The sequence below is a fragment of the Urocitellus parryii genome, chromosome 3, assembly GCF_045843805.1.
Source record: "Urocitellus parryii isolate mUroPar1 chromosome 3, mUroPar1.hap1, whole genome shotgun sequence".
Lineage (NCBI taxonomy): Eukaryota > Metazoa > Chordata > Mammalia > Rodentia > Sciuridae > Urocitellus > Urocitellus parryii.
In genome coordinates, this window is record NC_135533.1 from 119,902,912 (window position 1) to 119,975,000 (window position 72,089).

At 38.7% G+C, this 72,089-nt stretch overlaps 1 protein-coding gene, 3 pseudogenes and 1 gene segment (V, D, J or C); 4 read left to right on the top strand and 1 right to left on the bottom strand.

Moving 5' to 3' along the window:
* The first annotated feature begins 4,902 nt into the window (after positions 1-4,902).
* On the top strand, positions 4,903-5,425 carry LOC113177172 (immunoglobulin lambda variable 9-49-like). The segment is given in 2 exon segments: positions 4,903-4,977; positions 5,100-5,425. Coding segments are annotated over 2 exon segments (372 nt in total).
* A 4,721-nt stretch (positions 5,426-10,146) lies between these two features.
* LOC113177170 (coatomer subunit zeta-2-like) lies at positions 10,147-18,147 on the top strand. The gene is made up of 3 exons (XM_077796823.1): positions 10,147-10,164; positions 17,691-18,047; positions 18,100-18,147. The coding sequence occupies exons 1-3, from the start codon at positions 10,147-10,149 to the stop codon at positions 18,145-18,147; spliced, it is 423 nt and encodes a 140-aa protein (XP_077652949.1).
* A 5,592-nt stretch (positions 18,148-23,739) lies between these two features.
* Positions 23,740-24,238, top strand: LOC113177164 (immunoglobulin lambda variable 9-49 pseudogene; annotated as a pseudogene).
* A 19,337-nt stretch (positions 24,239-43,575) lies between these two features.
* Positions 43,576-44,687, bottom strand: LOC113177165 (E3 ubiquitin-protein ligase Mdm2-like; annotated as a pseudogene).
* A 12,137-nt stretch (positions 44,688-56,824) lies between these two features.
* On the top strand, positions 56,825-58,437 carry LOC144253747 (RWD domain-containing protein 4 pseudogene; annotated as a pseudogene).
* The last annotated feature ends 13,652 nt before the right edge of the window (positions 58,438-72,089 follow it).

Below are 72,089 nucleotides of genomic sequence, written 5' to 3' on the forward strand. Positions count from 1 at the left end.
ATTCCTCTATTGAAGGGTATCTGGGTTGGTCCCACAGTTTAGCTATAAACTTTGGGGTGGCTAGACCACTGTAGTATGCTGATTTTAAGTGGTTTGTGTATCAACTGAAGAGTGGGATAGCTGGATCAAATGGTGGTTCCATTCCAAGTTTTCTAAGGAATCTCAGACTGTTTTCCAAAGTGGCTGCACCATTTACAATCTCACCAGCAATTAATCAGTATATCATTTTCCACAAAAAACTCACCAGCTCTTATTGTTGCTTGAATTTTTGATAATTGCTATTCTGACTGGAGTGAGACGAAATTGCAGAGTAGTTTTGATTTGTATTTCTCTAATTGCTAGAGATGCTGAACATTTTTTCATATATTTGTTGATCAATTGCATATCTTCTTCAGGGAATTGTCTGCTCATTCCATTTATCGACTGAGTAATTTGTTGTTGTTGTTGTTGTTGCTGTTGTTGTTTTGGTGTTAAATTTTTTGAGTTATTTATGTATCACAGAGATTAATGCTCCATTTATTCTGCATGTGGTAAAGATTTTCTCTCATCCTTTTGGCTCTTTTGGCTCTCTCTTCACATCATTCATTGTTTCTTTTGCTGAAAAAAAAACTTTGTTAGGTTGAATCTATCCCATTTATTGATTCTTGATTTTATTTCTTGTGCTTAGAAATATTGCTAAGGAAGTCAGGTATTAGCTGATATGATGAATATTTGGGCCTACTTTTTCTTCTATTAGGTGCAGAATCTCTGTTCTAGTGTTTTAGTCTGTAATCCAATTTGAGTTGAGTTTTTTTGCAGGGTGAGAGTTATAGGTTTAGTTTCACTTTGTTACATAAGAATTTCTACTTTCCCCAGCACCATTTGTTATGGAGGATGTCTTTTCTCCAATGAATACATTTGGTGGTTTTTCTAGTATGAGAAAACTGTATTCATGTGGGTTTGATTCTGTGTCTTCTGTTCTGTACCACGGGTCCACATGTCTGTTTTGGTGCCAATACTGTGCTGGTTTGTTGTTGTTGTTGTTGTTTTCTTTTTGTTTTGTTTTGTTTTGTTTTTGGTAGTGCTGGGTATTAAACACAGGGCCTTGTGGATGCAAGTCAAGCACTTCAACAACTGCACTACATTCCCCAGCCCCCATGCCATTTTTCTTGCTATGGCTCTGTAGCATAGTTTAAGGTCTCCTATTGTGTTGCCTTCTGCTTCACTCTTCTTGCTAAGGATTGCTTTGGCTATTCTGGGTCTCTTATTCTTCCAATGAATTTCATGATTGCTCTTTGTAGTTCTTTGAAGAATGTCATTGGGACTTTCATAGGAATTGCACAAAATCTGTATAACCATTTTGATAGTATGGCCAGTTTGAAAATATTTAATTATGCCTATGGGAGGTTTCTCCAGCTTCTACGGTCGATTTATTTAGTGTTTTCATTATAGAAGTTTTTCACCTCTTTCTTTAGATTGATCCCAAAGTATTTGATTTTTTAAGGCTATTATGAATGGGAAGTTTTCCTAATTTTTCTTTCAGTGGATTCATCACTGATGTATAGGAACACATTTGATTTATGGGTGTTGATTTTATATCCTGCTACTTGGCTGAATTTACTTGTTAACTCTAGAATATTTCCTAGTGGAATTTTGTAGATCTTCTAAATATAAAATCAGGACCTTGGCAAATAGTGATAGGTTGAGTTGTTCTTTTCCTATTCGAATCCCTTTAATTTCTTTCATCTGCCTAAATGCTGTGGCTACAGTTTCCAGGAATATGTTGAATAGAAGTGATGATAGAAGGCATCATTGCCTTGTTCTAGTTTTTAGCAGGGATTCTTTCAGTATTTCCCATTTAGAATGATGTTGTCATTGGAATACTATAAATATGTTTTACCATGTTGAAATATTTTTCTACTATTGCTAGTTTTTCTCATGTTTTGAACTTGAAGAGGTGCTGTACTTTGTCCTGCTTTTTCTGAATCTATTGAGATGATCATATGATTCTTGTCTTTTAAGTCTATTGAACTGATTTCTGTAGGTTGAACCAAAATTGCATTCCTGTGGTGAACTCCACTTGATCAATGTACACTATCTTTTTAATTTGTTTTAGTATATGATTTGCCAGAATTTTATTTTGATTTATATTCATCAGTGATATTGGTATTTCCTTGTTGTGGCTTTGTCTCATGTTGGTATCAGGGTGATACTAGCCTCACAGAATGCGTTTGGAAGAGTTCCCTTCTTTTCTACTTAATGGAATTATTTGAGGAATACTGGTGTAAAATCTTCTTTGGAGTCCTTGAAGAACTCAGGTGAGAATCCATGTGTTCTGGGGTTTTATTGGTTGGTAGGCTCTTAATGGCATCTTCTAATTAATTCCTTGCTTTAAATTGTGTATGTCCTCCTGATTCACTTTGGATAGATATTACCTCTCAAGAAATTTTTGGATGTCTTTGAGATTATCTATTTTATTGGAGTATGAATTTTAAAAATAGTTTCTAATTATCTTCTGTATTTCAGTAGTGTCCTTATGTGCTCTGTCACCACCAGAGGGTGCTGTGGGACTGCCTTGTTGCCCCACACAATTGTTCAGTTAGGACTATTCACTCAAAGGAGACTTAATCTTGTTGGTGGATGCTGTGTTTCCTGATAAGGATCCAGCAGCTGTGTACTGTCTGGCTTGACTGAGTACCTGGAGCAGAGGCTTTTCTCTCACCTCATTGGGTGCTTTCTGCCAGGGTCCTGCAAGGAGGAAAGCAACTTCATTCTGTCTCACTCTGCATTGTGTGTTGCACTCCAGCACCAGGGCTCAGAGAGCAACTGTGGGTAACTGTGATGGAGAAAGAATTGCATGAACAGCCCTCCTCTAGTAGAGGGTAAACAATTAAAGGTCACCTACAGCAGCCCAGCCGCAATGTGACACTCAAGAACCGTGTCCACTCTAAACTGGAGTCCTCCTGCACCTCCTCATTACTGCTCTGGTTGACATCAGTCTTTACCAAGTATCAATTCTTAGTTGAAATCAACCATTCAGTCACAGAATAATGATAAATTTTTCTCCTCCCCTAACTTCATTCACTACTCCTATCTGTGTTTGCAGTTTCCCTTCGAAGGTTGTATTGAGTCAACTGCAGTCCATCTCTGCATCTCCTGAATCACCTGCCAGACTCACCTACTCCAGGATTAGCAGCTTTAGTGTCAGCAGATCCTACATACAATGGTACTATGCTACTCAGCCTCATGAAAAGTATCAGGGTTCTGGGGTCCCCAGGCACTTGCCTGGAACACAGATGCCTGAATAAGTACAAGTGTTCTGCACATTCCTGAGCTGCAACCTGAGGATAAGCTGATTATTATGCAGTGCATGGCATGACAGCTCTAAGATTCATTCAGTGTTATTAGCCCACACAGAAAAGAGAGATAACCCTACTCTGTGTTATCTATGGTGCTAAAAAGTCACAAACTAGAATATCAAATGCATGATGTATGTTCAGTGGACATTTTTAGTGGGTTTCTGATATACATAATAATGAAATAGTATAAATCATATATAATCGTAAATTACCCAAGGTTCTATGAAGATCATATGTACGCAAGGTAAAAGTACAACCAATCCCAACTTGATATGCTTGTGACTTTCGGGTGATGCCTTGTTATATTTTCAATGAGTATGTATAAATGGTTCCAAGTTCTCATGGCAAGAATAGTGTGGTTTGCTGATAATGGGCCACAAAGTTGTCCACACACTAATCTCTGGATTCTATTAATATGCAAGGATGTATGATAAAGTGATAATGAATCAGTCATAGAATTAATGTTACTAATCATCTCACATTAGGGTCATCAGATAATCCTGGAATTTACCTGGAGATCATGAGAGTCCTTAGGAGTAGAAGAGAAAGATGAAGCAACTAGTGTGGTATGTTATGAGAAGGTATCCATTCAGGATTTCTGGCTTTGAAGATGGAGGCAGTGACTACTAGCCAAGAAATGTGGGTGACCCTAGAATTTGGAAAATCAAAGAAGACAGATTTTCCCCTGGAGTCTCCAGAAAGTAGCATAACCCTAGCACCACCCTGAAGTTATCCCAGTGAGATCCCTGTCACTCTAAAGTAAAGTTAATATAAAGTAAATAATTTTTGTTGGTTCATGCCTCCTATCTTATAGTCATTTCAATTATAGATATATATCCCCAATTTTCCCCCACAGCCCAATGGACCAGAATTTGGAGAAAAGTCATTCATTTGATCAGGTTTATGTAAACTCTAACTTGGGGTGTTGGGGTTGGTCTTAGGTGAAGTGACTTAACCAACTCAATGAACTTACATCCTGGAAATATGGACATAATGAGAGGACATGAAAGAAAGATTTATTATGATTCTCTGAGTTAATTTTCCTAAATGATCTCAAACAGTGAGAATGTTCAGCTCCATGCTCTTTTTCATGGCACTTTTCAATTCAATGATTGATACTTAGTAAATTTTGGGTGGAAAAAATAAACAGCCAAATTACCATATCAATATCACTTTAGTAGTGAGATTGATCTGAGCACAGTACTGGACACAGAAATATCTGCACCAGTATTTCTAAGATTCAAATGAAAAGGTAAAAAGGCAGAGTCACTACCCAAGAGAATTCTAAACTTCATCTCAACAGGGGTGGGCAGAGGAATGAATCCTGTGTCACTAAGGTGAACTCAGCAACTATGCTCTTCTGCAGAGCCCCAGCACCTGCTTCCTCCCAGGTTCTTCCCATCACGCAAATAAAAACATCAGCACCCTCCAGACCTGGTCTTGCATCATTCCAGGCCCAGAAGAAGTGCAGCCAGTGAGGGGTAGTGGGTGGAGGCATATTTGCATAAGCTGCTCCACCTTAAAGACAGTGGGGAGGGATAAGAAAGGCTGGAGGCAGCCCACACCAGTTCAGGACTCAAGAAACTGTCCAACATGGTTGGGACTTTTATCCTTCTTATGATGCTAACTTACTGCCCAGGTAGGGACAGACCTCTATGCCCCATGGCAGACTTCTATCCTGGGTCTATTCCTCATGGGCTCAGATCCCCAAACACATGCACCCAGGCCCTAACTTTCACTATGATGTGTCTGTGTTTACAGGGTCCCTCTCCCAACCTGTGCTGACTCAGCCACCCTCTGCATCTGCCTCCCTGGGACAAACAGCCAAACTCACCTGCACCCTGAGCAGTGGCTACAGTGATTACAAGGTGGCCTGGTACCAGCAAAGCCCAGGGAAGAGCCCCAGGTTTGTGATGCGAGTGGGCACTAGTGGCATGGTTGGATCCAAGGGGGATGGGATTCCTGATCGCTTCTCAGGCTCAGGCTCTGGCCTGGATCGGTACCTGACCATCCAGAACATCCAGGAAGAGGATGAGAGTGTCTACTACTGTGGGACAGACCAAGGCAGTGGGAGCAGTTATGTGTAACTCACAGTGACACAGGCAGAGGGGAAGTAAGACAAAAACCACCAGACTGATGGGCCCTGTCATACATCACTTTCCAGTGTCCTGACTCACAGTTCATAAGGAGCCTCCTGACCCTGAATAATAATTTCTGCCATCCCAGATATTTTACAAATTTAATTCACATTAATTATTCCCAACATCCAAACATGTTTTTAGAAGTGTTTGAAACACTGAGTGTATTAGGACATGTTTGTTTCTTCTCAATCATGAGTCTGCTGACAAAAATTTATTTTGGAGATTGTAAAGCTTTTTTCAGATGTGTTCATCATACAGCCCTTTTGTCACTATTTTGTGTTACTTTTGTCTATATTCAGCAATGAGGAATATTCCTCACTGTGATGGGATTTATTTTGGTTCCAATTTTTTTAATTGATTTTATTTTTTAAATACATGACAGCAGAATGCATCACAATTCTTATTACACATATAGAATGACTTTTCACATCTCTATTTGTATAAAAAGTATATTCACAATAATCCATATCTTTATACATGTACTTTGGATAATGATGTACATCACATTTCTCCATCATTGCTAACCCCTTGCTCCCTCCCTTTCCCTCCCACCCCTCTGTCCTATCTAGAGTTCACCAATTCCTCCCATCCTCCCTCTCTCTCCCAACTATGAGTCAGTCACCTTGTATCACAGAAAATATTCACCATTTGATTTTGGGGGATTGGTCAACTTCACTTAGAATTATCTTCTCCAACTATATCCTTTCACCTGCAAATGCCATGATTTTTTTCTTTTATTGCTGAGTAATATTCCACTGTGTATATAAGCCACATTTTTTCATTTTATTTTTTTAATATACTGAAAAGCATTTAGGTTAGTTCCACAATTTAGCTATTGTGAATTGTGCTGCTATAAATATTGATGTGGCTGTGTCCCTATAGTATGCTGTTTTTAAGTCCTTTGGGTATAGACCCACCCCGACATGGAGTAACATTTGCATGCATGCTCCTCCTGGGCTTCACCCACCTTGCCTCATTCCAACACTGACATATACACAGAGATCTCAGGGGGGCTGTTTGTGACTATTGGAGAGAGACACAGTGCCAGAAACATAGAGAACCTGTGCAACACCCAGGATGTGGATTTGAGTCTTCGCTATAACTGAGGTACCTTTGAGATTTGCCCCTTTTCTATCCATACAATGAATTTATTCACATGCAGGTAAAATCATTCTGTGATGTGTTTATGTTACTAATTACCCAGATCCAGGGCAGATCGCACAGGTTAATACTGACATTGCTTAAGACAAACTACCTTTAGTGTCAATTCACCTCAACATTAGGAGTTCCCATGAACTCCTCAGGTTTGCAGATTCATACTACTTTGTCACAGAAAAAAAAAATGAAAGTTCTCTACTTTAGAAGATTACAGACCTATTATAAATAATTCAAATCATATCAAATCAGTAAGGAGACAGTGAACGCCACTTCAGGAAGTTCATAGATTTGAAGCATCCTTATACTCAGGATGCCTTGTTCTGCTGATAGTTTTAGATTGTATTACCCAGCACATATGATCACTCAGGAAATAAGAATCCAGAGTACCTTTGGGGTCTTTATTCTTTAAACACATCAACATAATTCTGTTGGAATAAACTCAACATCCAGATCCATCAACTCCATGAAGATGAGGAGATTGTTCTGATATAATGCACTCAAAGCTCCAAATGTATAGTCATCTATTTGGTCTTTCTAGTATGGTCCTTCTCCTTTCTTAACCTATCTGGGGACAGACCATGAATCACTTCCTAAGCATAAAGTCAGCTGTGGTCCCTGAGGAAATTCCTAAGATGAGCAGGTTACCCACCAGGGGCCAGGACAAAGGCCAGACGTCAACTTCCAAAATGTTCCCTCTTTGTGCACACATACTCTCTCTCTAATTAAAGCACATTTGGCTACACATGACAGGACATGACCCTTCCTCCAAATGGCTGTCATGATCCCAGGTCTGAGAAGATTCACCAGCATGGAAGGAAGATGGCAAGATAGCAAGGAGAGGCCCCTCTATCACTGCTCAGAGGAGACCAGGAGTGAACAAATATGCATGTGTTCATTTGTACTCAGACATTGAGTCATATGTTTAATTTAATTTCCTCATAAACTTTTATTCCTATACAAAGAAATGAGGTCTTACAGAAATTCATAAGACAATAAATTTTATCTGGTTAATGGCAAAAATCTGGAGTTTTCAGCTAGAAAGTCAATTTTTGATTAGGTATTTTGCCATCTGGTATAACCCAAGGAGATGGACTGTGATGTTTAATTCTTTTTCCTAAGAAGAACTAACTTTCCCTATCAAAATTTTTAAGTTAATCTCTCCTAATAAATAGTCCTTCAGGATCTCTGATGAGACATTTCTCAACTTTATTCATGATATAATGAATATTGTATTCAAATACATTAAAATCTATATTGTTGATTCTGGTAACTGTCATAATCAAAGTAATACTCTTCTCTTTCAATATTAGAATATTAAATAGATAAAGAAGATGATAAAATATGCAATAGTCACATCAAGTGTAAATTTTTACACTCAATTGAATATGAAAAGAATATGTGGAAACCTCCCCATATTTTTTGCTGTGAATTTCAATGTTTAAATTTTAGTTAGGGAAATATTGAAAAAAACTAGTTAAAGTTTTAGATTTAGAAATTTCCTCATAGAGTATTATCATGAAAGCTAAAGACCACCCAACTCATGGTGGTAAAGACTTCTCTAGTAGATGATGTGGAGCTTGGTCATCAGTAAAGATAGTGAGGTAGGGGCAGAAGGACCAGAAGGACTCAGAGACAATGTGACCCTGTGGTGTAGGAATAAGAATCCTCTTTGCAAATAGAATCTACTAGTGGTTTTGTTCAGGGTACAGAAGGAGGATTTGAGGTAGGGTGGCTGGGAAGAAAAGCAATGAGATTTTAAATGGGAAATTAATGTTTATTTTATCTTGATATAGAAAAGAATCTACAGGAGTTTATTTAGGTAGAAAAATGCTTTTATTATACACATGTAAAGGAAATATACTTCTTTATACTCTGTATATAATTTTTTAAAAAGAGAGAGAGAGAAAGAGAGAGAGAGAGAGAGAGAGAGAGAGAGAGAGAGAGAGATGATAAAGAAGAAAGAAAGTAGAGAACAGTTAGCCAGGATCTCTGCATGACTTAGGTGGGCAGGACACCTGGAGCATGACAGGGAGTTACCCGTGAGCAAAGCTTATGGACAGTACCTGGAGATGTTCTGTGCTGATGTCCTGTGGGAGAAAATGGGCCCTCAGAGTCAGAAGTGGGCTCCAAATGCTCGGGGTGAGCGTGGTCTGGTGATATCAGCCACATGAGGACAAGTCACTGGGACTCTGCTCACTGTGTGTTTCTCTACTTGGAAATATGTTTGTTCAAAATAGAAATTTTGTTTTGCTTTGGCACTTCTGTATATACAGACCCCAGAATGCAGCCTGACAGAAATTAAAAACTGCATCAGGATCCAGATTGACCTTTTAAATTCACCAGAGGAGAAAACCCAGAGAGAAAAGAAGGACTTAGGCAAAGATCATGATTGATGCTCATTTTCAGACATTTAAAGTTAAAAAACTAATTGATTCAGGACAAAGGGTCAAATGAGAAATTTGACTTTAGGTTAAGCAAGAGGTAAGAAAAATGGCCTTGAGTGAGGGGAAGTTGAACTGTAGGATGAACTTGGGTCCTTGTGAAGATAGTACAGAAGCACAAGATTGTTCTCCAGGTCCTGAGTAAAGAAACCATAGGAGCAGGTGGATAGAGGTAAAAATTCTGAGCACGGAAGGTGGAGTCCATGTGCAAATGCATTGCAGAGCAGAGTGAGTTGTATGAATATCTAGCAACATTTATATTAACTAGGACCTGGTGGGATGTTCATTAACAAAATGTCAAATCCAAAGGTCAAAATCTGTTGAGAGCCACAGCCGAAGGGGCTCTAGCAAACTTCCAGCTGCCAGCTGATGATTGGCTCACAGCGGCACCAGCAAACTTCCAGCTGCCAGCTGATGATTGGCTCACAGCAGCCCCAGCAAACTTCCAGCTGCCAGCTGATTGGCTCCTCTGCAGTGATGCTCATTGTGATGTTTCCCTGCCCTTTTAGACCATGGAGCTGCTCATTGGGGGACTTTTTTTGGCTTTGTCCACACGACCCAGCCATTCAGCCTCAAGAGCAGGAGGAGTGAGGGGGTTGAGAGGCTTGTGGGAAGCCGGTGGTGGTAGTTGGACTCTGAGGGAATTCCTGAAGAGCTTGTGTGGTGCGGTGTGTGTGTTCTAAAAATAAAGTTCTTTTCTGCTTAATAAGTGGCTCGTGAATTATGCCCAGCCAGACTGCGGCATTTCGCCTAGCTGTCTCCTTGCAAAATTCCTTATTGGCAACCTTCCATAACAGGTATTGTCCTCCATTTAGCACAGCTTTACACATACTAGCCCAATCTGCTGGCATCATGTTCAAGTTGGTAATGGATTCAACCATGCTTACAGTGAGGGGTGTTTGAGGACCATAGGTTGTTACAGCCTCTTTTAGCTGCTTCACTGTTTGAAATCTAAAGCATGGTGAATTTGCTGCTCTCCTGCGTGCTCAAATACAGGGCATGTTAATATTTGAGGTCCTGTCTCAGGATCCCATCTATCAGCTATGGGGGTTGGGGACCTCCCAGCATATGGAGGTGGTGCTGTTGGTTGGACACTTGCGCCCTCTGGTGATAGAAAGGTGTTAGTAGCAGTCTCCTGTTGTAACTTTTCCCCTGATGGCTTTTTCTGCTCTAAACTTTCTTCCTCTGTCTGACTAGCTCGAGAGACCTTCTCTTTTACTTGAATTTTTTTCCTCTGTCTGACTAGCTCGAGAGACCTTCTCTTTTACTTAAATTTTTTCCTCTGACTAACTTGAGAGACCTTCTCTTTTACTTGAAACAATATGTCTTCTCCTTCCTCTACCATTGTCTGAACTGAAGGCTTTGGACTAAGCAACAAAGATACCAATGCCCACAACGGCAATGTGCCAACTGGCAGAGTTCCTGGGTTTTTCTTTTCCTTTTCCCTTAAATCTTCACCATGATGGTTCCATTGTGATACATTTAACAACTTCTCCTTAAAAAGCCATGGGCTATATTTTTGTATTGTATCAACGTATTCCCTGACTGTTCTTGATTTTACTGAGATGCCTCCTTCCTCTAAAAATTTACTTAACAGTCTTTCGGTTTGTTTTATACTAATTTCTGATCCCATATTTCTACTATAATACAACCCAACAAGATGATGCCAAACAAAACTGAAACAGAATGAAACAAAAATGGAACAACGAAAAACATTATAATAGCCTTTCTATCCTCCTGAAATGTCCATCCGTCCTTTCTCTCTATCTGTTCCTCAGATGTAAATAGTTTTTCCTCAGATGTGAGTGGTTTTTCTTCCATCTTACACATCTCCAGGGACAGACAACTTAAAACAAAAGTGAAACAAAAATAAAGAAGAATCTTAAAATGGCTACCCATCCTCTTGCCCTGCCCTCAGGGGCAAACAATTTACCATATCACTTACCCTCAGTCGTTCCCCGTGCAGGCCACCAAATGCCACAGTCTGGCTGGGCACAATTCACGAGCCACTTATCAAGCAGGAACGAACTTTAGTTTTAGAACACACACACCACACCAAGGAGCTCTTCAGGAATTCCCTCAGAGCCCAACTGCCACCACCGGCTTCCCACAAGCCTCTCAACCCCCTCACTCCTCCTGCTCTTGAGGCTGATTGGCTGGGTCACGTGGGCAGATCAAAAATGTCCCCCAATGAGCAACTCTGTGGTCTGAAAGGGCAGGGAAACAGCCCAATGAGCATCACCACAGAGGAGCCAATCAGCTGGCAGCTGGAAGGTTGCTGGGGGCAGTATGAGCCAATCATCAGCTGGCAGCTGGAAGTCCGCTGGGGCCCCTTCAGCTGTGGCTCTCAACAAAAATCTATCAGGGAACTCCCCCAAACTGCAACATTCAAGACCTCAATGAACAATCCCACAAATAATTCTGATGTGAGAATATTTGCATGCCAAAAGAAGGACTTTGGGGCTTGGTGCAAATGAAGAGCTGCTTCTGCAGTAAATGAAGTGCTTAAAGGAAGGAAAATTGATGGCCAGAAAAAAATATGTACTGGACTGGAATTCATTCTGTACAATATGGCATGGGAAGGGCATAGTAATTATAACCCACCTATTCTCTTGTGCTTCAGTCAGTTGTTGAAATACTAAAACTATTATATTGAATTAAACTATTTAGACCTCAAAATCCAAGATGGTGGACCAGAGGGAGGCAGCATTCTGTGTTGCTCCATGACCCAGATCTCACCCAGTGGGAACATTGCATCTCTGAGAGTGATAGAGGACCTGTATACATCTGTTCTCAAGTAGAAATCACCAGTGCTGTGCCCCCATGAAGGGCTCTGGGCCTCAGCATTCCAGTAGGACTCCCAGCTCCTGACAGCCAACACCTGAAATTTTAGCCAATGCAAGGCTTACAAGTGCCTTAGCAAGATCACCTATTAGCACCACTGCAGAACTCCCAGACATCGCTCCACTCCAAAACAGGTCACTCAGCTGCTACCTACCCTCAGAACAATGCCATTTCCTAGCTTCTCCCACTCCACCCGACACCCCAGATCTGGAAGTGAACCACCTTCATCTTGGCTTACCTTCCTCTCCATATTTGGTGGGGGCAGCTCCCAGATTGGAACTCCAGCTGGACAGGCACCTAGTTTCCAACTCCCCCCTATCCCCAGTGAAAGAAACCCAGCACAGGAGCTTCCTGACACAAAACAGCTCTCAGTGGGACTGATGTGCAGTGCGACCAGGGTGAACACACATGGGAGCTCTGGGGAAAGAGGTCCCTCAATTGGGAACTGCTAAGGGAGAGGGAAACAGGGCAAAAGTTTGGAGACTAACAGAGAGATAAGGAACTAGGAAATCTTCAGGCATGATAGACAGATAGGACCAGGTGCTCAAGTCATATGAGTAGACCCAAAAAGAGATCCTTGAGGTGCAGTCTCCCTGCAGGGATTTTTGGGTGCCCCTCCTCACTTCCAGGTTACCTTCACTGTCCTGAGGGCAGAGATACCAGTTAACAACAGACAACCCCACCTATTGGATGAGAAGGGAAGTAGAAAAGATACAGATCTCTAAAACTAGCAACAATCCTGGTTTCTTCATTTAAGAAATTTTTTTTCTTTTTTCTTCTCTCCCTCTATTCTCCTGGCCTCATATCCCCAACATATGTGAAACAAAGAACTTTGCATAAATTGGGATTTTGAAGACTGAGACATTTAAATAATATAACATAGATGTGTTGTATATGGTTTTGTTTTCTTCTTTTATTTTTTTTTTAAAGAGAGAGTGAGAGAGGAGAGAGAGAGAGAGAGAATTTTTTTTTTAATATTTATTTTTTAGTTCTCGGCGGACACAACATCTTTGTTGGTATGTGGTGCTGAGGATCGAACCCGGGTCGCACGCATACCAGGCGAGCGCGCTACCGCTTGAGCCACATCCCCAGCCCTCTTCTTTTATTTTTTTACCTCCAATCTTTACTATTTTAACATCCTTTATTTTTCTAAATGTGTTTGATATTCATACAACTATGAAACTGTGTTTGTTTAATGTACTCCACTATCTTTCCACATACTTATCTACCCAAAACTACTTCTTGTCTATTCTCTTTCTACTAATTCTCTCCATAAGATTTCTCTTTCACTCTTCCTAAGATATATTAACTTCTATATCTTCATAACCTGCATCCTCAACATATAATCCTACGACTCATGCTCAGTTCTTTGTCCACCATCAGAAACTGTAAACGCTTTTACAAACTTACTGATTATATTACAGATGATAATCAAATCCAACATTTCTGTACTTGTGACCAAACTGTAAGCATCTTAATAGCAATTAATTCTTTATACATGGTATATTGTTTATATTGAGATCTGTTAACATTGTTCTTCCCTACAAAGAAGAGGTTTTGGAACCTAAAAAAGCACTACAAAACTATAGGGTAAAAACAATAACACCCTGGACCAAAAAACTAGAAGGGACATGCAAAGACAAGGGAAGAAAGTGCCCCCAACAAATCAAGATACCACATTTTTAGAATTCATGACAACAACACCAGAAGAAATGACAGACAAGGACTCCAAGATGTACATGATTAAAATGTTCTGTGAACTGAAGGAAGATATAAGAGAGCACATACAAGCAGCAAAAGAAAATTTCAACAAGGAGCATAAACAAATATAGGAAGCAAAAGATCACCTCAACAGGGAGATAGAGGTTCTTAAAAAAAAACAGAAATTATTGAAATGAAAGAAACAATAAAAGCTCAAAAGAAAGCATCTCCAACAGATTGGATCACTTGGAAGACAGGACCTCAGACAATGAAGACAAAATATATAATCTTGAAAATAATGTAGACCACACAATGAAAATGGTAAGAAACTTTGAGCAGAACACTCAAGAAATATGGGATAGCATAAAAAAGACCAGATTTAAAAGTTATTGGGATAGAGAAAGGCATAGAGGTCCAAACCAAAGGAATGAACAATCTATTCAATGAAATAATATAAAATTTTTTTTTAAAAAAGAATGAATTGGAAAACCGAATTCAAAAAGCCTACAGGACACCAAATGTACAAAATCACAACAGGTCCACACCAAGGCATATTATAATGAAAACGCTAACATACAAAATAAGGAGAGAAAGGAATCAGATTACATAAAGGGGGAAACCAAGTAGGATAACTGCAGATTTTTCAACATAAACCCTAAAAGCTAGAAGAACCTGGAATGAACTATATCAAGCTCTGAAAGAAATGAATGCCAACCAAAAATCTTGAATCCAGAAAAAATAAGCTTTAAATTTGATGATGAAATAAAAACTTTCCATGATAAACAAAAGTTAAAAGAATTAGAGCTAGAAAACCAGCACTACAAAACATCCTTGGCAAAATATTTCATAAAAAAGAAACAAAAAAACAACAATGAAAATCAGCATAGAGAGGTATTGCACCAAAGGAAAAACTAAACAAAGAAGAAAACAAGTCAAATTAAATAACAAAAATAAACAAATATACCTGGGAATAGAAACCATGTCTCGATAATAACCCTAAATGTTAATGGCTTAAACTCACCAATCAAAAGACATAGACTAGCAGATTGGATTAAAAATTGCTGCCTCCAGGAGACTCATCTGATAGAAAAAGACATACACAGACTGAAGGTGAGGCTGGGAAAAATCATACCATTCGTATGAACTGCAGAAGCAATCAGGGGTTTCCATTCTCATATCAAATAAAGTAGACTTAAAGCCAAAGTTAATTAAAAGGGATAAAGAAGGACATTTTATACTGCTCAAGGGAACCATACACCAACAAAACGTGACAATCATAAATATATTTGCCCCCCCAAAATTAAGCAGCTATGTAATCAAACAAATTCTTCTCAAGTTCAAGAGCCAAATTGACCACAACAAAATAATCTGGGGTGACTTTAACACATCTCTCTCACCACTGGATAGATCTTCCAAACAAAAGTTGAATAAAGAAACTATAGATCTCAATAACACAATCAATAACTTAGACTTAACTGACATGTATAGAATATTTCATCCTTCATCAAGCAAATACACTTTCTTCTCAGCAGCAAATGGATCCTTCTCTAAAATAGACCATACAATATGCCACAAAGCAACTCTTAGAAAATACAAGAAAGTAGAGATACCACCCTGCATTTTATCAGATCATAATCAAATGAAATTAGAAATCAATGACAAAAAAAAATAAAAATTACTCCAACACCTGGAGACTAAAAATTATGCTATTGAATGAACAACGGGTCACAAAACACATCAAGGAAGAGATTTAAAAATTCTTAGAGGTAAATGAGAAGATAGATACAACATATGAAAATCTCTGGGACACTATGAAAGCAGTACTCAAAGTTCATTGCATGGTGTTCGTGTTCCTTCCTTTAAAGAAGAAAAAGTCAACAAATAAATGACCTAATATTATATCTCAAAGCCCTAGGAAAAAAGGAACAAATAAACCACAAAAGCAGTAGGAGGCAGGAAATAATTAAAATTAGAGCTGAAATCAATGAAATTGAAACAAAAGAAATAATTGAAAAAATTGTCAAAACAAAAAGTTAGTTCTTTGAAACAATAAATAAAATTGACAGAATCTTAGCTATGCTAACAGAGAAAAAGAGAAAGAAAACTCAAATTACTAATATATGTGATGAAAAGGTAACATCACAACAAGCACTACAAGAGTACAGAGGATAATTAGAAATTATTTCAAAAACTTATACTTCAATAAAATAGAAAATATAGAAGGCATTGACAAATTTCTAGGGTCATATAATTTTCCCACATTGAATCAGGATGAGGTACACAATTTAAACACACCAATATCAAGTGATGAAATAGAAGATGCCATCAGAAGACTACCAACCAAGAAAAGCCAAGGACTAAGATGGTTACACAGCTGAGTTCTACAAGACCTTTAAAGAAGAACTAATACCATTACTCTTCAATTTATTTCAGAAAATAGAAAAACAGGGAGCATTTCCAAACTCATTCTATGAGACCAATATCACCTTGATTCCAAAACCAGGCAAAAACAAATCAAAGAAAGAAAACTTCAGACCAATACCTCTAATAAACTTAGATGCAAAAATTCTCAATAAAATCCTTGCAAATTGAATATAAAAACATATCAAAAAGATAGTACACCATGATCAAGTAGGGTTCAACTCAGGGATACAAGGTTGGTTCAACACACAGAAATCAATAATGTACTTCATCACATCAATTCAAAGATAAGAATCATATAACCATCTCAATAGACTCAGAAAAAACATTTGAAAAAATCCAACATGCCTTCATGTTCAAAACACTAGAAAAATTAGGGATGCCAGGAACATATCTCAACATTGTAAAGGCTATCTATGCTAAGCCCCAGGCCAACAACATTCTAAATGGAGAAAAATTGAAGGCAGTCCCTCTAAAAACTGGAACAAGACAGGAATGCCCTCTTTTACCACTTCTATTTAACATAATTCTTGAAATACTGGCCAGAGCAATTAGACAGACCAAAGAAATTAAAGGAATACACATAGGTAAAAAAGAACTTAAATTGCACTATTTGCTGATGATATGTTTCTATACCTAGAAGACCAAAAGTTCCACCAGAAAACTTCAAGAATTAGTAAATAAATTCAGCAAAGAACAGAATATAAAATCGACACCCATAAATTGAAGGCATTTTTGTATATCAGTGACAAATCCTTTGAAGGGTAAATGAGGAAAACATTTACAATAGTCTCAAAAAAATAAATAAAAGATTTGGGAATCAATGAGAGAGATGAAAGGTCTATACAATGAAAACTACAGAACCCTAAAAAAAGAAATCAAAGAAGACCTTAGAAGATGGAAAGATCTACTTTGCTCTTGGATAGGCAGAATTAATATTATAAAAATGATCATACTATCAAAAGCACTATTCAGATTTAATGCCATTCTGATCAAAATCCTAATGGTATTCCTCATAGAAATAGAAAAGGCAATCATGAAATTCATCTGGAAAAATATGAGACCCAGAATAGCTAAAGCAATCCTTAGCAGGAAGAGTGAAGCATGTGGCATCATTATACCAGACCTTAAACTATAGTACAGAGCAATAGTATCAAAAACAGAATGGTATTGGCACCAAAACAGACTGGTAGACCAATGGTATAGAATAGAGACACAGAGACTAACCCACATAACTATGGTTATCTTATATTAGACACAGGTGCCAAAAAATATACGTTGAAGAAAAGATAACCTCTTCAACAAATGGTGCTGGGAAAACTAGAAATCCGTCAAATGAAATTTAACTCCTATCTCTCACCATGCACAAAACTCAACTCAAAGTGTATCAAGGACCCAGGAATTAAACCAGAGACCCTCTACGGAACAGAAGAAAAAGTAGGCCCTAATCTCCATCATGTGGGGTTAGGCCTCAGCTTCCTAAATAAGACTCCTATAGTGCAAGAATTAAAATCAAGAATCAATAAATGGAGGCAGTGGCCTGAGGCCTGGCCACATCCGCACCCGGGGAGAGAGTCGGGGCTTCCCAGGCCGGGTGCCTGACACCGCCCACTGGAGCCAGGGAGCCCTCGGGGCTGCAGTTACAGAAACCTTCCCTCTACACCATCAAGGCTGTTTTCATCCTAGATAATGATGAGCCACAGCTTCTGGCCACGTATTATGATGACACATTCCCATCCATGAAGGAGCAGATGGTTTTTGAGAAAAATGTCTTCAACAAGACCAGTAGGACTGAGAGTGAGATCGCATTTTCCCGGGGCATGACCATCGTCTACAAGAGCAGCATTGACCTCTTCCTGTATGTGGTGGGCTCATCCCATGAGAACGAGAATGTGGAGAAGCGCTGGTTGCTGGAGAACATGGATGGAGCCTTCTTGGTGCTGGGTGAGATTGTGGATGGCAGTGTGATTCTGGAGAGTGACCCTCAGCAAGTAATCCAGAAAGTGAATTTTAGGGCAGATGACAGCCCAGCAAAATGAACAGAGTGTGACCCAGGTTCTCCAGTCTGCCAAGGAACAAATTAAATGGTTGTTACTGAAATGAAGGCTGTGGATTCAAGGCTTCCTTCCCCAAAGCAACCATTTCCCCATTCCTAGCAAAAGCTCAAGGGGCAGAAGAAACCCTTTGGCCTTCCCAGGCCTCCCTCAGAACTGACCCTTGAGGAATTGGGCAAGGGATTCTGAGAAGCAAAGGGTTGGCCCCTGCTTGATTACCCCTTCTCAGCGCCCTGGCCTGCCCTTGGGCCATGGGAACCAGATGAGCTGCTTTGCTCAGAACTTCTCCTAGACTTTTGGAATCAGAGAGATATAATAAATCTGCTTTGTCTTCTGAAAATAAAAGAATCAATAAATGGGATGAATTCAAACTAAAAAGTTTTGTCTCAGCAAAACAAACAATCTGTGGGGGCTAGTGTTGTGGCTCAGCAGTACAGTGCTCACCTAGCACGTGTGAGGCCCTGGGTTTGATCCTTAGCACCACATAAAAAATAAATATATTAAATAAAGTATTGTGTCCAACTACAACTAAAAAATTTTAAAAAAAATTAAAGAACAAAAAAAAACAATCTGTGAGGTGAATAGTGAACCTACATCTTGGGAGCAAATTTTTACCCCTCACACATCAGATAGAGCACTAATCTCTAGGGTATATAAAGAACTCAAAGAGCTAAACACCAAAAAAATAATAAATGGGCCAAAGACCTGAAAAGACACTTCTCAGGAAAGGATATATCATCAGTCAACAAATATATGAAAACATGTTTATCATTTCTAGCAATTAGAGAGATGCAAATCAAAACTACTCATGTCAGAATGGCAGCTATTATGAAGACAAACAACAATAAGTGTTGGAGAGAATGGAGGAAAGAAGGTACACTCATACACTGCTGGTGGGACTACAAATTGGTGCATCCAATATGGAAAGCAGTATGGAGATTTCTTGGAAAATTGGAAATGGCATCACCATTTGACCCAGCTATCTCTCTCCTTGGTCTATACTCAAAGGACTTAAAAACAGCATACTACAGAGACACAACTACATCAATGTTTATAGCAGCACAATTCACAATAGCTAAACTGTGGAACCAACCTAGATGCCCTTCAATAGATGAATGGATAAAAAAAATGTGGCATATACACACAATGGAATATTACTCAGCAATAAAAGAGAATAAAATCATGGCATTTGCAGGTAAATGGATGGAGCTAGAGAAGATAATGCTAAGTGAAGTAGCCAATTCCAAAAAAACAAATGCTGAATGTTTTCTCTGATATAAGGAGACTGATCATAATGGGCCAGGTAGGGGGACCATGGAAGGAATAGACAAACTCTAGATAGGGCAGAGGGTGGGAGGGGAAGGTTAGAAATGATAGTGGAATGTGATGAACATCATTATCCAAAGTACATGTATGAAGACATGAATTGGTGTGAATATACTTTGTATACAACCAGAGACATGAAAAATTTGTGCTCCATATGTCTAATATGAATTTTAATGCATTCTGTTGTCATATATAAAAAATCAATAAAAATAAATAAATAAAACAAAATTGATTGATTAAAATTAAACTATTTAATATAGTTTAATTATATCATATTATAATTGTATTATATATTATATAATTATATAACTATAATTATATAATTATATTATATTATCATAATTATAATATATTATATATTATAATTATATTATATAATTATATAATTATGATGTATTATATAATAATATATAATTATATAATTATGATTATATAATACAAATACATTATAATTATGATTACATATTATATGATATGATACATTATAATATAATATAGTATAATTATATTATAATATGATTTTATTATATTATAATTAAACTATATTAAAATATACTTCAGGGTACATATCATTTTACATTTTATAGTAGGAATCCAACTATTGATGCTGAATAGGTGAAGAATCAAGTATGTGTACTTCTTCTAAATTATTTATCAATAAATGGATATTATTTTACATCATCTTCAATAAGTTGCTAACACTTTATATTGTCACTTAATTGTCTTTTTATACATCCTCAAGACAACTTGTGACAAGAAACAAGGAGAGACTGCAACAGAGCAGTGTTGGGCATCTGCTTTCAGAAACAGGGGGGAGGAGGCTGAGGGAAAGCCATGGACAAAGTGGGAGGATGTTCATTGTCCATCTCCTGAAGGAAGGGAGGTGCTTTCAGCAGTCAGGAGTGAGCTCTAGCTGCCAAAGGTGAGTATGTTTAATTTGGATTCAGTCATGTCAGAACATTTTTCTGTTGCTCTCTTCACCCTGTTACCCCTCTAGAAATTAAACTCATTGAAAACAGGATTTTTTTTTTGGAGCTGGGGATGTGGCTCAAGCAGTAGCGCGCTCGCCTGGCATGCGTGCGGCCCAGGTTCGATCCTCAGCACCACATACAGAGATGTTGTGTCTGCCGAGAACTAAAATAAATAAATAAATAAAAGAAAACAGGATTTTTTTTTTCAGTTTTGTCACTGCTATATATACAGAGCCCAGAACCCAGTATGGCAGAGAGTACATATTCAACATGTGTTTGTAGAATGAGTATGCAAGTTCACCTGAGTAGATATCTAAGGAAGAGACAGATCTGAGGCAATAACCATGATTGCTGTGGTTTGCACATGTTGGATTGGGGTTCTGTGTTGATTCAAGAGGAACTAATACATGGCTGGTGATGCAGCTCAGTGACAGAGCACTTGTCTAGCATGGGAGACCCTAAGTTCTATCCTCCAGACCTCAGTAAAAGAAAGGAAGGGAGAAAAAAAGAAAGGAAGGAAAGAAGGAAGGATGGAAATGAGGAGGGAAGAAAGGAAGAAAGGGATGGAGGGAAAGAGGGAAGAAAAGTGAAGAGGGAGGGAGGGGACATGTTAAATAAGAAACATTACTTTAGGTTGTAGAGAATAGGAAAGAAACATGGACTTGATCCCTGAGGGTTGGCTGGATCAAATGGGTGAATGTGGAGCCAGAAGGAAGAATGTGCTGTGGCTCCAGGTGCTCTGCAAAGAAACTACAGGAGCAGGTGGATGGTGGTAGAGTCCCCATAAGCAAATGTACTGCAGAGCAGGGTGAGTTATTTGAACATCTAAAACATTTAAATTAAATAAGAGATAATGAGCTATTCATCAACAAGATGTTATATTCAGAGCTGAAAAATCTACCATTTGAACCAAAAAACTCTAATATTTAACCCCTCAATCCACAATCCCACAAGGATTTCAGTGGGAAAAGTCATGAAAAATGATTGAGACTAATTAGTGACAAACATTAGTTTGTCACTAATGTGAGATCAAGCAACTGTGTTCTTGTGAGCTCGGTGTCCACAGAACAGGCATTCTACACTGGGTCTAGTGGATAAAGGAAGGAAATAAGAGATTTCTAGAGAAGATATGTTCCAATCTGGACTGGATTCTTATACAACATGCCATGGCAGCGGCAAACCATATATCCCATTCATTTTATACATAGTACTTCCTTTACTTTATCAAATATTGAAATAACTAAATTGGATAAATACCAAAGATCCAAACATGAATAAATTTATATGGGAATTGTTGGACTTATTAATTCACATTAGGTGAACACTTAAAAGGCGTGTGTATTTATAAATTGTAATGAAGGTACAAATTTTATAGAATCTTCCTTAAGAGCACTAACATTTTTAATTGACATCTATGTATGTATATGCAAGACTATGTAAATTAAATGACAGTAATTTCAGAGAGTGTGTTGCAGTCTACCACTCAAACCATCCATGTGTGAATAGACTCAGTGACCTGCAGAGCTGCAAAAACAAGTTGGACTCTCAGATCCCTGGACTAAAAGAAGGTATGTGCTCTAGAAACACCAGAGGGCGCTGTAGAACTGTCCACACAACTGTTCAATTAGGACCATTAATCCCAAGGAGTATCTTTTAAGATTCAGTCAATGCTATTAAACCACAGGGAAGTGAGCAGCCAAAAAAAAAAAAAAGGAACCTACACTCTGTGTTATATTTGGTGCTAAAAACTCACAAAACCAGAATAACAAAATTTATGGTTTATGTTTAGAGGACATCATTAGAGGCTTTCTGATATACATTATAATAAAATCATACTATAAACTATATACCATTATAAATTACCCAATGAGCTATAAAGAATCATACATGAATAATGAAAATGCACAACAAACTCCAAACTTCAATTGCTTGTGCATTTTTTGGTGATGTCTTATTATGTTTTCAATAAGTGTGCATAAATGGTTAAAGTTCCCTTGCCAAGTGCAATGTGGTTGGCAGATTATGGACCAAAAAGATGTTCACAGCCTAATCCCTGGAGTCTATGAACATGTTAGGATGTATGATAAAGTAATAATAAGTTATACACAGAATTGATGTTACTACTTAGCTCACATTAAGATTAGGATATAATCCTATAATCTACCTGAAAACAATGGGATCATGAGCATCCTTAAAAGAAGAAAAGAAAATTAGAAGAACAAGTCAAAGTGGTGTATGTGAGAAGGTCTCCATTCATTGTCTCTGATTTTGAAATGGAGGAGGTGGCCATCAGTCAAGGAATGTAAGTGACCCCTAGGAGAAAAAAGCAAGAAGATGGTTTCTCCCCTGATATCTCCAGAAAATAGCACAGCCTTGCCAACATGCTGAGGTTAGTCCACTGAGATCCATGTCACCATGAGATTCATTGACCTTTGCAAATGTAAGATAAGTAATTTGTGTTGGTTCATTCTAATTTATAATCATTCATAATTATAGATGTCCACCAATTTTCCCCTTAGCCAAATGGCCCAGATTTATGGGTAAATATAATCCATTTGATCGGAGTCATCTAAACTCTGGAACTTGGGGTGATGATGTGCCTTTGGGCTAATGTCTTACCAAGCTCAGCCAACTTCCACCCTGGAAAAATGGACATGATTATAGAATACGAACAAAAGATTAATTACATCCCTCTGAGTATGTTTTCCTCTATAACCCCAAGCAGTAAAAATGTCCAGCTCCACTCTTCTGTTTCATGGCACTTTTATATTTGCTTATTGAGTCCAGTTGAGTTTTCCTTAGAAACAATAGGCCCCTAAAGCATAAAGAGTCTGCATACAATAGTAATATTGATCTGGGCACAGTGCTTGACACAAAAAAAATCTCCATCAATATTTCTAGGATTCAAATGAAAAGGTAAAATTGGAGAGTCAGAAATTAAAGGAGAATAAACTTTCATATGTAATCCTCAGGGGACATCATGGAACACTTTCTTGGGGCCCATAAAATATGCTCACATATGGAGATGTCCCAGAGGAACTCATATCTGAAGAGGGGTGAACAGAGGAGGTGAACCTTCTGTCACTAATGTTAGCTCAAGCAACTGTGTTCTTCTGGTATCCCCAGCACCTGCTTCCTCCCAGGTTCTGCCCATCACGCAAATAAAAGTATCTTCATACTCCAGACTCTGTCTTGCATCATTCCAAGCCAGAAGTACAGACAGTGAGAGTCAGTGGGTGGAGGCACATTTGCATGAGCTGCTCCACCTTAAATTCAGTGGAGAGAGATAAGAAAGGCTGAGCACAGCCCACAACAGCTTGGGAACTCAGAAAACAGGGTTCAACATGGTCGGGAAGCTTCTCCTTCTTATGATGCTCACTCACTGCCCAGGTAGGGACAGACCTCTGTGTCCCATGGCAGACCCCTATCCTGAGTCTATCCTCATGGGCTCAAATCCCCAAACACATGCAGCCTGGCTCTGACTTCCACTGTGATGTATCTGTGTTTACAGGGTCCCTCTCCCAACTTGTGCTGACTCAGCCACCCTCTGCATCTGCCCCCCTGGGACAAACAGCCAAACTCACCTGCACCCTGAGCATTGGCTACAATAGTTACTGGGTGGCCTGGTACCAGCAAAGCCCAGGGAAGAGCCCCAGGTTTGTGATGCGAGTGGGCACTAGTGGCATCGTGGGATCCAAGGGGGATGGGATTCCTGATCGCTTCTCAGGCTCAGGCTCTGGCCTGGATCGATACCTGACCATCCAGAACATCCAGGAAGAGGATGAGAATGTCTACTACTGTGGGGCAGACTATGGCACAGTGACACAGGCAGAGGGGAAGTAAGACAAAAACCATCAGGCTGATGGGCCCTGTTATATTTCACTTCCCAGTGTCCTGACTCACAGGACAGAAGAAGCCTCCTGACCTTGATTAAAATTTCTACCTTCCAAGATATTTTATAAATTTATTTCATATTAAATATCCCCTTATACAAATATGATCTCAGCAGTGTTTGAAATATCGAGTTTGTATTCAGATGTGTATTTGTTCCCAGTCATGAGTCTACTGGTGTAATTTTATTTTAGAGATTGTAAGTCTGTTTACAGATGTGTATATCATACGGTCCTTTTGTCACCATCTTCTTGTTACTTTCATCCACATTCAACAATTGTGAATATTCCACACAGTGATTGGATAGAATATTTCCCTTGAAATTCCAGATCTTAACCCTGACAAATGGGGTAACATGTGCACAGAGGGTCCACCTGGGCTTCACCCACTTTACCACCTTCCACCACTTACATGTGAACATATCTCTCAGGGTATTCATTCTTGTTAGACAGAGACAGAGGTAAAAACAGAAAAAACTGAAGCAACCCTCAGGAAGGAGATTCTGAGAGTTCTCTGTAGCTGAGGCAGCTTTGGGAGTTGCCCCATTGCTATTCATACAGTTCAGGTAAAATGACTCTGTGATGGGTTTATTTTGCTAACTACCTGGATCAAGGAAAGATCTCACAGGTTAATACTGACTTTGCATGAACATCTCAGGTCTGAAGATTCATAACAATTAGTTATAGAACAAAATGAAAGCTCTATTCTTTAGAAGATTACAATCTTTTTATAAATAATGCAAATCATATCAAGTCAGTTAAAGAGACATAGAGGACACTTCAGGGAGTTTATAAACTTGAAGCATCATTTTGCTGAAGATGCCTCACTCTGCTGATAGTATTTTTTTAAAGGATTACCCAGCACAGACGATCACTAAGCAAATGAGAATTCAGAGTAGTTGATGGGTGTTTATGCCTTAAACACATCAACATAATTCTGTTGAAGTAAACTCAATATCCAGCCCCCTCAACTCCATGAAGATGAGGAGATTCTTCCAACAGAATGCACTCAAAGCTCCAAATGTGTAGTCATCTACTTGGTCTTTCTAATATGGTCATTCTCCTTTCTTAACCTATCTGGGGACAGAACATGAATTATCTCCTGAGTATAAAGTCAGCTGTGGTCCCTAAGGAAATTCCTAAGATGAGGAGGTTACCCACCAGGGGCCAGGATAAAAGCCAGACTTTTCCTTCCACAATGTTAACTCTTCATATACACACCACACACTCTCTCTCTCTCTCTCTCTAATTAAAGAACATTTGGCTACACATGACAGGACATGATTCTTGCTCTGAATTTCTGTCATGGTCCCAGGCCTGAGAAGTTCCACCAGGATGGAATGAAGATGGGAAAGATGGCAAGGAGAGGCCCCTTAGTCTTGCTTTTAGGGTAGAATTTTCTAACATCTGGCCTTCTTTGTCCCTATAAGAAGAGGCCAGGTATTAGAGAATATTTATATGTTAATTTGTGCCCAGACATAGAGTCATATGTTAAATTTAATGTTTTCATTATCTCTTAGTTTTACCCAAAAAATCAGGACTTATAGAAATCCATAAGGCAATAAAATTTTATCAGGATAATGGCAAAAAGGTAGAGTTTTGAGCTGGAAAGTCAATTTTAGATCATAAACATTATTATCTGGTATAACTCAGGGAGGTTGAATGTGATGTTTAAACCACTTACCTGAAGAAGAAATAGCTTCTTAACAAAATTTTCAAGTTAAACTACCTTATGAAACAGTCCTTCAGGATCTCTGGTGAGACACTTCTCAAGAGTTGTTCATGATTAAAGTCAATGTTGTATTTAAATGCATTAGAATCTGTATTAATTGTTGATTCTGGATAAATGATTATAATCAAAGTGATACTCTTCTCATTCAAAGTTAGAATATTAAATAAAGAAAATTATGATAAAATATGCAATAATTACATCAAGATATAATTTTATAGCCAATCAAATATGAAAATAATGGGTGGAATTGTATCCTTATCCTCTGCTATAAATTTCTCTGTTTAAATTTTACTTATGGAAATATTGGCAAAGGTGGTTAAAATTTGGGGTTTCGAAATTGCCTTATATGCTATACCATGAAAGCAAATGTTTATCCTCATGGTGGTAAGGACTTATCTAATAGATGATCTGGAGCCTAGTCATAAGTGAAGATAGTGGAGTAGGGCAGAAGGAGCAGAAGGACTTGGAAACAAAGAGACCCTACAGCCCAGAAATAAGAATCCTCTTTGCAAATAGAATCTACTTGTGGTTGTGTTCAGGGTATAGGAGGAGTTGAGATAGGATGGCTGGGAAGAGGCTCAAAGAGATTTTGAATATGAAAATACATATTTATTTTATCTTGATATAGAAAAGAATCTACAGGAGTTTATTTAGGCAGAAAAATGCTTTTATCATAACATGTATGTAAAATGTCCCACTGAATACTGTGTATATAAGAAGAAAAGAGAAAGAAGAAAAGAGGTGGAGAAAAATTACCAAGGAACTCTACATAGACTCAGGTGATCAGGACACTGGGAGGTATACAATGATGAGAGGTTATGGACAGTGGAAATGTTCAGTGCTAATGACCTCTGAGAGGCAAAGGGCCCTCAGCAGTCAGAAGTGGGCTCTAGGAGCTCGGGATGAGCATGGTCAGGGTGGTGTCAGCCACATGAGAATAATTCACTGTGACACGATACTCACTGTATCTTATCCACTAGGAACTGCGTTCGTTCAGAACAGAAATTTTGTTTTGTTTTGACACTTCTGTATATACAGAGCCCAGATCACAGCCTGACAAAATGGAAAAACCACATGAGTGTCCAGATTGACCTTGTGAGTTAACCAGAAAAGGACAGCCAGAGAGAAACGTAGGACTAAGGCAGAGATCATGATTGAGGTTGATCTCTAGACATTTAAATTTGAGGTTCTAAATTGATTCAAGAGGGCATGTCAAATGAGAAATTTGACGTTAGGTCTAAGGAAAAGGTGAGAACCATGGACTTGAGTGAGGATGTAGGATGGATTGGTTTTTGTGAAGACACTACAGAATCACATGATTGTTCTCAGGTCCTGAGTAAAGAAATCACAGGAGCAGGTGGATGGTGGTAAAAATTCCGAGCACAGAAAATGAACTTCATGCATGAGCAAATGCACTGCAGAGCAGGGTGATTTTTATAAATATCTAGCAACATTTATATTAACTAGAGGTATCTAGATAATTATATTAATTAGATTTATATTAATTATATTTATATTAATATAGAGCCAGTGAGGTATTCATTAACAAAATGTCATATCCAAAGGCCAAAATCCAACATTTGACTCCCCCAAAACTACAACATTCAAGAACTCAACCCAGAATCCCACAGATGATTCTGGTCGGAGAACTTGTGCATAAAGAATGAAGGAATTTTGAGCTTGTTGTTAATAGAAGAGCTGTGTCTGTACTGAATGAACTGCTTAAAGGAAGAAAATAATTGGCAGAAAGGATATGCGCTGGACTGGAATTCATTCTGTACAGTATGGCATGGGAAGAGCCCAGCAGGTATAATCTTTTCATTCCCTTATACTTCTTTCAGTTTGTTAATTATTAAAACTATTTTATTAGCTAAAATATAAATCAAAGAACATTTCAGGTTATATTATAGTAGTTGGAATCCAACTATTGATTCAGAATAGGTGAAGCAACAAGTATGTGTGCTTATTCTAAATTATATAACAAGAAAAGGGTATCATTTTTACATCTTCTGAGTTGTTAACACTTTCTGTTGTCACTTAATTATATACTTACACCTCCTAAAGACAGGCACAACTTCTTAAAGTGGCAAAATACAGCATTTACACTCAATGAATTGGTAGAAAATTATATAGGACTTAATCCATATTTTTGTGCATAAGGGCAGTGACCTGGTGAACTGAAGAAACCAACTGAGCTCTCAAGTCTCTGGGCCAAAGGGAGCTTTATGTGTCTTGGGACCTGTAGGGGACACTGTGGAACTGCCCTCTGGTCCCTACACAGCTGCTCAGTGAGGACTATTTACCCAAAGGAGCCCTGGTCTCAGTGAAGCATGCTGTGCTCACAGATGGAAATTCTAGCAGAGCCTCTAAGTAAGGGCCTTGGCATTTTTTCAGCAGGTGCTTCCTCCCAGGGTTCCCCAAGGGGCATCCTCCTGAGTGTGAGCTGAGCTCTAGCACCAAGGCTCAAGGAGAGCTGCGGAAGTCATGATGGAAACATATTTGCATGAACAGCCCTTCCTCTCCAGAGGACAAAAAAGAAAAGGAGAACTGGGGCTCCCCAGCTCCACTTTGAGATTTAGGGGTCTGTGTCCATCATGGCCTGGACTCTTCTTCTCCTGCTTCTGCTATTTCACTGCTCAGGTAGGGACATGCTTCACAGTCTTCAATCAGCTTCTCTGTTAGAGCTTCATCCCTCTACTTGAGGCTCCCAACAACATCAAGGTGGTCTCTGCCAGTAATATATATATATATATATATATATATATATATATATATATATTTTTTTTTTTTTTTTAACATGTTCTCTCTCCCAGCCTGTGCTGACTCAGCAGCCCTCCCTCTCTGCAACTCCTGGAGCATCTGCCAGACTCACCTGCTCCCTGAGCAGTGGCTTCGGGGTTGATAACTATTTGATAAGCTGGTATCAGCAAAAACCTGAGAACCCTCCCCACTATCTTCTCAATTACTACTCAGACTCAGTTAAGGATAAGGGATCTGAGATCCCTAACCGCTTCTCTGGATCCAAAGATGCCTCAGCCAATGCAGGGATTTTGCTCATCTCTGAGGTGCAGTGAGAGGACGAGGCTGGTTATTACTGTGCTACACCTCATGGAAGTGAAAGCATTTCTCACATTGTTTCAAATAATGAGGAAATAATACAAAAAGCAATGGGTCCCCAGATATTTGTCCTTTGCCTTTTCAGGGTCAAGCTTCTGTGGAGGTGAATGTAGAGTAGAATCTTGTACAACAGAATATGTTCATGAAGAGGAGACAGAAACACATAGATAATACAATTGGACACACAATCAGACATCTCAGGGAGGTACAGATGAATGAGGAAATAGAGCCTAAGGGAATATTCCCATAGTTTCTGCAGTAAAGAAACAAGGATCCTATACAGTCAGCAATCAGAAATACAGATGAGTATACACATGTGCATACACAAAGCAGTTTCATCAGCATCTTACATAAACTATGACCTTGTCTTACTGGTGTCACATCCAAACCTGACATAGTGAACCTTACCCTGGTCATACCTTCTCTGCTCTCTGAACCAGTCCACATGTCCAGTTGACACAACTTTATGGATTTTCACGGATGCCATCCCTCAGACCCTCCCTGCCTATTTCTTTTCTGCTTTTTCTTCCATCAGTCCTCTCTCTGGCAGTGTCAAGTCCTTACCAATCTCTCCATTAGGTTTTAGAGACACATAAAATGTTTCTATTTCAGTTTCCATTCTCCAAGGTCCTTGTCTATAGAGGAGAGTCACCAAGAACTCAGGCTACCATTGAAACCTTCACAATCTTATTCTTATGCTTATTACATCCTTGAATTTCTGTTCTCTCTATTGTTATCAGTCTCTTTAATATGACAATATAATTAAATAATTTCCTAAAAGTGATATCTCCATTGAATTTTTGAGTAACTACATATATGTAGAGGATGTTGATTTTTTTTCTTTTTATTTATCCCTTTTTTCTTACTTTTCTTTTTTTTTTTTATTTTTCTGTGTGCAATAAGGCCCTACACAAGGTGAGTCTGGAACTAATCAACAGAGGAAGGTGGCCATGCATCTAGGCCATTATTTTCCTTCAGTCCCAGAATTAAGACCACCTGGGACAGAATCCCAGCCACCACAATCATTTTTGCTGAGATCTTTGAGGTCCATTTTTTAATGATCTTGCAAATAAAGGTAAAGGACCTCTCCTAATCCCCAAGACACATGGAACTTCAAGGCCACTGTAGGTTATGGTTGTGGAATTGGGGGGTAGGAATATAAGGGTTGAGTGTTGAACCTCTGTCCTGAGCTTCTAAGCCCTGCCTGAGGCGCCTGCACCTGTGAGTCTTCTGCCTATATCCACAACTGCACTTAGGATGAGGGCAGCCATCCCTCACTTCACAGGATGTGTTCTCCAAGTAGAATTTGTAGCATATGGCTATCAGGGTATAAAGCTCTCCTCTACACTTACAATAAACCCTGCTCCAATGGAAGCAGGCTACAAAACACTGGGTCATCTTTAGCTGCAGGTTCCAGAAGCCTGGAGGGTCTTACCCAGAATCATCACTGAGTCTGCTTTGCAATGAGAGCCAGATTTCAGAGTGTGCAGCATCATGAGAAGGACAGGGGCCACTTGGACTCATACTCTTCTTCAGAGGGTAGAAATGACTTACTGATGGAACAGAGCCATTTTCATTCATTCTCAGTCTCCTTTTTTATCTATCAAACACATACACATGGCCAGGCATGGTGGCTCTCGCTTATAATCCCAGCAGCTCTGGAGGCTGAGGAGGATGACAAGTTCAAAGCCAGCCTCAGGAAAAGCAAGGCACTAAGCAACTCAGTGAGACCCTGTCTCTAAATAAAATACAAAACAGGTCTGGGGATATGGCTCAGTGGTTGTGTGCTCTGAGTTCAGTCCCAGGTACTCAAACACAAACACACACACATACATATACACCCAAACACAGTTCCTTCCTTCTAGGTTTAGACTGTCCTGGACATTTCAGTTTCTGGCTTCTCTATTCTATCCAGGGCCACAGACCCATGACACCAAGATGCAGCCCTTTTTCTCATCACCTCTCCATGGCTCAGATGTGGCTTCTTTGACTAAAACTGTCAACATCCACTTGAACTTAGTGCAATATGTCATTCCTCTATCCATGGGTAGCACAAAGGACAGCTTCTCCATCCTGCAAGAGAGACAAGAAGGGGCTGCATCTAGGCTGACCCCAGAAATTAGTCTGATCTCCAAATGGCTCTTTCCTTTCAGGCTGGTCAGTCCATATCCATTACCTTTATGCTCAAATTTCCAGTCAGCTGTCTTCAGATTATTTTTTTACTTAGATTTTTCCACTATAATGACATCTACTATCTGAGTTTTGAATTCCACGAGAAAGATGACTCTGAAATTCATAGAAAGGAGCCCCTAATGGGTTTCTCTGGGCAACCATCATTGATTTCCTATGTACAGTTCTAGATCCATTATACCTGACTCTAAAACTTGAAGTTATTTTAGAAAAATATATTATATGTAACTGGTAGTAGAAGGCATGAGTTTTCCAATTATTTTCTATCTAGCTATCCCAAAACTCTAATCAAGAAGCATAATTATGATGAAGTGCTATGGTGCAGCATGGTGTGAGGTACAGCTCTGGCTTCCCTTTCCCAGTTGCTGGTTGCAGGATAATCTATGAGTCACTAGATGCAGTCACTAGGTGCTGCCTCTATGATGATGATGAGGAGGAAGAGCATGAGTTCACAGAGGCAATTAAGGATAAAATCTTTTTTGAAACAAATGTTCAATGAAATGTAATATCTTGATGGTTGATACCCAGATTTCCTAGTACCCTCACTATGCCAGCAACAACTGTAGATCACAGTAAAAGAATTTGTGAAGTTTAGTTTCATAAGCTGGATGAAGAGATGAAAAAATTATTTGAAAAATATACTTATGTTGCCAAGGATACTGAGTTTCCAGACCTATTGAAGACTCCAAGAGTAATGCTGACTATCACTTCCAGCTGTTGCAGTGTATTATCTTGTTCAAAAGTGGATTATAGGAAGTTACTGAATAGTTAGAGCTCAAACAAGTAGTAGATAACATCAGACAGGATCCAATTTATTGCTTACAGGAATGGTCTTTTTCAAAATGATAGTAATGTGCTTTGAAGATCATATCAATGATGCCAAATATTGTGGTCATTTGTATGGCATTGATTCTATTTCATCCTAGGCATAGAATGGCACAGGGAACGCATATGGAGAAGAAGTCAACAAGTAGTCATGACATCAAATAGTCCTTTTATTTGAACTATCTCTGGTTAAATCCCTTGAACAATAGACACATCATCGCCATTGTGGCCCATCTTATTCTTTGCCTTTTAGTACTAAGTATGATCATTCTTCCCTCAGACTTTAATAACAGAAGTATATCCAGATTAAATTTGACCTTAATCGAATATACTTGCTAGTAAATATATGTGTCAGAATGGGGAAATCTAAATTATATATTGAATACATTGATAATAATAATATTTGGACAATTGTAGCAACTTTGGCTTGGGTTTTTTTTTATTTTATTAAATTAACTAGCACTGACTAATTTATTTCCCTGTTTCATGCTTCTTCCTTCTATTCTGCAAGAGTTTGGGCTATTTGTGATTGTGAACCATCAATTTTGCATTTTAGAGAGTGATCCCAATCCTCTGTTTTATCAGAAATTGTGGTTTCTCTTGCTCTTTGCTAGAAAAATTGTCATCTGCCAAATTTATACAGTTTTTGTTTGTTTTTGACCTAAAGAATACAGCACATTCATTGTGCAAACTGTTGATTCAGCAAAACTAACAAAACACACACACACACAAGAAATTACTGAGGATCTTAATTACTACTGTTTCTGTGTGTAATGTTTAATCTGTCAAGCACATCTAGTGTCTGTTTGTCAGTTTCTAATTGGCAGGTACAAGTCTGCTGTGTAACTGAAGAATTTTTAAACCAGCCTTTCACCTTTCAGGAAAAACAACAACAACAAAAAAAAACTTTGTTGAAGATATATAATCAATGATTATATATCCTAATACAACTTCATATCATTAGTTAATTATAATTTATTTTAACAAAAATAATTTTATTATCTCGTTGACACAAAATTTAAAAATATATCTAACCTGTACTAAGCTCCTCATGACTATAGTGTTGATTGTTAGGTAGGATTTTCTGTGCTGAAACCAGAAAAGCTCCATGTAAAGAGAAACAAATTATCTAACCTATCATTGTCAACATACTCCATGTGCTTCATTCCAGTTTAAAATCTCAACAAATATAGAGAAATGATATGTTCAAGCCATTGTTACAAGCATTTGAAATATAATTTGAGGTTTAATATCCAATATCCAGCATTATTAGAATTATTGTTCACATCTTGAGTACAAAATGTGATGTTTCACATGCTTTTTATTCAGCTATTTTGTATGAGAGAATATTCAGTATGCTTTTATTGCTTTAGATTTACACCTGAAGGCCATATATTTAAAGTTGGGGTATGACTGGGAAGATATTAAGAAGAAAGGCTGTTATAAATTTCAGAATACATATTAAAAACATTTCATCTTAAAGTCCTAATGACATCTGACTTATGATATAGTGCCAGTCAGCTTCAGTCTTAGACATAAGTGTTTTTCAACTGGGGATGCTTCATATAATTAATGGAATGGTGTGTTGTTTAAAAATAATAAAATTGTAGGAAATTCATGAAAAGGCCTATAAATGTATGCTTGAGGGAATTGTGCCATGCTAAAAATTGTGTGGTAGGAATAATTTTGTGAATTAGGAAAGGGACAGGAATAACTTATTGCATTGGCTTATGCATGAAAAAATATAGTAACAAACCTGGAGATGGAATAAACTAGCTGAAAATAATAAGAACAATACTGGAGAATGTATGCCTACTCCTTAAACAAGACTGGCAGCTCTTGGAAAATAGTCATTATTAGCTATAGTCTGACTTAGTTGGCTCAGAGCTTGTTTGATTTCAACAGCTCTGTCCTCACTACATTGGTCAAAATCACCACAGGGATCCATTAACTTTGCAAATGATAGAGCCAACACAAAAATGAAGTGAATAAGTGTCTTTCCAAAATATATGAAAATAAAAACTAAAATATGGAAGTTCATAGGTGCTGTTAATGACCTCTGACATACTGTTGCACATCTGGAATACTACTTGCATGCTCAGCTCTATATGTGTGCTCAGGCAGGAAGCAAGAAGTCCCCCATCTACCTGAAATTAATGTCTGTGCAAGAGTGAAGTGAAGGCCAAGGCAGAGCTACAAACTGATGGAGTGTTAAAGTTGTGCCCCAATACACACAGAGAGCCTTTGGCAAAGACTGAGTGATTTATTCCTTCAAGACATTTAAGGAAATGTCCATCTAATATTTAGATAGCTGCTAATATAATTGAACACAGATGTCAGCCACTAAAAATGTAGAAAATTCAAAGGTAAAGAAATAGTCCAGAAAAAAACACAAAACAATAAATCATCAACAATAATATCTATGGGGCTGGGGTGGGGCTCAGTGGTAGAGCACTTACCTAACATGTGTAAAGCACTGGGTTCAATACAAAGCACCCCATATAAATAAAATAAAGGTCCATGGACAACTAAAAAAATTACAAAAAAGCACACAATAATAACTACAACAAAAGCAACAGTGACAAAAATAAAAACAACAAACATTAATGGAAGGAATCGGCTTTCAAAATTTATCCCATTAAAATTTCCATTTTTCAAAAGGAGATTATGAGTCAGTAAAGAATCAGGAAAATACTGTTCATACATAGGGAAAAATAAAAAAAATTTAAAAATAAAAAAACAATGCCAATATGACTCATAGAAACTATCCCTAAAGAAGCATAGACCTTGGGATTACTAGACAAATACTTTCATTGCCAGTTATTTCAGATATTGTAAAAGAAATAAAGAAAAGTTTTTGAATTATTTTAATAAAAGTTACAGGAAGAATGTCTCACCAAAGAGAATAAAAGAGAAGAAAGAACCCTCAAATAAAGACAGACTGTATTATATTTCTTGTCCAAGAATAAAAATAGATTGAAAAAAATGCCAATCCTGAGTGACTTGTGTGACACAATCAAGGGAACCAACACACACATTATGAAAGTTATAGAAGGTAGCCAATGGAGAGGGGACATAAAAATGTATATGGAAAATGATGACCAAAATCTTTTCAATTGTGATGATAAGAAAATCTATTACATCTACAAAACACTAAAAGATGTTATTCAGAGTTTATATTTACATAGTTCATGGAAAGCATTGTAGATAAAACTTACCAAATTCTAAAATTGTAAATAAGGGTATGTTAATTGACATCAATTATGCCAAGAATGTATCAATTTATATCTCCAATTATGATACACTGATTGGCAACAAGGTCTAGCCCTCAGAATGTGAGAAACTGACGACAGGACCAAATATATGTACTGAATGTTTTCAAATATTGAATATCAGCCAACAGGCAGATTGAGATTACATGTCCTCAGAGAAGGAAACCACATGTATATATACACAGACACACCAATGCATACATGCATACACATACTTATATACACAAAAAATACATGATGAATAAACACACTCAGATGCACATTTACACATATGTAGGCACACACATACACACTTAAATATAAAACAGGTACACACATAAATACACACTATTTTAGTTTGCTTAGAGGCAAAATTTATTTTAGATCATGGTTTCAGAGGTGCATCCTATTGTTGGCTGACTGCATTGCTCTGAGCCTGAGGTAAGGCAGAACATCATGGCAGAAGAGTATGGCAGAGAACAGCTGCTCAGTTCATGACAGCCAGAAAGCAGAGACAGAAAGAGCCATGTGCCAGGAACAAAATATAAACCCCAAAGGCATATATCCAGTGACCCACATCCTCCAACCACAACCTACCTGGTTACCACACAGTTCATCCATTCAAAAAGATTGTTCCACTGATTAGTTTACAGATGTCATGATCTGATCATTTCAGCTGTAAACATTCTTGCATTGTCACATATGAGATTTTATGGGACACCTCACATGCAAACCATAACACACACTTAAATGTACAATCTAAAGACACATGTGTGTGCACGCACACACATAAACACACACAAATGATCCCCACAGTGGTCACTGTTAGGACAAATGATGCACACATGTTGAAGGTGAGAGATGGGAAGGAAGCACACCTCAGATCAGCAGGCTTTTATTTATTCAGTATTTAGCAGCTGAGTCAATTGGTAGAACCCTGATATGGCTCATTTTGGGGGGCAGAAAATGGCAGAGGGCTCAAGGAAGAGTCTGGGTTTTATAAGGATTGTTTAGGGTGGAACAGGAAGGCAATTCCTGGGGCTCATTATATTGGAGTCCTGCTGATTTGCTGATTCATTAGGGTGGGGTAGTAATGTGAAGAGGGACTTATTGTATTGGGGTTAGGTGACCCATTAGTGTGGTGAGAGGGGTCCGGTGCCAATATGGTCTGAGTTCCTTTTGTGTTCCTTTGCTTGGCTGAAGCCTGGGATTTTAGATGACAAAAGTTTAGGGAAAATGTCCTTGGACTTATTCCCATATTCTTCAGTCACAGTTTAATTTCTTGAGACAATTGTTGGCCCTGAGTGAAGTGGAGAGGGAAAGGCACAAGTGCCACCTGGAGTTAGTGACTGTCATCAAAGAGCTCTACCTCACCTGAGGTAGACTAAGAAGCAAAAATTGAGATAGATGTGACTACAGGATGTAGCATCTTAAAGACTGCCTGAGACCTGGGTCTTCATGGGCACTAAGGGGGCCAGTAAGGGAAGAAAACTCTTAGACACAATGTGGGGCTTTTAAAACTGAATTTTCCATGACCTGACCCAGGATCCCTAGGTCATGCAATCTTGAGTTCTTCTGTTACCTTCATCCAAATTCAACATCCATGATCTGCTGACACAAAGCATAACTCTGAATATTCTCCTGGAGACCCAACTCATTAACACTAACGCACAGGATCATATGTGCACTAAAGATCCATTTAGCCCTCACCCACATGCATAGAGGACTCAGAATAAACAATAATTTCACACAGGGAATGGACATGACTGAACTCTCTCTGCTCCTGAGGCCTTGTGAAGGAATACTGTGCTGTTCACAGACACAAGAAATTGAAATATCACACTGTGACACAAATGAAATAGGTGAGTTAAAAATGGTCATGACTGCACAGATTTAATGCACTTCCAATCAAAATTCCAATGACATTCCTCACAGAAATAGAAAAAGAAGGCAAGAAATTCATCGGGAAAAATAAGAGACTCAGAATACCTAAACAATCCTTAGCAAGAAGAGTGAACCAGCCTTAAACCATACTACAAAGCAATATTAACAAAACAGCAAGGTACTGTCACCAAAATAGACTGGTAGACCAATGCTACAGAATAGAGGACACAGAAACTAACCCTCATAATTACAGTTATATAGATGAAGATACCAAAAACATATACTGGAGAAAAGATAGCCTCTTCAACAAATGGTGCTGGGAAAACTGAAAATCCATATGCAACATGCACAAAACTCAAAGTGAATCAAGGACTTAGGAATTAAATCAGAGACTCTGCACCTAATAGAAGAAAATGTAGGACCAAATCTCCATCATGTCAGATTAGGCCCCAACTTCCTTAATAAGAGTCCTATAGTGCAAGAATTAAAATCAAGAATCCCAAAATGGGATGGACTCAAACTAAAAAGTTTCTTCTCAGCAAAAGAAACAATCATTGAGATGAATAGAAAGCCTACATCTTGGGAGCAAATTTTTACCCCTCACACATCAGATAGAACACTAATCTCTAGGGTATATAAAGAACTCAAAAAGCTAACCAAAAAAAAACAAATAACCTAACCAATAAATTGGCCAGGGAACTGAACAGACATTTCTCAGATGATGATATACAATCAATCAACAAGTATATGAAAAAATGTCCAACATCTGTAGAAATTAGAGAAATGCAAATCAAAACTACTCTAATATATCATCTCACTCTAGTCAAAATGGCAGCTATTAAGAATACAAACAACAATAAGTGTTGGCGAGGATGTGGGGAAAAAGGTACACTCATACATTGCTGGTGAGACTGCAAATTGTTGCAACCAATATGGAAAGCAATATGGAGATTCATTGGAAAACTGAGAATGTAACCACTATTTGACTCAGCTATCCCATTCCTCAGTCTATACCCAAAGGACTTAAAAACAGCATACTCCAGGGACACAGCCACATCAATGTTTATAGGAGCACAATTCACAATAGCTAACCTGTGGAACCAACCTAGATGTCCCTCAGTAGATGATGGATAAAAAAAAATGTGATATATATGTACAATAGAATATTACTCAGAAATAAAAGAGAATAAATCATGGCATTTGCAGGTAAATTGATGGAGTTGAAGAATATAGTGCTAAGTGAAGTAATCCAATTCCAAAAAACCAAATGCCAAATATTTTCTCTTATATAAGGAAGCTGATTCATAGTGGGGTTGGGACGGGGAGCATGGGAGGATTAGATGAACTCTAGATAGGGCAAAGGGCAGGGAGGGGAAGGGAGGGGCATGGGAGTAGAAAAGATGGTGGAATGAGATGGACATCATTACCCTAAATCCATGTATGAAGATACGAATGGTGTTAATATACTTTGTATACAACCAGGGATATAAAAAATTGTGCTCTATGTGTGTAATATCAATTATAGTGCATTCTGCTGTCATATATAACAAATTAGAATACTAAAAAAATTAAAGAAAAAAAGGTCTAGGAAAAGTCTTATTCTAATGTAGGGCAATTTGGAAGGGAAAAAAAATTAAAAACATATGCCAAAGAATTTTTCTGTCTAAAAAAACCAGAAAACAATAAAGCAGGGTGGGGAAGGAAAGGAACTCAAAAAAAAAAAAAAAAAGAAAAGAAAGAAAAATTATGCTGTATATGTGGTATAATATGAATTGAAATGCATTCTGCTGTCATGTATAACATATAAGAATAAATTTTTAAAAATTAAATAAATATGTGCTAAAAAAAATGGTCACTAGAGGAAAGTGGCATAGCAGAGTGAATAGGAGACCCACTAAGCTGACACTGCTTAGACAAAACATGAAACCAGGAGTGCTGAGCCAAGCTGGGTCTGGTGGCTGGAGGTCAAGAATGCATTCCAGGCAAGATCCATGAAACGTTATCATCAACTCCAACCTGATAGTTGAGATAGCCATGGAAAACCTCATTGTATCCTCACTAGATCTAATGGTAACTGGCATTCTCAAAAACTCTTCCTATCAAAAGTATCAGGAGTGAAAATATAAGACACGTTCCTACCACTTCAAGAAGCTCCTGTACAAGTCAACAACATCTAGCAGATCAGGTAGTTTCTTTTGTTATCAAGCAGATATTCAAACCACCAACATAAAAGTCACAAAATGTCTTTTTATCAATGTTTTTCAAAGTATGTGTGTTACTTGTTAATAAGTCAGAAATCAATTCTGTAACTTAATGTTTTTAAAAGAAAATAAAATATAAAGTACCAGAATGCTTTGTGTAGCCCTTTGCCTAAATTATGCACATCTCTAGGAATACTGAAGTCCATTTCAATATATGAGAAAGGTATTTGATAGAAGTGATATGATGACTAGAGTGTATATTCACCAAGGAATGGCTTTCAATCCTTTCATATGGGTGTCACTTGGTGTCCATAATGGCAAGGTTAATGTGCAGTCTGCCTTTATATTACCATGACTTGCAACTAGATGTGAAATATGAGATTCATTTTCAAATTTTGAGTACATTTTTTGGAAGAGTGCTATCTAGGCTATGAATTTTTTTTCCTTTTTTTTTCCGCTTTGTTTTGTTTTGTTTTTGAGTTACTAGCAATTATAACATTTTAATCAAACTAGAATAAATTACTATTGGGGCTGGGGATGTGGCTCAAGTGGTAGCGCGCTCGCCTTGCATGCGTGCGGCCCGGGTTCAATCCTCAGCACCACATACCAACAAAGATGTTGTGTCTGCAGAGAACTAAATAAAATAAATATTAAAAATTCTCTCTGTCTCTCTCCCCTCTCTCCTCTCTCACTCTCTCTTTAAAAAAAATAAATAAATAAATTACTATTAAAATGGATCCTTTCTTTATTAAAAGAAAGATAAATAATGGAATGAAATATAAAGAAATATGTTCTGGATCTCAAAGTGTGAACATTGACAACATTGAGCAAAAAATATTGACTACAATCTTCCAAATTCAACTTCATTAGAGGCATATTTCAAAAAAAAAAAAATAAGTACAAGGCATGTTCGTGAAGATTACTTAAAATATAGTTTTATCAAATGTGAAAAGCTGTTAAAACTGACAGGCCACAGTGTGTTATTTGTAATAATATTCTTTCAAATGAAAGTTTGCAACCTTTTTTAATATTTATTTTTTAGTTGTAGTTGGATACAATATCTTTAAATAATTTATTTATTTTTATTTGGTACTGAGGATATAACCCAGGGCCTTGCCGTCGTAGGCAAGCGCTCTACCACTGAGCCACAACCCTAGCCCAACTTAAAAACCTTCAAAATTAAAAAGACACTTGGAAACTCAGCATACTGAACTTATTGATAAACCTCTTGAATACTTTCAAAGAAAAAAAGACAAAGTTATCAACACAATTTCTTAATTGTCCTACTATTGTTAGTGAGAAAGCCTTAGCCTCATCATATTTAGTTGCATATCGTGCAGCAAAAGAGAAAATGGTTCACACAGCTGCTGAAAAAATTATACTTCCAGAGTGTTTGGCTATGGTGAGTAAAATATTTGATGATAAGTCAACTGATAAAGTAAAAACTATACCTAATGACAACACAATGTCTCTTGAATTTGTACTATTGCAGAAAATTTAGAATTAACACTTCTTACTCCGTTGTGATCTGATATAGATTTTGCAATCCAGCTGGATGAAAGCACTAATTAGAAGCTGCACAGCACTGTTAGTTTATGTCAAGTATGCAAGGCAGGATGATTTTTATGGAATTGTGTGTGTGTGTGTGTGTGTGCTTTTTTTAAATTTAACCTTTCATTTAAGTGAATTATATATTTTTAGAGAATTGGAAAAGTGCATTGTTGGTCAAGATAAATTAACTATAAAGGAATTACAAGTAATAGAACAGCAAGCATAAATGGAAACCACAGCAGAGTAATTTAAAAGTTGCTGGAAGTTACTAATAATGGTGCTGTGTGGAATCGTTCTTTTATACATCATGAAGCTTTAGCATCCAGAGAAATTCCACAGAATCTCATGGAAGTATTAGAAAAGCAATGAGTTTGTAAATCTTATTAAAGAAAGCTCATTGAATAGACAACTTCTTGAAACATTTTGTTCAAAGATTAGAACTAATAACACCCATTTAATGTATCATACAAAAGTTCATTGGTTGTCTCAAGAAAAATACTAGCCAGGGTTTACGAACTTGGGAATGAGATTCGTAGTTTTCTCTCTGAAAAAAAAAAAAAATCTCATTTAGCAAATATTTTTGAAGAAGATATTTGGGTAATGAAATTCTCATATTCAACTGGTATTTTGGGCATTTTTAATGAACTGACTTTAAAACTACAAGGAGAAAACAATGATATTTTCCTACATGTCGAATGCATCCAAGCATTCTGAAAGACATTGTTACAGCAAACAAGACTTAAAAGTAATTTTCCTAGCTACTACCTGTTCCCAAGGTTTTTATAACATATTGAAGAGAATATTATTATTGAAAACAATTTGAAGGAAATGAAATTAGAAGTATTGTTGCATCTCACTTCTCTATCTTAAACTTTTAACCATTTATTTCCAAAAGAGAAACATTAAGGGAAAATAGTTGGCTAAAAGATCCACTTGCTTGTCAAAACCCTGAATCAGCCAGGTGCAGTGGTACATGCCTGTAATCCCAGCAGTTCTGGAGGCTAAGGCAGGAGGAACTAAAGTTCAAAGCCAGCCTCAGCAAAGTGAGGCACTAAGCAACTACTTGAGACCCTGTCTCTAAATAAAATATAAAATAGGGCTGAGGATGTGGCTCAGTGGTCCAATGCCCCTGAGTTCAATCTATAGTGCATCAGCAAGAAAAAAAAAAACTGAATCAATAGTTGAGTTAAGCTTAGTACCTGAAGAAGAGGATGAATTATTAAAGCTTAATTCTTCATATGCATGTCCATGTCTTTTGACCAGGAAAGGGCACTGACCAGGAAGGGGCACTGTGGGAGAGTCCTGTAGTCCCCACATAGCTGCTGAGTTGAGACCACTACTCAAAGGAGCCCTAGCCTTGGGCTGGGCCCTGTGCTCACTGATAAGGACTCACTAACTGCATTATTTTAGGCCTGAGTCTTGAAGCAAGAACTTTTGTCTCATCTCAGAAGATGTTTCCTCCCAGGAATCCATAAAGAAATAAAACAAGCCCTCATCTTCTCAGTCAATATAGTATGAATTGAGCTCTAGTACCAGGACCCAAGGAGATGCACAATTTCTGGATAATTCAAAGAGAAGTTACAACCTTTCTAGCTAGTTTTAATAAACAGTTGTTTACCAAACTTCTGAATTCACTGTTTCTAAAACAAGCCTTAAACCAAATTATGAAACTTAGGAAACTATTAAGAACCACATAATCTAGTCCAAAAAAGGTATTTCAAAGTGTCTTAGAATTACTTTTCAGCTTATAGTAAACAACACAATTTTCTCAAAATTCCACATTTTACTGACCTCATTACTACCTACATCTTACTACAAATAACAGAGGCTGCAGAATAAGTTCATTTTTATTTATGTAGCACCAAGTATAACTCTCAACTTATGAAAGAACTTATGAAAAAGATCAGAAACTTTCAGAGTATCTAAAATTATTTTTTGGTACCACGGACTGAACCCAGGGGCACTTAACCACTGAGCTATATCCCCAGCCCTTTTTATTTTTAATTTCGAAACAGGATCTTGCTAAGTTGGTGAGGCTGGCCTTGAACTTGCAATCCTTCTGCCTCAGCCTCAGTTACTGGGATTACAGGTGTGGCTCACCACATCCATCACAGAGTATCTAAAATTTAAATATTATGTTTCTTATACATATTTTTCTCCTTACATGAAAATTACTAAGTAAGTTACACTTAAATGCCTTATTTTTAAAAAAAAAGAAAAAGAAAATTAGGTACTTCTCACTTAAGAGAGTTGAAATTATTTAAAATGACGGGTGAGGGTAAAGAATGAGCTATATATCCAATGTAAATTGGATAAAACCCAAATATAAAATATAAACAGAAGGGGAAACTTTCTTAAAAGGGAATACATACTAACTACTTTTCCTCCCAAGGTAGATAAATTAACATTACAAAGAAATCTAGAGGAAGCCAGTTTGAGTTTCTTGCCCTTATAAATGTAAATAAAAATAAAATCCATGGGGTCAAAATATTTAGGGTTATAACTAGAAATATAAAATTCTACTTTTATGACAAGGCAGCTAGTTGAAATAAGTTAACATAATCATTTGAATTGGTTGTCTGCACACTGGACAGGGCTTATTCCTTTTCTTCAGCTTCTTTGCACATGTGAAGCATGACATAAGATGTCCTGTTTTACCATGAACAATGCAACCATTTTTAGGTTGACCTTGGCAAATCACACAAGGTTCAGTGACATTAAGGGGGAAACTAGATTCCACGTTTTCTTCTTTGTCTTATGTTTCTTCCTTCTCAAACTCTTTGACATCTTCTTGACTGCTGTAAATAATGCTATTTGAAGTTGATGGCTGAGAATAGTCCTCACTTTCTTGTGACTGGGAGGCTTGTGTGATCTTATCATTTTCTTCAAATCATGCTTCTTTGGAATCATTTGCTGTAGTTTTTTTTTTTTTTTTTTTCTTTACCATCAGGCACATCCAAGCCAGTTCTCACGAAGGTTCCAACGTCTATTGCAATGTGGTGGAAGGGGAGTATTCATTTCATTGCACGAAGTACACTTCCAATAGTCAGCTAAGGAAATTTCAGGATCTTCTTCAAATAAATCCATATCACTTTCCCCTGCCTGATACACAATAACTTGATATACCTCATCATCTTCATCTGAGAGTTCTTATTGTTCTTCACTAAGGCTATTTCCTCTGAATCAAGAGATTCAACTTCAAATTCTACACTAAATTGATCTGAAACTGAGTCCTGATTCAACCAATTACTGGAATTTTCACTCACACCATCTTCAATATCCGGATTTGATGGATTCTCTATTGATTCACTGCTACTGCTTCTTTCACAACATATTTCCCTTATTACACACAGAGCAGGCTTTCATCAAAGGAAAGGAAAATACTATCAGATTTGTGGCACTTTCATCATTCACCAGATAATTCATCTGAATTTTCTTCTGTCTCACTAATTGCTCTCCTTCTAGATGAGGTAGATGGTCTAGAAACCAAACAGGAAAATGAAGGCTTCCCTTCCTGTAGTTCTTGAACAAGGTCCTTCTGATCACTCCCACCTTCAAGGTGACACCTGTTCTCACTAATGTGCTGGAATCTGATGGTTCCTGCTGATTGGCTACCACCAAATTGGTTGAATGAAGTGAAGTTGGTCTCATACTGATAAACAGCTCTCAAACTGATACAACAACAACTGATACAACTGATACAACAGCTCCTTGTTCAAACTGAATCCAATCCTTACTTTGAATTGAAATATATATAAACAATGAAGATATTTCTGCACTTAAATTATGATTCTAAAATGACAGATTTTTTTTTCTTTACTTGCTTGATTAGTGGTTTAAATGACAGTTCTAAGTTTCTAGTCTTTGTGCTATTTTGGTGAGATGAGATTTTTTTAAAAAAATCTCATTGCTCTTATGCACAAGCAAACAAAACCCTTTTTCAAAGGATCATGTCTCAGTCATGTTGAAATGGCACAGCCACTGTCAATGGGATATCCATTCATCTGCTCCTTGAAATGATCCTTTGCTATTTGGGGAAGTGCCTTGAGAGTAGATATTACACTTATCTTTTAGGATCCCATGCTTGAGCTGTGCTCACTTATCCACCCATAGTCCTCTGTGTCAGGAAAGCAGCTAGCTGGACAGGCACAGGGTGAACTGGCAACATAATCATTCTAGAACTAGGATATCAGAACTGTGAGTGGTCTGCCATTGTCCATCGCCCCACACTGTTTGATATCTCTGAATAATTTTAAAAACTGATACATCTGAGAACATTGCACATTCAAAAAGAATGCAGCATCCTAGGAAGAATGGAGGAACTTTGAGTTGGGCAAATGGGAAAGTGAAGAGGAGTCATTAGGGTAGGAAAGATGGTTGAATGAGGTGGACTTCATTACCCTATGTGCATGTATGATTGCACAAATGGTGCTTCTCTACACCGTGTACAACCAGAGAATTGAAATGGTGTGCCCCATTTGTGTATGCTAAATTGAAATGCATTCTGTTGTCATGTACAACTAAGTAGAACAACAATAATAAAAACAACAACAAAAAAGAATGCAGCATTCTCTCTTTATACTGATTCTGGAACTCACTCTTCATGCAGACCCAGATCACAGTTACCTACTTCCTGGCCCCTACAGAAGGAGCTATTCAGTTCTGGGTTCCAGAGCCCTGTGCATTCTCACCTCCCTGCAGTCTCTTCATATGGTACAAAGATCTTATTCTATACATTTGAGCCTCTAGGAGTCTAGGAATTTCTCTGTAGCCAAAGCTACTTACTAACATCAGCTACTGAGTGATCAATCAGTGGGGTGTTGCCCATGGAAATCTACAAACTGATAGTGCCAGGTTATCCAGCCAGTGTGTTTTCCACTGAGACTGATGTTTGAACAGTGAATAGCACCGGGTGATGTGGGTCTTCCCAGAGTCTCCACAGTAGGTACCCACTATTGAGTCATCCCTCTAACTGCTAGGCTGGGAAACTGGCCTGTGTTTGCTAATTGGAACTCAACATCTGTGTCTCTCTGGGCCAGAGTCTCCTGCTCCCAGGTCTATGAAAGATCCCAGCAGCTTCTTCCTTCCTAGTGTCTCTTCTGCATCAAAATCTGAGTCTACACCCTCTACCGCCACTGCTTAAGGAATCAAGCTCAGACTGTAGTTGGTGCTCAGAGTGGAGCAGAGATCACCAATAGAGAGTAAAATTTACATGACCAGTCCTTCCTATTTTAGGAGAGTGAAGACAAAATAAAAGTGACCAGCCAAACCTGCTCTTGGGCCTTAGTGAGCTGTATACACCATGGCCTGGACTCCCTCCCCTTGTGTTACTCTCCTCGGAGGTAGGAGCATTTGTCAGAGAAATGGGACATACCCCAAGAATGTGTCAGTAACTGGCTCAGATAACCAACCAGTTTAACTCTGATCCCTGTCCCCATCATCCATGTGTCTCTATGTTTTCCGGTTCACTCTCCCAGCCTATGTTGACACAGCTATCCTTGTTCTCTGCATCCCCTGGAGCATCTGCCAGATTTACCTGTGCCATGAGCAGTGGCTTTAGTGCTAGTGGATTCTACATATACTGGTACCAGCCGAAGCCAGGGAGCCCTCCTGGATATCTCCTGCACTACTGCTCAGAATTAGAAAAACACCATGGCTCTAGGGTCTGACTGCTTTTCTGGATCCAAAGATACTTCATCCAGTGCAGGTTTTCTGCACATCTCCGGGCCATAGCCTGAGGATGAGGCTGAGTTTTACTGCAGTATATGGAATGGTGGCTATAACACACAGTACTCTAGGCTCACAGGAAAGTCAAACTAAAATATCCCCTGTGTGCACCTGGTCTGATGTGGTAACTGCTGCTGGTCAATATGCTCACATCTAGCTCAGGGCATAACTACTAGGACTTCAGTGAATCTGTTGTCAGTCATTCAGCTGGTACCTGTTGTACAGGACTTGTAGATATGAAAATCTCTCACTATTTTTCTCAGTTAAAAATAATAATTTGATCTTTGGCTAATATTTTCTCACTCAGATCCTACCCACCATGGCACAAATCAGTTCTTATGGCTCAGGTTCCCTCCAGGGAAATGATGGTTGAGATAATGGGAGGTTGGCTATTCCTTAATGCCAAACCCAGGTTCTAGGTCTGACTCAGAGACATATGTGTTCTGGAAGCTTCTGGTCTATCTCTGAGTCCACTAGACCAATCTGAAGAATAAGGTCACCTTCCTCTGCACCTTCTAGTTCCAACCTGTTTCTGGGAATTGTCCTTCCATCCTGAAGCTGAAGAAGTAGGTCTCTATGGCTCCAGGGATATTGAGCAAATAAACCAAGTCTCCTCCACTATGACATGATACTGTGTCTATGACCTCCACTAAGTACTGGAACCCCCAGCTCAGGATCCATCCCCTACTGAATCAGGCCCTATAGTAACAGTCTCCCTTCTGCACATCAATGGGATCTGCTGCTCATTCCAGGACTTCAGTGAATCTCGGACACTCAATGATGGGTATATATTTAAATAAAGAGGTTCCACCACATGAGTATTGTACAAGGATCAGAGGAATTCAGAGATGTCCCCACTTTGGGGCTTAGGAAGTCAACTACAGGGACACCCTGCACTGGCTTGGTCTCCCTTCCTCACACTTCTCTCTGCACAAGTAACTAACTGAATGGGATTAAGGGAAATGGCTCATAGGGCACCTTCACTACTCCTCTTTTTATCCCACAGTAAAATGCAGGCCTTTGTACCAGTTTCAAATAGTAGAAGCAACAGAGTTTTGGGGTGACTCCTATGTCTCCCTCAGACTTACCTGACCTAACAATTACCTGATCAATTGTCTATGCCTCTCCCAGGAATCTCCACTTTCCCCAAGTTCTTCAAGTGCTATGAGCAATGAATCCAGTCTTGACCATGCATCTATTTTGAGTAGCTAGAGAGTTCTCCTCCACTTAACTCTTCTTCACATGGCCTCTTACTCATTTATTCTTTGATAGAGTATGTTGAGGTTATTTCTTCCAGAGTAAAACTTCCACACATATCTCCTTTTCACTAGGTTTATAAACAGGTAGAAGAGCTATGAAACCTTGCTGAGTCTATTCTTATAAAGATCACCAATAGGCCTTGTTTGCTGTCAACACCTCCCTATTTTGTGGTTTTTTTAAATTACCAAGTGATGACAGGACATTTTTCTCTCCTGAGTAGGGATTTTAGGGAGGATGGGCCTGCTGAATTGTTCTGGGAAAGGGAGACATCTGCCTCAGTTTGGGGCAATTTTTACTGACCATGTGGTAATGGGATTATGTTAAGTCTCATAGAAACCCTAGACCCTTAGGTATGTTGGGATCTTTGGTTATAGATCATCTGCAACGTCCTTAATCTTCCATAGTATTTAGAATCCATTTGAGCCCCCAGCAGGTGACTGTCCTCATGGCTGGAGCTGACTGACTAGGGATCTGTAGTCTGTCGTCATTGCATATACTGCTCAAGGAAGTTTGATGGATGTGTTTAGCTCATAGACCATCAGGGAAGAAACTTTTATTAAACATCTTATGGAAGTCGTCACCACTTATACACATTTATCTGTGTAAAGCTTAGAGATGTTACTCTTCTAGACCTGAGCAGAAACATTTCTCAGGGAAGCAATTTTCCATGGATCTAATATAAACCACGGGGAAGAGAACCAGCACTCACTCTGACCTGTTTAACTTTCTTTCAGAATGCACCTCAAAACAAATGCTTTCCTGGCCTTCAGAAGGGAGTGGAATTGAGCCTGGAGAATAGTACCCATCACACACTTGGACAAACCCTACAAGAATTTAGGCTATATGGGTTCAGGTCACTAAATTGAATATGTCAAACAGCACCACTTAGATTATCAAGCCTGATGCAGAGTAAGGTGGTAAAACTATGTATCTTCAACTCTAGTAATGCTAAAATATGTTTTCTGTGGATGGACAATTCAGTATGAGGATTTTATTTGCTCCATAACAAGTATTTCAGCAGAATTGATTCTGAGACGAGTAGATTCTGATTTGGGTGTAGGAAACAGGGTCCTCATTGATGAAAGACTCTTCTACAACTGTCATCCACATTACCAACTGAGCCTGGTCCTCCTCCTATTAAAATATTGCTACTAATTCTGACTCTTTCTAAGTTTTCAGTGAACTTCTTCCTCAGTTCTAGGAAAAGTGTGGCAGACTAATGAACATCTATACAGTGGTTTTTGAAGCAGTATTTCCCAGTTGTATCCACAAGATAGTAGTTTGAGACTCCTTCCTCATGACCTCTCTCCCTCACCCACCTCACTCACACTGTTGACCAGTATTGGAGGTCAAGTTTAGTGGCTCCTGGAGATCACAGGGTGTAACTTTCTAATATTAGGTATCCTGTGGCCTTTGGCCTTAGACCTTGTGTCATCTATCACCACAACCTGTGTCTTAAGCAGGGGTCTTAATGGCCTGGTGAGCTGGTCAGAGCATCATCCAAATATCTCCTTGGAGTATCAGAAAGAAGCTGTCATTATGAAAATTGGAGCCACCACCTCTCAAGAACCAAATGAGCATAGGAATAGCTCTACTTACATTAGATAAAATATATTTAAGTAAAAAAAAAAAAAACTGTAAAAGCAAATAAAATCTCTACTGTATTATGATAAAGGTATCAATTCAGCAAGATAAAAATTTTAAGTGTATACATACTCAACACTGAATAACCAAAACATATAAAGCAAACATTATTATATAAAAAGGGAGAACTAGATTGCAGTACAATAATACTTATTGGAACCAGGCACAGAGGCACATACCTGTAATCCCAACACCATGGGAGGCTGAGGCAGGAGGATCATGAGTTCAAAGCCAGCCTCGGCAACTTAGCAAGGCCCTAAGCAATTCAGCAAGATTCTGTCTCTAAATAAAATATAAAAAAAAGAAATATATTGTAAATTTCAGGATGAATATTGAAGTCATTTGTTTTGGAAATCTCAGCTCTAGGCTAGACCTAACTCCTTCCCCAAGAAGTCATATATGTATGGTAATTTTAAAATTATATTATTATATATTAATAGTATTCCTACTCCTTAACTAAAATCCTCCCCTTTCTCCCTTTACTCTTTTTTTCCACATAGGGCCTTGTGCATGAGAGGCAAGCACTATAACAACTGAGCTATATCTCCAGCCCTCCCTTTACTCTTAAAGGACCTTCATCCTTTGCTAGGGCAAGAAGCTGATCTGAGAGGTATTTCTCCTGGGTTCTCCAAAGAACCCAGATTGAGTAAGAAATTAGTAACCCATATTGTGAAAACAGTAAAGTATTTGTGAATATGACCTAAATAAATGGAAAGACAGCCTCTATTCATGTAATATTAGCTTAGTGTAGTTAAGCATGGAAATACTCTAAAAGCAGCAAAGAGATTTAATATAATCCCCATCAAACTCTGTTTTGTTGTTCTTCTAATTCTTCCATTTTTGTGCACCAATTTAAAAATTGACCACAAAAATGGTATGAGATTGAAAAAACAAAAAACAAAACACAAAAAACAATTTTTCAAAATCGTCTTACAAAAGAAAAAAAGTCTGACAATTTGTACTTCACAATTCCAAATTATACTATAAAACTACACTAATCAAGGGTGTGATACAAGCATAAGGTGTGATACAAGCATACATGTCATTAAGTCCACACATCTGTAGTCAACTGATTTTGAATAATGTCGCCATATATGTATGATAATTTAAAAATTATTTTATTGGCCCTTTATGAAATATGGTTGAAACAATTATATATCCATACAAAAAAAGAATAAATTTAGACCCCTGCTTTACACTATTGTAGGAACAGGCAAGGCACCGAAGATAGCAGGAAACAGTTTTATTTGGCTGCAGCCATGCTCAGAGGGTACAGCCTTTGATGTAATCAATCAATCCCCTGAACCCTGAGTTCAGGGAGTTTCAGAGTTTTTATACCCAGCATGTAAGGGGAGGGGATCAGAAGTTCACAGTCTGCAGAAGTTCATATAAAAGCAGCTTTTTCTTTCACTGTTCTGGGCAAGTTAACTCTTCAAGGACAACACCTGAGAAGAGGAGAGCTTCTTCTCCCCTTTCTTTCCTCCCCCTGCCAGCTGTTACCATGGAGCCCAATTGTAACTTACCTTAAAAATATAGACATCTCTGTGAAGCCCAGCTCAAGGCCAGAGGCCTTGTTTGCACATTTCTTCAAAGTACTATACTTGATGTTTGTGAAAACTAGTAAGGGGGTGTCCAGCACCTGGAGTGCTGGTATCTTCTCAGCCAATGGCCAAGTAAACAGGGTGACATGAAAATAGGAAGTTTATCTACATTGGACTCTTTCACAGAGACTCTTTTGCTGACAGTCCTAAAATCAGCCTTGGTGAAGAGAGCATTTCTGTAGAGAAAGGGAGTGCCACTTCAACACCATTTTTAAAGATTAACTCAAAACAGATTAAAGACCTAAATACAAAACTGAAAACTATAAATTAACCCTTAGAATTAAATTATAGGGACAAATTTTAATACAGAGGTATATAAATGGATTGTTGGATATGACCAAAAGAAAAAAGCATAACAAAGGGAAGAATTTGGCCAAGAAAATGAAAAGTCAATATAGGAATGGGAGAAGTATATGCAAATTACCTATCTAAGAAGGCTCTAATATCTAGAACATTCAAGTAACTCTTACAACTGAGCAACCAAAGGGAAGCCACACAACAAAAATTAGCAAAGTATTTGAACAGAATTTTCTTAAATAAGATGTACAAATGACAAAGAAAGACATAAAAAAGTTCTCAAAATAATCAGTAATAAGGGAAATGCAGTTCAAACCATAATTATGTACCATGTCATTCCCATTAGTTTGGCTATAAATTAAAAAAAAAAAAAAAAGAAACATACCAAGTTTTAGCAAAGATGTAAAGAAATTGGAACCTCCAAACTTGGCAGTTGTCAATGTAAAATGCTTTACCCAAATTAGAAAATAAATGACACTTCTTCAAAAAATTAACATAGAATTACAATGTGAATAAACATTACCACTCTAGATACAATTCTCAAGAATTGGAAACATGCCCTCAAATAAAAAATTGTATACACAGCCAGTGATGGTGATGCATGCCTATAATCTTGGGGATTAGGAGGTTAAGGTGAGAGGATCAAAATTTAAGGCAACCCTCAACAATTTAGCAAAACTCTGTGTCCCAGAAAAGCAAGGAGCTGAAGCTCCAGCCTCAGTTCTTGTGTTCTGATGAAAGAAAATTTAAAGTCAGACACCAAAAGTCATGCAAGAGAACATTATTAAAAGTGAAAGTGAGGCGAAAGCAAAATGAGGCTTAAACAGAGAGCACCCTCAAGAGAGTGGGCCATCTCTGAGCAGAGAACAACAAAGGAGACAACGTTATCTCCAAATTTATTACTCTTTCATATTTATCAGGAGAACTGGGTACCACCTTCTGTACTCTTTGCCAATCAGGTGTTTTTGACTCTAGTTGGTCCTCTCAGAAACTCTCATGGTGGCCATGCTATTGGTGGGCAAGGAGGCTTCATCTACAAGTCAATTCCATGTTAATGTAACACTGGGGTCACTAGTTGGTCAGAAGTTACCTTAGTGTGCCTGCACTACTAAAGGAATCTTTCTTCCCAGACAGATAGAGACACGTATGGTTATAATTCCTAATTTCACATGGACATCAGTGGACCCTGTCAAGAGTTAGTCTCATTAATCCTTTTCTTTTGATGTATTTTCACATTAGCTCCTTTGCTTCTGTTTATGTTATACAAATTTACTATCATCCTTTGCTTTCTCATCTACTTTGGAAGTATAAAGAAGACCCTAAAGTAATTTAAAGAATACTTGTAAACTTGCCTTTATTTCACTGCTCATCGCTAGCTATTACCTAATACCTATCTCAAAATAAAAAATAAAAAGAATTAAGGATAGCTCAATATAAAGTACCCTATATTCAATCCTCAGAGCCAAAAATACATTTTTAAATTGTATGCTCATATTTGTAGTAATAATAGTACAATAGCCAAAAAAAATCAAGAACCCAAATGCTTATCAGTTGATAAATAAAATGTGATATGTGCATATAGTGGAATACAGTTTAGCAATAAAACACTCCTATATAGATGAACCAGGAGGAAATTAGGCTAAATGAACTATCAAGGATAGGTAAATACAGAGACACAAATTAGAATGATGATTACCAAGGGCTGAAGAGAGGGGGAGTGAAGAAATATTTCTTAATGGGTATAGTGTTTTATATTTTAAATGTCCCCTAAAAGCTCATATGTTGAAGGCTCAGTCTCCATCCCAGCAGTGTTCAGATGTGGGACCACTGGGAGATGAGTGAATCATGAGACTCTGACTTAATCAATAAATTAAACCATTTATGGGTTTATGGATTAATGGATTTGGGGAGAGGGGTTTTATTTTATAAAAGTTCTTTTCTCTCTCTCTCTCTCTCTCTCTCTCTCTCTCTCTCTCTCTCTCTCTCTCCTTCCTGGCCACCAAAAGATAAGCAGCATTGCTCCCTGCCATAATGTCCTGCCTTGCCATTGGCTCATAAAGGATGGAACCAAGTGATCATAGATGAAACTGTGAGCCAAAATAAATCTTTTCTTTTTATATGTTGGTTTCTCTCAAGTATTTTGTCAAGACAGCAACAATAGCAACAACAAACACAAAAAAACAACAACAACAAAAAAAAAAACTGGCTAACACAGTGAGTGTGTGCTTTCCACTCTAGTTGATGCAAGAGTCTTAGGACTAGGAAGAGATAAGTAATTGCCCAATATCATGAATCACCCTGATTTACATACCTTAAAATGGTTAGTTTTATGTTAATTTCAACTCATTAAGAACAACAACAAAACTGAATTGGAATCTTTGCTGTGAACCAGATTTGCTCACAAACCTTAGTGTAGACCAGGTCTAGAGGAAGATGTAAAATATCCATTATTTCTCCCTCCCTATCTGTTTTAACCCAGGTGCACATATAGAAGAGTGCACTGTGCCTGGAATTCTTCCTTTTGTTTTCTCTTCAGATTCTGCTTATCCGTGCATTCCAGTTCTATTTGACAAAGTGACACCAACATTTAGACATAATCAGCACTTTAGTACTATTTTAGGCTGAGGATACTAACCTTTATTCAAGAAGGTCTGGATATCCCTAGTATACCTTAGAGCTAAACCACTACAAGACAAACCAAGCTCACTCACTTATAGTGAGGATCCATCTTTGAATAACTTCATGTTTCCCATCCTTTATGAGGAAAGGGGATGGAGGAGGGCTAAGGGAAGGAATATCCACCTGTCATGGTAAAAATGGGGCAAAGGATAAGGGAAATCCAGGTTCTAGTCCTTCCCAGCTAAAAGCTTTTGGCTGGTCAATCACTTTCCTTTGTCTTTGGTGTGTTGTCTCCAGAACAAGTACACAATGGAAAGAAAGACCAGAATTATAAAATGCTTGGTGTGGGGGCACATCACTAAAATCAGCATTTAGCCAAGTATAAGAGTCTGCATCTTGTGAAGGAAGTTCAAGGGTGGTGAAATGGTCCCTTTCTTTGAGGAGGGTATGGTTGCAGAAAAGCAGGGAAGAGTGTCTCTCTCCAGGGTCCACTGGGGTGCATCTAACATCTGAAAAGATCTGTCCCTAAGGCAGCAGAGGGTATTGTGGGCCTGCCCAGCTGGAAACCAGACACCTCCTCCCTCCAGATGGCCTGAAACAGCAGAGTTCTTCAGAACAAACCAACTGTTGAATCTCAGCCCAGGGAGGCTCATGACAGGTTCTGCCCAGCCCCAAGCAGAAAGGACTCAGAGCTCTGGGTGTGGGAGGCCATCCAGAGGGAGGACCATAATTTTCATGGAAGGCCCCAGTCTCCTTTAGTGGGGAAATAAGTACAGGAGACATTGGCAGCGCTATGATACAGCTGCGGGTCCTCAGGAATCAGAGTTCTGCAGGAACCTCTAAAATGGCCTTCGCTCCTCTCTTCTTCTTTCTCACTCTCTGCTCAGGTGACTGACTTTGAAAAGCAGAAGATATTATGGGGGTCCTCTAGGGTTGATTTTTTTCCTTTCATTTGGGAAATATCTTACAGGCAATAACCAGACTCATTTCTGTGCATCTTCTTTGAGCATCCCCCTGGGCAGTCTGAGCTGAGCCAGGAAGCCTCAGTATCAGAGTCTGTAGGAGAGTGTCACTGGAAACAGCAACAGTGTTGGTATCTGTGATACAAGCTGGTACCAAGAGATTCGTGGTGCTGTTCCCAAAATTGGGATGATTAGGAGTTCTCAGCACATTGGGAACACTGCCTGACAATCTCAGACCTGCTCCCTAAGGATGAGGGTCATTATTACCGTTCATCGTGGGATGTCAGCATGAATGCTTACACAGTGCTCTAGATACACAGGACACTGAGACAAAAACCTCCCCTTGGCTTCTTATGAGACTGATCTTCCCATGACTGCCTGTGACAATCAAAGACAGTAACCATGGCAGACCCAATAATGTCCGTATCTAAGAGTCTGACTCTCAGAGCATAGACACACTTTAAAAGGATAGTGACAGTGAACCCCTTTCTTATTGTTTATAAAAGAGTTACATTTAGGTGTATTATGGCTTAGTGGTAAAGCGCTTGCCTAGCATGTTGAGGCACTGAGTTCAGTTCTCAGCACCACATATAAATAAATAGAATAAATGTTCATCAACAATTTTAAAATATTTTTAAAAGTTATATTGAGATATAATTTATTTATTTTTTTTAAGAGAGAGAGAATTTTTTTTAATATTTATTTTTTAGTTATCGGCGGGCACAACATCTTTGTTTGTATGTGGTGCTGAGGATCGAACCCGGGCCGCACGCATGCCAGGCGGGCGCGCTACCACTTGAGCCACATCCCCAGCCCCAGTAATTTATATACTATAAAGCCCACCTCTCTAATATGTAAAATGCAATGTCGATAATATAATTATATAGTTGTTCAATCATCACCATTGTCTAAATTTAGATTTTTGTCACTCTCACATTAAAAAAAATTAGTATCAAAACCAGTATTACTTAGTTGTAATTTTAACTGTAATTTAATGTTCTTAATTAAGAGATGAATCACCTAAAGACAATTATTAGTCTATGTATTTTACACATATCAATACAAAAATTTATTCTGTGATATCAGTAATTGTTTAACAATTATTCCCAGATAACGGTTGAACATAGATGGCTTAAACTTTTTGGAAATCATGCATGATGCTGCTATTAACATTTGTGTGGGAGTTTCTCTGTGGACACGTTTTCATCTCTCTTGAGTAGATGACCAGGAGAGGAATTTCTGAACCATGTGGTAGCTCTTTTGGAAAAAATTCCAGACTGCTTTCCATAGTGGTGGCACCAGTTAGTATTTCCATAAGCAATACATACAGGTTACAATCTCTCTGCATTCTCACTACCACTTAATATCATCCTGATGGGAACCATCTAGTGGAGAGTGATGTTGTATCATGCCGTGGTTCTGATTTGTATTTTCCCAATGACTGGTGATGCTGACATCCCCTCATGTGCTATACTGTTTCTTATCCATATGAACAGTGGGTCTAAGGTATCATTCAATAGGAGGAATTTCAGACTAAATCTTTGCTGTATTCACATAGATGGGCTGTTTCCTCCACCCGGGAGAAAAATCTTTATTAAAGAATGCAGTTCCTCTCAAAAGCAACAGAATATACAGAATGAGGTAATCCATAAACTTCAGCATTAGAAGAGAGAATGCAATGCAGAATCTGCGTATACAATCCATTGCAGCCTCGGAGCTCACACAGGGCTCTAGCACTGCTCTAGAGATTCTTCTTGAGCACACTGTTCACTCGATCACCAAGGAGACATACACCAGGTAACCACTGTCTACCGAGGCCTCAACATTTGCTGATTTACTGGGAGAAAAGCCTTTGATGGAGTCTTGGCTCCATCCCCTTCTTCTACACATACAGCATCATTCATTAACTATACAGCCAGTGGATAAGAACCTGACAAAGAAGGAATAATTTTATGAAGAAATAAAAACTCTTCAAAGTATAAAATGAAGACTAAACACACATAGAAATCCACTATATTGTTGGTCAGGATGACTTCATATTAAGAAGATTGAAAAATATTCTAATTTAATATATTAGCCATACCAAGTATATTTTAATAAAATCATCAGAACTAAAGGGAATCTTGACTTTCTTCCCCTACACTTATATTGGAAAAGATAAATTCAGAAATAGCAGAGAATATTTTACAAATGAATTTAGTTTCATGTATTTAGACACATCTTAAAGCAATACTCATTTAAATAGTGTAAGGCTGATGCTGGAAGAAAAACAGGGAAATTTCATTTAAAATTCAGAAAAATGAGGCCCTTGCTTTTTCTTAGTTGTCACAAACATGTCCACTTGGGAGGCAGTGGTTCGATAAGTGCCAATGGGGACCAGGAGATGGAACTAGAAACATTATATTCTATTTATGAAGGAGATGAAAGTTTCCAGGAATTAAGTCCAGTTTCATTTCAATATTGGGTGAAATGGTGATACCAAAGCCTTCGTAATGAAAGGGTAAAGTTTCTAATCTGCAAAGCCTGAGTTAAAATGTAAAAGACCAGGCATTGTAAGGTTTCTAAGCTGCAAGGCCTGAGTTAAAAAGTGAAGGACCAGGTATTGTTAAGTTCCTCTGCTACACCCAGAACCTGAAATTCCTGAGGCAGTTAAGACAATGCCCTACTGGCCTTTTAGCCTAGGGCCCTGTGCAGCTTGTCACGCAAGCATACAGGGCCCGAACCAATCAGTTTGAATGTGTACCCGGCTTAGGAGTGACCAATTACCCTTGCCCGACCTGTTCCCGCCAATGAATGTACTAATCAAGTTTAAAAATTGTTGTTTGATTTTCCTGCGCCTCATGATGATTTGTCCTGATGTATGCAAAGCCTCCGCCCTCCCCAAAAAGTGTACTTAAGCACTGCTTAACCTCTGCTCGGGGCTCTGGGCTGCTCCCCCTTCTTCAGTGAGCCTGGAGCCTCAGCGCGCTGAATTGGATCCTCAATAAATCCCCTTCTGCAATTGCATGAGTCAGTCTCTTAGATTTCCTGGACAGAAACATATCCCCAAACACCTCTAATTATATCTATGAACGCTTTTTTTTTTTTTTAACAACACCATGTCATCAGCTGTAAAGCAGAGCATATTAGTCAAGTTACAGGAAGCTGTGGAAGTGAATCTTGGAACTGCTATGACCTATACGTTGTTTGAATATGCCAAAGACAGATCACAAAGGGGAACTTCCTCCAGGCTGTAACTAGGTTGATTTCATGAAGCATTTAAGCAAAACTGGCTCTAAGGATGATGAATAACACTTGGAATTTGAGACAAGGAAAGGACATCCTTTAAAAAGTAAACTAGGTTCAACATCTTTCAATAACTGTTTTCTGGTATTGAGGTGACTTTTTTATAAAATGAAGGGTTTTTTCTACATTTCTTACATTAAAAAATGTTGTCAGTGGAAAGTTCATTAAAAGATCTGGTTGTATTACATTTTTTCACAAACTTGCCTTAATAAAAGGTGAAAATGTTACTGTTTAGTATACTTTATGAAGCCTATTAAGCTTTATAAATGGATAAATATGGGAAATAATAATCAGTGTTAATTTGTATGATCTTCTTGTAGGGGCTATGAGCCCTTTTCAAATGTCTTCCCAATACAGCAGAATTTTACATGTACAGTTATTCTGTAGTTATTAATTATAGGTTTCCCATCTTAAAGTCTTCATCTCTTCTTTTACTTAATTACTGAAGCATACATTGCTTCAGAGAAATTTAAATACCAGTATTTAAACTTTTTATGAAACTCTTTGTAGTTCCTTTTTATATTTCAATGGTGAATTGTTTCCCTTTAATAAATTGATATCTATTTATACTTTTCTCTTGATTTGTGTCAGGTGTTTGATCATGAGAACTTTCAATGATATGTGTAATAGGAGAATATAAAAACAAACCTGCCAAATACATTAGAAAGCATTTGAATAAATGCTGGCTCTTATTTAAAACATATACTAGGATGGGAATAAAAGATGCCTTGATATTTAAAAAAAGAAAGAAAGAAAGAAAGAAAGAAAGAAAGAAAGAAAAGAAAAAAGATAATGACCTATGCCTGAAATGGGATTTAGGATGAATTTCAAGTACCATGTATTAGTTAGACACAACTAATTCAATGGACAAATGAGCATGATCATTATTAAAATTTTACTTTGAGTGGGGAATGGTGATGCATGCCTCTAATCCTAGCAACTCCTGGGTGGTAAGGCAGGATACAAATTTGAGGACAGCTTCAGTAATTTAGTGATATCCTGACTAACAAATCAAAAATTTTTAAAAAGGACTGGTGATGTATTCCTGTGGTAAAACACCCTGGGTTCAATCCCTAGTACCTCCCCCCCCCAAAAAAAAAAAAAAGCTTACTTTGGAATATTTCTTAAAAATGATGTTCAGGAGGGAGAGAAGATTGTGGATTAGAGGAAAAAAGCACCTCAAAGAAATCCCTCCACATTGGACTTACAAAGCAGGAAGACAGCTTCTCAGCAAGGTGGATAACTAAGGGAACTCACTGGAACTTATTTCTCAACTGTTAAAAAAAATTTAGAGATGCACAAAGTCAGAACCTTGAATGTAAGAAATAATAAATTACATAGAAAAGCACTAGCCCAGGCACCAGCAAGTGGAGGGGCAGTGAAGACAAAGGGTATGATGTGGCCCACAGATAAAGACTTTTAAAAAAATTTACTTGGGGAAACCTATGCATTAAAGATGAGGATTGCTTTTAATGGACACAGAGTCAGTAGGAGAAGTGCCTTAGTAGAAGGCAGATATAAAATTAGTTCCTCCAGAAAGGGAAACCTTGGGGTGCTTATGATGCACCTGGACAGGGAGAGAGGATGGTGTACCCCTGAGTACTTTGTGGAAAAGCCCCAGTGACTGTAGATGGGCTACAGAATATATAAATATTCTGGACAACACCAAGAGATCAAAACTGAGAATCACTGGGATAGATGAGAACATGGAGACACAATCTAAAGACATTAAGAATAGGGGCTGGGATGTGGCTCAAGCGGTAGCGTGCCTGCCTGGCATGCGTGCGGCCTGGGTTTGATCCTCAGCACCACATACACAGATGTTGTGTCCGCCGATAACTAAAAAATAAATATTAAAAAAAAATTTTCTCTCTCTTTCTCCCTGTCTCACTCTCTCTTAAAAAAAAAAAAAAGACATTAAGAATATTTTCAATGCGATTGTCACAGGAACGTTTCCCCATTTCAGAAATGAGATAGAAATACATATACAAGAGTCATACAGTACTCCCAAATAGACCTGATCTGCTGGGGTCCTGCCCTAGTGGGGTCCAAGGAGTCCTGAAGGATGAGTGGCATCGGCGAAAAGATGAGACAGGAGTCGTTCCTTTGGAGCAATCTCCAGAGAGAGAACTCTAATGCAGCTTTCTCTGGGTCATCTTTTATTGCAATTTTTCTCATCATTATAGACTCAGAATATGTCACTGATTATAAAATTTCAAAACTTTGCCAAGACATAACGTTTCCTTAACCATAATTAGGGGTATAGAAAAATGTAACATCAATTTACATTTTTCCAGGATGTGACCTTTAGTTATCAATCATTAATAAAATGCATCACTAATTTGCATTTTTTCAGATTTTCCCAAGATGTACTATTTTCTCCAAGATATGCTATTTTCTTATTAACTAATGCCAAACTACATAACCAGACTTTAAGTCTCCTAACCTATCATTAACAGTTAAGTTTTAAAGTACACTTGCACTTTATTTCTAATCTAAAATTTGCATCTAAAAACCTCCCCTTAAATCTTACACTTAAAATATCCTAAAGTTTATAAACAATTCTTAAAACATATCAGAAACCCATACAACTAAAAATTTAAGAATTCTAAACCCAAGAATCTAAATAGAATAATATTTTTAACATTATTCTAGAAATATGTCTTATAAAGCTACTTTAATTAATTCCTAAATTTATTCTCATAAAACTGGTTGAGCTTCTCTCTTTGTTTCTCAGTCAAGGTGCACTATTCTTATATCTTTATAATCTTTCTCAATAAAAAGTAACTTCTAAACATCAGTCCACTTTCCGCCAATATTAAGTATGCTCATCATAAATCACTATGTGAAGTAAAAGAGGGTTTATAGAAATGAGAAGAATGTATCCTTATATGTCTTAACTTTCCTAAGTGTATAACATAACTTTCCTTAATCAAGAATGAAACTACATGTGGGGGGTTTTGTACTGTCCTGACTGGCAGGACAGCGAACCTAGGTGGGGAGGAATGAAGGGAGAAGAGACACGAGGGATGACAGCAAGACAGGAGTTCTGATCAAGCTGCAAACTTTTATTGTTCACACAGGGGTATTTATATGCTGGGAATGGGGAAGCTCTCTAATTAGCAATTGCTGGATGTGGGTGGTAAAACTGCCAGCTGCAAGATGTCTGATGATCCTGATAACCGCAGGATGTTCCAGGGATAGGTAGCTGCAGGATGTCTCCCAGGCAGGATGTCTCCCAGGGGGCTGTTTCTTGTAAATGTCAGGCTACTCTTTGAAGGAGAATTTCCTTCTAGCCCCTGACATTGTACAATAAGCATAATGATTAGGTTTTCTAAAAGACAGGAAATATGGGCTTGGGTTCTAGTTGATATAATCAATGTGGTGCCTAAAATTTTTGTGACCTTTTGGAGAATGATTGTTGTCCATTATCAGGATTGTCCTCAGTGTGCTGAGATAGAAGAGCAGCTTTCTACTTTCTCCTTGATATGCTGAGGGGTAGTAGAACAGCCTTCAAGGCATGAACTACCTCTTATGTTCTAGCCATCTGAAATTTCATTTGGTTTGGCATTTAACATACTCATGCCTCCTGTCAGGAACATGAGCATGAAAATGAAAAGTCCCAATTACATAAAAAAGGGTCTCATGGTTTCAGTGAGGCTTTGCCAACATTCATCCTCACTGTGACCTTGTCAAGATAGTGGGAGAGCAGCGTTGCCAACACTTATTTTCACTGTGACCTTGTCAAGACGGTGAGAGGGGGATCACTTTCACCACTGATTAGAAGAAAAGTTCTCTAATATACATAATAAACCAGCCTCATCTGTCCCTACAATAGCACCTCAGATATAGCATTAATCTCCAGGATATACAAAAAGAATTCAAAACACTGAACACCAAATATATATAAATATAAATATTATATATATTATATATATATATATATATATATATATATATATATATATATATATATATAAAACCCAATCAATAAATGGGCAAAGGAACTGAACAGGCACTTCACAGAAGAAATATGATCAGTCAACAAATATATGAAAAAAATGTTCAATATCTCTAGCAATTAGAGAAATGCAAATTAAAACTACATTGAGATTCATCTCACTCCAGTCAGGATGGCCATTATCAAGAATACAAGTAACAATAAATGTTGTCAAGGATGCAGGGAGAAAAAGTACACTCACACCTTGCTGGTGAGACTGCAAAATGGTGCACCCATTCTGGACAACAATATGGCAATTCTTCAGAACTTAAAATAGAACCTCTATTTAGCCCAGTTATCCCACTCCTTGGCATATACCCAAGGGATGTAAAATTAGCATATTATAGTGACACAGTCCCATCTGTGTTTACAGCAGCTCAATTCAAAATAACTAAGCTATGGAACCAACATAGGTGCTCTTCAACAGATGAGTGGATATACACTGGAATACATATACCATGAAATATTACTCAGCCATAAAGAAGAATAAAATTATGGCCTTTTTCTGGTAAATGGATGGAATTGGAGGTGATCATGAAAAAGTGAAATAAGCCAATCCAAAAAAAAAAAAAAAATCAAAGGCCAAATGTTCTCTCTGAAATATAGATTCTAACACACAACAAGGTTGAGGGAAGAGAAGAATAGAAGTTCAGTAGATTAAACAAAGAGAAATGAAAGGAAGGGAAGTAGAACAACAATAGAAAAGATAGTGGAATTGTAAAGGTAAAATTTCTAAGCTGATTCTAAGCTGCAAGAGTCTGAGTTAAAGTGTAAAAGATTGGGCATTGTAAAGTTTCTAAATTGAAAGGCTTGGGCTAAAAATAATAATAATAGGCCAGGTATTGTTAAAATTCCTCTGCTACCCCCGGAACCTGTAACCTCTGTAGCTGTTAGAACAATACCTGAACTGCCCAGTAAATATTTCCATTGATTCCCTGGTTGTTTATTAGCTAAGGGCTCCAAATAGCTCAGACGTAGGCATTGCAGGACCTAAACCAATCAGTTTGAATGTGTACCCCACTTAGGAGCACCAATCACCCCTGTCCAATCTGTTCCCGCCAATGTATGCACTAATGGTGGCTCAGAGTTGTTGTTCAATTTTCCCGCGCCTAAAGATGATTTGTTCTGATGTATGCAAAGCCCCCCACCCTCTCCAAAAAGTGTACTTAAGCTCTGCTTGACCTCTGCTCTGGGCTCTGGGCTGCTCTCCCTTCCTGAGTGAGCCTTGAGCCCCAGCATGCTGGTTCAATAAAACTTCCCCCCCTGCAATTGCATGAGGCTGGTCTCTTGTGTGGTCTCTCGCTCCGACGCTCCGCCGGACCCTTACAGAATGAATCTGACTTAACTTTCCTATGTACATACATAAGCACATTGCAGTGAACCTCCATATGTTATAATATATTAAAATACACTCTGCTGTCTTATATATCTAAAAAGAACAAATTTTAAAAATTATATAACTTGGGGGCTGGGGATGTGGCTCAAGCGGTAGCGCGCTCACCTGGCATGCGTGCGGCCCGGGTTCGATCCTCAGCACCACATACCAACAAAGATGTTGTGTCCGCCGAGAACTAAAAAATAAATATTAAAAATTCTCTCTCTCTCTCGCTCTCTCTCTCTCTCTCTTTAAAAAAAAAAAAATTATATAACTTTCTCATGTTATATGTGAAAATTCTAACTTACAAACTTTAAACCCTAACTAGTGTTTTGGGGATTTTTCAAGGTATTTTAATCTCCTCAGCAACTTCAAAGGAAAAGTACCAACATTATATTTATGTTATAAAAAGTCAGCAGCAGCAACTCCCCCTTGAATGTTACCTTTTATAGACTAGAATCATGGCTGTGCACTAGGGACAGGTTCAGTCTTGACTGACATAGTAAGCATCCCCTGATCTTGTGGAAGGCAAGTTTGTTTCTTGGGAACAGAGACAGGCAGTTTTCCTATCTCTTAGATGGGGAACAGGAAAACTGGCATATCCTTTTATCTTCTCAAGGAGAAAACAGGGAAATCAGTATGTCCCCATTTCAGGGGCCATTAAGTTGTCTCCTATCTGTCAATGAAAGAACAGTGAGAGACCAGCAGGACTCCAGGCCAGTAGATTTTATCTCTGGCTAGTTTCTACTTCTTGGGAATAAGAACAGTATTCATAAAATGGGGGTGGGGAAAAGGAAGATGGCTGCAATTATGCTAACACTGTACTGATTGAATGTAATGAATATACATGTACTTGAGTGACAATTAAGAATTGTAGCTAGTTGCAATTGAAATTGAGATAAGGTTAGAGGGTAAAAGACAGTGAAGTTATGCTGGGCATAATGGTGTGGTGCAGGTCTATGATCTCAGTGATTTGGGAGGCTGAAATAAGAGGATCACATTTATGAGGCCAGGTTCAGCAACTTAGCAAGACCCTCAACAACTTAGCAAGATCCTATTTAAAAAAAAAAAAAAAAAAAAAAAAAAAAAAACTAGGCACAGTGGCACATGCCTGTAATCCCAGGAGCTTGGGAGGCTGATTCAGGAGGATCATGAGTTCAAAGCCAGCCTCAGCAAAAGCGAGGCACTAAGCAACTCAGTTCAGTGAGACCCTGGAGACCCTGTCTCTAAATAAAAAAAAAAAAAAAAAAATAGGACTGGGGATGTGGCTCAGTGGTCCAGTGCCCCTGAGTTCAATCCCCAATTAAAAAAAAAAAAAGAAAAGAAAAACCTTAGTAGAGGCTTCAGAATCCAGAGAGAATGACTTTCACCTTTGCAGTCATAAGTATTCAGTGTCTTATTTGGACAATAAAAACAAACAGGATTTATTAAAAGGTCCATGAAAAATCATCAGACTTCTGTATTCTCACAAAACACAGAAATGGTGGTTCAGCAAAAGCGAGAAGCTGTTGAACCACGATGTAAAGACAACTGACTCCAATTTTAAATCAAATTAAAGCAAGCTCGTATTGTGCACACAAAAGCTGGCCAGCAACTGTCTCTCCCAAAGCCAAGCTAGAGATCAGTCCCCCAGCTCTCTGGTGGTCTCTGGGGGTCCTGAATTCGAGCATAACAAGGCCCGCCCCCAAAGAGTCCCTAACTACTAAAACTACAAAAAAGATGTCAAGTAACAATCGCAGCACCAGATGGGTTATTTTTTCAGTACTCCTTTGTACATGACCAAGTAGTTAAGGAGATTTTTTCAATAGGCTACTGTACCTTGCAGAAAGGCAGCCAAGCAGACATTCTCTGTCAATAAACCTTTGCTTGAACTAAAAAATGTGTCTCTCATGGATATTTGAGCCAGCTATCCTAACAATTGTAACTCTAACAGAGAACACATGGAATATAGCCTTTGAATCAGCTTTTTAAAAGCCCCTGTTCCTGCTGACGGGCACAATCATAGCCTTTGGGACAGGAGCCCCCTGTGTTTCTCCTTGGCTAGCAAAGCAATAAACTTTCATGTTTCTTTTTCTCAAAACCATGTGCTCATTATTGCATTGGTATCAGGGACAAGGATGGAGCTTTCTGAGCAAGTAGAGGGCTTTTAAAGAGCCTTTTCAAAGGTTTTATTCCAGGTATTGTTAGCATAAATGATGCACAAATGATAGAGAGGCAGAAGGCAGGAAGCCTACCTCAGTCAGACCAGCAAACTCTTCTTTATTCGGTGACAGAGTCAATCTGTCAAAAACCTGATGTAGCTCATTTTCCAGGAGGAAAATGGTGGTATATTAAAGCAAGGGTCTGAGTTTTATAGGTTTCATTTAGAGTGGGACAAGAGGGTAGTTCCTGGGGTTCATTGTATTGGGGTCAGCTGATCTGTTAAGGTGGGACCAGAATGTGAATAGGGAATTTCCTGGGGCTTATTGTATTGGCATCAGCTGACTCATTAGGGTTGGGGGGTCAGGAGCCAGTTAGGTGAGAGTCCTTTTTGTGCTCCTTCTGTTATGCTCAAATTCAGGACCCTCAAAAGACCACCAGAGACCAAGATCAATGTAAACAGCAAAGAGGTGTTTATTGGGAGCTAGCTTGGTCCTCCGCGTGCACACACAGCAACTTGTGACGCTGAGAGGCCCCAAGCCCAGGGTTTGCAGCAGTTTTATACATTCTTTGAAGAAGGTAGGGACCCCCACATACATCATAGCATCTCTTAGCAAATCATCACACACCGCGGGAAAATCAAACAACAACTCTAAAACATGATTAGCACATTCACTGGCAGGAACAAGTTGGGTAAGGGTGATTGGTCAGTACAAAAGGGGTATTCATTTGAACTGATTGGTTTAAGCCAAGAGGGGTGTTCGTGCTGAACTACATGGATTCTCAACACCATAAACTACTGGGAGGGTCAACTGGCATCCCAGGTATTTCCCTGTCTCATGCTGATTGGTGGCTGCTAGGGGGTTGCCATGGATCCCCACCTAACCTGACTTGAGTCAGGAACACCTGGCGCAGCAGATCTCTCCCGTTATTTGTAGATAAACAACTTAACAGGGTGGGAATGTGCCTAGGAGCACTATGTGGGTCTTTCCAAGGACAAAGGTCATGTCCCTTCCTTGGACAGGCTTTGCTTAGAGATAGAGGCTGGTTTTTCACTTCCTTCTGTCTGAGGCCCAGGCTTTTAAATGTCAAAAGCTTTAATTTTAGGGGCTGGAGGTATGGTTCAGTGGCCTATTTGATTTGCCTATTTGATCCTGGGCACAACATAAAAACAAATAAACACCAAGGTGCTATGGCTCACACCTGTAATCCCAAGCAGCTAGGGAGACTGAGACAGGAGAATCAGGAGTTTAAAGCCAGCCCCAGCAAAGGCAAGGCACTAAGTAACTCAGTGAGTCCCTGTCTCTAAATAAAATAAAAAATAGGACTGGGAATGTGCCTCAGTGGTCAGAGCACCCCTGGGTTAAATCCCCAGTACCAATAAACAAAAAAACAAAATAAAGGTAGTATGTCCTAAAAAATTTTTTAAAAAAAAGCTTCAATTTTACCCCAGTCAAGGCAGGTAGGGGAACAGCTGCAGAAAGGGAAAATGTCCTTGGACTTATTCTTCATGTCATTCAGGTGTACCCTGACAAGGGGTCCCAGGTGCTCCCTGATAGTGTGTTGAAATTCACTTCTTAATTTTGGAGACAGTCACTTCCTAGATCTTCTATGACATCTCCTTCCATGTGTACCAGATACTCCTACCATGAGTTATCTGGTACACATGGATACCCTGGTATATATACTCTGGTATCCATGAGTACCAGATAACTCATGGTACTCTTATTCCCATCCCCAAGTTAGGGAGGGAGAGAAGGAGAAAAGAAAAAGAAAAAAAAATGTCCTTTTAAAATAAGCAGAAAGGGCTATATTTAAAAGATGAAGTGGATCACTGTTACACCCAGAAGGATGTGCATATGTGATATAAATATACCACAACATGTAATTTAAGGGACCTGATTCCCTTCAGATTTTGGCATTTATGGTGGGTTCTGGAACCAATTCTAACACAAATACTGAGACACAGCTACATATAATTAAATAATACAGAAAACCATTTACTTTAGTTCTTTAGACATGATTTTCTGTATAGAGATTATCAAAGAAATTTAAAAATTACCATGAGAAAGAACCACACATAAATTCCAAATTTTAAATATAATCATGAATTAGCAGATTCAGCCCCCAGAAAAATCAATATAGATAATAGCCAAACTGTAACAAGGGTTCATTTGATGCTTTGACTATAGCCCTTGTGGCTTTGAAACTTACATTTTTTTTTCTTTTTCCAACCCTTCTCCTTGATCATTTTTCCCCTAACTTTTTCCCTGATCTTCTCCTTCCTGATCTCTCCTCTATAATCTTGTTTTCCCTGAATCACCTTTATAAAAGCCCCCTGTTTTTGCTGATAGGCAGAATCAGCCTTTGGAACAGGAGTCCCCTGTGTTTAGCAATAAACCTTCTGTTATGCTCAAATTTGGGAACCCCAAAAGACCACCAGAGACCAAGATCGATGTAAACACAAAGAGGTGTTTATTGTGAGCTAGCTTGGTCCTCTGTGTGCACACACAGCAACTGGTGACGCTGAGAGGCCCTGAGCCCAGGGTTTGCAGCAGTTTTATACATTCTTTGGAAAAGGCAGGGACCCCCCACATACATCATAGCATTTCTTAGCAAATCATTACACACCATGGGAAAATCAAATAACAACTCTAAAATATGATTAGCACATTCACTGGTGGGAACAAGTTGGGTAGGGGTGATTGGTTACTACAAGAGGGGGATTTATTTGAACTGATTAGTTTAAGACAAGAGGGGTGTACGTGCTGAACTACAGGGTTTCTTAACACGTTATCAAACAGCATAAACTACTGGGAGGGTCATCTGGCATCCCAGGTATTTCCCTGTCTCATGCTGATTGGTGGCTGCTAGGGGGTTACTATGGGTCTCCACCTAGCCTGACTGAGTCAGGGACACCTGGCGCAGCAGATCTCTCCTGTTATTTGTAGATAAACCACTTAGCAGGTGTTATGCTTGAATTCAGGACCCCCAAAGACCACCAGAGACCCAAGATCAATGTAAGCAGCAAAGAGGTGTTTATTGCGAGCTAGCTCGGTCCTCCGCGCTCGCACACACAGCAACTGGTGACGCTAAGAGGCCCCGAGCCCAGGGTTTGCAGCAGTTTTATACATTCTTTGGAGAGGGCAGGGACCCCCACATACATCATAGCATCTCTTAGCAAATCATCACACACCGCGGGAAAATCAAACAACAACTCTAAAACATGATTAGCACATTCACTGGTGGGAACAAGTTGGGTAGGGGTGATTGGTCAGTACAAAAGGGGTATTCATTTGAACTGAATGGTTTAAGCCAAGAGGGGTGTTCGTGCTGAACTACATGGTTTCTCAACACCATAAACTACTGGGAGGGTCATCTGGCATCCCAGGTATTTCCCTGTCTCATGCTGATTGGTGGCTGCTAGGGGGTTGCTATGGATCCCCACCTAACCTGACTGAGTCAGGGACACCTGGCCCAGCAGATCTCTCCTGTTATTTATAAACAACTTAGCAGGGTGGGAATGTGCCTAGGAGTGCTCTGTGGGTCTTTCCAAGGACAAAGGTCATGTCCCTTCCTTGGACAGGCTTTGCTCTGAGGTAGAGGCTGGTTTTTCACTTCTTTTTCCTTTTTCTCAAAACCCTGTCCTTGATATTGGTTTGGCATCAAGGACAATGACCGAACCTTGGGGAACAGAACTAAATAGTACCATTATTTAACAAGAAATAACTAGTTTGTGAAATACTACATCTAAAACAGGAAAACAGATGCCCTACCACTTGCCCCCATGGGTGGTAGGGCCCCACACAGAATGCTGGGCCCCAGGGCACACTAGGATGTGTCCTGGGGCTTCTCTTACCACTGTTGTGGCCTCTGGGGTCCTGGAGATAGGGGCAGTGAAGGGGTGGTTAGGATCCTGGGAGGAGTGGGCTAGTGATATCACCAGTTACTGGTGATAAATTCTGCTCCCACCAATTGGAAGTTTGAACATTAGAGAAGCACACTGAGGCAAGCATATAAAGCAGGGTTTATTTTAAAAGGGATAGCATAGACTTTTCCCAGTAGGAAGAAGGGGACCATAGCTGGTATCCTCGTATTCCCAGAAGTGAGGTATTCTGCCTTTTTTATATGTCCTAGCTTCCTTTGTTCTCCTGCTAGCTTCCCCTTATCTTTCTCCTTCCTGAGTATATGACTAGGCCCAGGAATGCTCACTAGGCCCAGGAATTCTCACTAGGTCCAGGAATGCTCACTAGGCCCAGGAAAGCTTGGTGGGAGGGCCAAAAGGTGGGAAACAGGTGGGCTGAAGGGGGAAGGTTAGGATGGTTCAGCCCAGGAAACATTCATTAACAACTTTATAGCTCCCTGGAGGGAGGGCCAATTCCTGGGACTGGATAGCTTAGCAACAGGTTAGAGCAGGGGCAGGTTCTTGATAAGGGTGGAGGAAGGGCTCTGAAGGAATTAACATTTTAGTTCCTCAGGGGACAGTTTCCAATTTCCCAGGATTCACTCAAAATTGGCCTGATTGGATCTGACCTGACTTGATTTACCTATCTATTCTGACTGCATGTTTAATTCTGGCTTCACTAGGTTAAGCCAAGTTGGGGAGGGGCTCAGGTGATTTGTAGTGCTATAACAGTGGTCCCTTCACCTTCTGAATATGCCCTCATTGCTCTAAGGGTATATATATTTTACTTTTTAAGTGGACACAAAATCTTTAGTTTATATTTATGTAGTGCTAGGCAAGCACTCTATCACTGAGCCACAACCCCAGCTGGTTTTTTTTTTTTTTTTTTTTTCCCTCTGTTCCCTCCCTGCCTAACAAGATTAGGGAGATAGTGTTATCTTAATTAATAGTTAATTGCCCTTGAACACACCCACTATGGGAAGGAAATGCCTGCTGAGGATCTGGGAAGTGCATATTTCCCAAATTAACAACTGAATCCTAACTTGTCAAGAGGGCACCCTGGGACCCCCTATGGAGCACATCTGGAATGTAACCCTTGAAGAGTTTCTTTAACCCCCCACCCCCACCCTGCCAGTCCCCTGTGCTTCTTCTTTGCTACCAAAGAAATAAACCTTTTTCCTTTTTCTCAAAACTGTGTCCTCATTATTAAATTGTCATTGATTGGCACTGGGGAAAGGGACCAAGTTTTCAGTTACAGTGCTCACCAGACTAAAGGGATGCAAAGGGCAGGGTTTTCAGCCACGTGGCATTCCCACCATCCCCTGTGCAGCCAATGTCCAATTTAGTCTGGTTGATGAGGTGTCCCCTGTATTCCTATGGTGTCCAGGCCCCTTTGTAGGGGAACAGCTGTTGGCCTGTCCTTCCCCTGAGACTGTTACCAGTGATTTGACTCAATTAGGGCTGAGTTCCATTTCCACTGATGTTAAGATTGAACACCAAAGAAACACAGAGGCAAGAAAGCAAGTTTTATTTAGAGGATAGAACAGAGACTTCTCCAGAGAACAGGTCCCAGACTTGGGTACCATGGGAAGAGAGTGTCCTGTCCCTTTTATAGTTTCCAGGTTTCCTATTTCTTATGCCCTCTCCCTCCATCTAGCAAAATGGTGGGAAGTGGACAATTCAGGGGTACCTCTTCCTAATTTACATTGTCCAGAAAAACAAGAAGGGAATCAGCCAGGGGATACTCAATAATGGTAAGTCCCTGCTGGGATGAACAATCCCCACCCCCTCCCAGGCAAATGACTTTTTGGCCACCTGAGGGGAAATAAGTCCTGAAGGTATTAACATTCCATTCCTTTTGAATCAGCTTTTATCTTACTGACCCAACCCCAACTCTAACCCTAACCCTAACCCTAAATAACCCAACCTGGCCTTCTATCAACGCTAATGCCTGACCTTTGTTCTTGTTTCAAGATTGCTAAAGGATTATGGAAAATATATTACTATAAGATAGTTCCCAAGAAAAAATATAGAGACAGCCTGGCTCTGGGGGAGGAAGAGTACATTAACCAAACATTAAACCTCTCTCAGCACATTCTTTCTCAGTAAAAATGGCCCCCAAGGTAAAAAGCAAACTTTCATCCCTTCCTGAGTTCATCCCCGACATCCCCACCAAAAGCAAAAATTTACCCCTTCCCAACCACAATGGATCCTGAAGGGAGAAGGTGAATATGAAACAC

Bases quoted from the DNA above. Each gene is read 5' to 3' on its own strand.
- LOC113177170 (XM_077796823.1), top strand. The intron at 18,048-18,099 runs GTGAATTTTAGG...AGTGTGACCCAG, and splicing joins CTCAGCAAGTAATCCAGAAA to GTTCTCCAGTCTGCCAAGGA.